Below are 60,948 nucleotides of genomic sequence, written 5' to 3'. Positions count from 1 at the left end.
GAACAACAGAGAGGTCTGTGAGCATTAAGTCTTTCAAAAGCAGCTTTTACGGAGGCATAGTACTGGGCCAAGGTTTGATCTCCCTGTTGTAAATTGTATATTTCCTGTTCGACTTGTAGGATACGACTCACATTAGTTTCTTGTGAGTATGTATCTCGAAGATTGTCCCACATCTGTTTGGCGGTATTATAATAAATTAAACCATCTGCAATATGGGGTTCGACACTATTCATAATCCATGACATGACTATGTCATTATCTTCATCCCAGGTAACATATTTTCCCACCTTTTCAGTGGGTCCATCTTCCAACAAGATATGTTTTCTACGATGTCCAGATACCGACATCATAAATGTTCTGGACCACCTGGCATAGTTAATTTCATTTAACCTTACAGACGAGCCGTACGAAAAGGGATTGGCAGATGCCTTATATTCTCCCATATGTTCCAATTTTGAATCACCTTTCGAAGTTTCAGCCATACTGCAGGTAAAAAAAAACTGGACAGTCTCCACACTAACCAAAAAAAAACCCTGCGTGTTACACCCACACGCCAACAGATATTCCAACCAACAGTTGTTCACTTACGAACAACAATAAAAAAAAACCCCACTACAGTAGTGAGCAGCAGCCCACAAGCAGACAGATAATTCAGCACTTCAGTGATTCACAGCTAACACGACTTCTGCATATGCAGAAAAATTTTTCAATAACAGGGGCAGCTCCCCAGACATATACAGTTTGACAATACGTCATTAATTTTTTTCGAGCAACACCACTAGGAGTTGGATTGCTGGAGAGAAAAAAAATAAGCAGGAAGTACCAGCATCAATCAAACTCCACACAGCCACGATATCACCAATCAAACTCCACACAGCCACGATATCAAGATACACAAAACATGGCCCCCAACCATATGTAAAATTACCAACAGTAATCAGACTCCCAACAACAACTATAGCAATATCTCACAACATGTTCAGTGTATTCTATACCAACAGCAATCAACTCCCAACAGGTAGCCACGAAACCGAGACAGTAGGCAGTCATGAAATGATAAAACAAGAAGCTGCGAACTCACAACAAGCATCCACGACAAGAAGCTGCGAACTCACAGCAAGCATCCACGACCAACTGCGTGATCAGATCTGTCAACAGATCCAGAAAAACAATTTTCATCGCTGACCTGATTAGGTATTTTTCCTTTTACTCATTAGATCTGTTGACAGATCTGGTGGCCTCCACGATCGATCGAGCCTTGATCAGACTCGATCACGCTCCCACGATCACGCTCCCACGATCACGCTCGATCACGCTCCCACGGTCGGTACAGCTCTGATACCATGTAGACGATGGCCTGGACCCTAGAGATAGAGAAGAGAGAAAGAGAGAGAAGAGAGAGAGACGGCTGCAAAGAAAACCTCAGAACTCATACCTTCGATTAGGGCCTCTCTCTATGTTAAATAGAGAGAGGCTTAAAGACCTAATTACAATACAGCCCCATTATAAAGAACTAAAATACAAAAAGCACCTTAATGAAAGATAACTCTACTTAAAACCACCTATTCTCAACACGAATAATGAAGAAATTGAAGATGAAGAAGAAACTATCCCATATATGGATGATTCAAATGAAGATGAGCTATCTAGTCCTAGTGAAGACAATTTTGTTGAAAATATTTGATATTGTTTAAGGCTTATGAAAATTTTGTTGAAAAAAATTTGTGCATAAAAGGTATTTCTAGAACATGTCAATTTGGAGATGGCCCCACATGTATTCAATATGTTTTCATGATTGTAGATATAACTTGTTTTATCTTGCACTATTAGTCTAACTTAATCTTGAGGATGGTGCTTTAATCTTGAAAATGGATAGGTTACACGACAATCATGGCCTTTACTTTTATACAGATTCTGTTTCTCGTATTTTAATGATAATTTTCTAATAAGTTCTGGTTGCAGATGAGATCTTGACAAATTCTCAGAGTAAAATCAGTATTTGACCATATTTTTTTGGCCTATGTGGAAATTGTCCTTGGCAAGCTTTCAACATGTGTTGTTCTTTGGGAACCGAAATATACTTTTATTAGTTAGTTAATTGTTAATTGTTAATCTGTTAATCTTTCACCTATCATATTTGGTTTGTAGCCAGATTTCTCTAGGCTATTCCATTAGATTAATTCACCAACTATCACTAATATTTTCCCCAACTATCACTAATATATGAAATAAGAAGTGAAAATGAGTTATGAATTTTCTACGGAAAATTTGGTATCTGCATAGAAGGTAGCTACAAAGATTGTCTCAAACTAGGCAAACGGGAAGCACCTAGACCACCAAAGAATAAGAACTTATTTGTGAGTTCCATAACTTACGCTGTGGGAGTGATACATCATTTCAATTTCATAAAGTACAAATATTAATACTACTTTCTCAGACGTATGTTGACATTTGCCTTTTGTTGTTTTTTTTGTAATTCTTATATTGCATTTTTACAGGAACCAAACTGCAGTTATGGGTTATGACCACTAGGGAACCATGTTAAGACTTAGGAAGGAGGGATATATTCTACTTTGCCTCTTTTAGCCCATAACACAACCACTTTAATAAAGGACATGCATTATCAAGTCTTGACAAGTGGAATATTAGCTGGGTGATGGTGTGTAAAAAATTGTATCAGTTGCTACCTGTAACCATGGGAGTAACCAATAACACTTTTGAAACTTTTGTATCAGTTGCTACCTGTAACCATGGGAGTAACCAACAACACTTCTGAAACTTTGAGGTGTATGTGATACATAATACTCATGTATGTTACTATCTCTAATCATTGGACTTCTGCAACAATTCTACTGAAACTTGAGGTTCAGTCATCCAACCAGGCCTGCTAAAACTATCCAAACCTAACCTTTCACCTCATTTTGATAGTTCCTTCAGAGGTACTTGGCGCTTGAAACAACTGCAATAAGGAAACCTTATTCATGCAGCAAGCAATGTTCAGTTTAGGCATGCCAACTGCATGTTGCATTTTTGTTTAATAAATACTTCTCATTTACTGTTATTGTATGTAGTGTAGGACCTAAGAGCTATACCTGTATGGATCACCTACGAGATCTGCATCTCAAGCAGGTTCTCTTAAACTGAAAATGCCATTGCTTTCCCTATGGATATGACAATTACTAATGTACATAAAACTATTAGTGATAGTTGGTGATACTCTCAAACAGGGACACTTCACTTATATGAATTGGTGGTTGGTCCTGTATGTACATTATCAGAGGATGAAGATACTAAAATTTTCTTGAAATGTTGAAAGGTAGCTGGCACATCTTTCCTACATATGCTTGTGATCCCTAAGCTGGGTTGTAGTTTGGCCTGCAACAACATGTGTACATGAATTACTTTAGATTTTTGCAATTTGTGTTTGCTAATTGTAGTAATTACGAGTTCACATGCCCTTTTAGATGCTTTTCTTTTAGTGTGCTTACTTGGTTTCTTTTAGAATAAATGCAGTATTATAAATGATGGGACTTATACAAATAATGAGTTTAATGATATGTATTTGGTAACAACATTGAAACATATTCCTCTTTCTTCTTTTAGTCTTCAGGTAAACAAATTTGTGGAGAAAAGTAAGTTGTGATTTCATGTTGCATGTTTCTATCACATGATCTTTTGTCTAATTTGATATTACATGGTCTTTTATCTAATTTGTTTTTTATACAAACTCGTAGCCATTTTCAGTTGATGAAAGCTTTGGTCATTATAGGGCTTGCTTTAATGCTGATATTGAGAACATGATAGATGTGGACATGATGGAATATGTTATGTAACAAACTTTACATTGTGCATTTTTCAATGACATTTAACCCTAATGACTTAACTCCTTCCAAATGGCCAAAGATTATGGCCAGTGATCTCTATGTGTAAGGTTTGATTGAACCCCTGATACAGGACTAAGAGAGAAAATGCATTGTATTTTGGACATTACTTTTGGGTTTATATTTTTGGGCATCACCTGCTTTTCAGTGTCACTACATATGCATGATAGAGGCCGATTGCTCATTACACACTTTCAAATCTGTGACAACTTGAAACAGTAAAGCACAACCTCTCTCTCTCTATCTGTGTGTTACAACTATTATGTATACTCATTTTGTAATTGTATGCATAACTCATTTTCACTTCTTATTTCATTATTTTATTAATATTATAGATTTTATTATTCTGATCATGAAGCTTACGCTTCAACGCCTCGAGGCTTACGCCTCGCTTCATAACATGCTCAACGCCTCGCTTCGCCTCATCGCATTTAACAACTTTGGCTGCCATCACCACATTTTCATCGCGCAGGCTGCTCTTTGAGAACTTCTTCGATGTAAAATTTAAATGGGGAGACTTGAATGCATCTTTCTTCTTACAGGACCTTCGGTCGTCTTGATTCTTGTTTAGTGACTTCTTGTCACTTCGTGATCAGAATTAAGTCTATGGAATATTTTTCCTTCAAAAAAAGAATTTAATCCATGGTTCATGTTTCATGACTACAAATACCATGTTTTTTACATTAGGAATGGAGTATTTACAGCTATACACTTTTTAATCACCGGAAAAATCTACACATACTTTGTAATATCCATGGTTCATGTTTTATGGCAAGAGCAAAAATGTTGCTTTGAGAAAAGCCTTGAAAGGCAAGAAAGAAGCCTTCTGTAGTTTTTTCACTCGGTGGAACAATAATGGCATTTCAAACAAAATTGTGCATCTCCTCAAGCTATTATGTATTGTGTGTTTGTGTTCAGTGTTCAAGAATGTATTGGCACTAGTAAGTCATGTATCATCAGGTATGCGCTCGACGAGAATATCTTGAACCTGGGAGGAACGAAGGATTCTATCTCATAAACTCTTCAATATGCATCGAGTCAAACAATTGCCCATATGCAAATATCAATTATTTTCTGGTGTTTGTCACACTACCACCTAGAAGAAATGCATCTTCTCGTGAAAGAGTCACCGAGGCAGGAAGCAGATTCCTCGTTATGGGGGTGTATGACCCTATTTTCATAGGAAGAGCGAGATTTGCATTTAATGAGTGGGCCACCACCTCTTTCTTGGGGGGGGGGGGCATTTGTTTCAACCTCTTAGAAAGCGGCTTCTTCCTTACGAAAGAGGACCTCTTTCATAGGAGAGCTACAGGCTGAAACAAACACCCTCTTATGTGTTGCCACTAATAAAGGGCCGCATTTGATTCAGGCGTGAGAAAGAGAAACACAAATCTCATGGAATTTGTGTTTGACATGACGATGGTAATTTTCATATGAAACAATTTGTTTTGAGTTTGTTTCGTGTTAGAGGGAAACAAGGTAAAGTGGGACCCACATGCAAAAAGTAACTTTTTTGCATTTATCATGACTTGTTGTAAGAGAGGTGGTTTCATTTTGAATGATAGAGTGAAATAGTTAATGGGTTCCTTCCACATGCAAAAAATGAAAGTAGGCTTTTGCATTTGTGAAAAGATGGTGGGAAGTTTGTTCGGCCGGAGGGGTAGAATGGGAAACATGGAAATGATTTCCTATGAAGTCCACAGTCAAACGATATTTTGGCTTCTCATTAACCACGGGCCCCACCAAATCCCAAGCTTCAGCGGTTTATTTCACCCTCTCGAAAATTGCTCATTTTCATATGAAATAGAGTTGTTTCATATGAAAATATTTCATATGAAAATAGCATGAAACAAACGTCACCCTAAAGGGGAATTGAGAGGGAGGGAGAGAGAGAACGAGAAAGAGATATCTCTTGTTTTTTTTTTATTACTCAGAGAAAGTCGGGCCATGGTAGCAAGTAGATCTTAGATTGACCTTCCAGGGGTAAAACTCCATGGCTATGACCCTCACCCCAGGGCCTATTCTGGGCTTCGGCTTATGCAAGAAGGTAGCATCAACCCGACTGCCCATCTTACAACCAAGGCTTGCTCCAACTAAGCTAACCCTTTCTGGGTGAGAGACTTAAATGCAAGGTTTTATAAAGAGAATTGTGTAAAGAGTTTTCAAGTAATTGTGATGAAGTTCATAGAAATTGATCTTTTTCTCATACTAAATTAACAATATTTAATGCGGGAAAGTAGTTGCTTCCATCATGGTAAGGTCCCCCTTAGTACTAACTCAAAGGGGAGCCTGTTTTAACCAAACCCCCATGGATGTGTTCAGCATGGACAAAATGGTAGGAATCAACCCTTGGTCCTATTTTTTTAGTGTAAAAACTTGAGTTTTTGAGGGTACCTAAGAAAAATTTGACATACACTTTAAAAAATCATGATCTAATGTAGATCACATCTAATGGGTCAGATGTGCCAAAGAAAAAGATTTTTTTTCATCAGGAGTTCCTTACCCATAAGGGTAGCAAAAATTACCCCATTTAGTGTTGTTTGTAAATGCAAGGGATAAAGATCTTAGTAGGATTATATTAGTGTGGATCCCTATTTTTGGAAAGATTTTGAAATGGTTTTTGAAACGGATATTTGAAAATGGATCTGGGTTTTTAGATTTTGAGAGACAAGTGTTATGTTCTTCAAGAATACCAACCTTTCCTCTTTTGATGAGCAAGGATCAGCCAATTCAAGGGTGAAGCATTTTGTCTTACGGTCCTGGTGTGTGATGTAGTGTACCTCAATTTGATTTCTTCAAAAGAAAAGTGAGTTTGATGTTGTGTGGCATCACCAACACTAGAAAAACACGAAGAAACAAAATAATACAGGAATTATAGATAAACATGTCCTAAAATAAATAAAATAAAGTAAGATAAATAAATTAAAAAAAAAACTTACCATGAGCTTAGGTAGCCCTCGTAATGACTCCAACGACTGAGGCGCATGCAGTAGAGCTTTTGCAAGATTAAGACTCTAGGGTTTTGAGTATGGTATAATAAACCCAATGGGACAATAGTTCTAGACCTAGGGGATTGCTAGAGAATTCAACAGGGTGAGGGTGCAGGACTAGGATAATCTCTCACAACAATACTCTCATAGGTAGGCTCTAAACTCTAGATATTAGATGCTAAAAAGGATAAAAAATACCCTTATTTATAGATTTTCTGGTGAATTTTGGACTCTAATTGGTAGTTTCTAGATTCAGATGTCTAGTTTTTTTTTCATTGTGCAATAATCACACTCTTATTAGTTGTTGGATTTCTTAATGAGTAAAAAATATGGTTTTTGGCGGACCAAGATGATAGATTTTGGCTTATGAAAGGTTTATTCATGAAATCCTAGGATTTTTAAAGGTTTTGGTAAGGCTTATCCTCATTTTTGCATGTTCTTGTTCCAAACTAGGAAACTTGGTCTGACGACGTCAAATTGCGTGACGACAAGTAGGGATTTTGGTTTAGGTATAAAGACAATTGAAGGGCCTTTAATGACAATTGAGGTCTCACAATAATTGATCTGAGTCTAACAATAATTGGTTTAATGACAAATAATCTGAGTCTAACGATGATTGACTTGTGAGTCCCTAACTGTGAGTCCTTTTTGGGTGCGATTTGATGCATTGAAAAACTAATATCTTGTACTTTAAATTATCTTTTTAGTAAAAAAAGCACATTCAACCATATTTGGGGTCAAAATCACTTAAAGTGGACCCTACCCGAAAACATATTTTCCAGCTAGACAAATTTGCCTTTTTAGTCATAACTTCGTATTCATGTATCAAAATGACTTGATTTTGGTCACATGTAGAAGCTAAGACTCTCTAGTTTCAACTCTCTTTTAGGAAAAAACCTTGTGGATGTCATTTTGTAAGCCAAAAAATGTTATGAAAGTCGAGATATGTTGGAAATGACTAAGGACAACTGGATTTTGAAATGACCTTAGACTCAAGACAACTAGGTCAAAATGGGGTGTCTACAAATTGCGTCTTTTTGTTATTGACTGTGTGGAGCTCGGTCGTTGACAAACAAGTAGGCACACCAATTTTTCAAAAAGGATAATATTAACTCCAAAATCAAATCTATTTTCAAAAGAGTCTATTTGACAAAAATGAAGAAAAAATGCAAATATGTAGCTTAAGGTATGTGCTTAGCTTAACACAAAGGTCTCTTTATGATGCTCTTTTATATGAGCAGAGAGGTCTGATCTGAATGACATTGAGTCAGAAACTAAGCTAGCACCTTGTTTTACATGGGGGGGGGGGGCCTTAAACTCTATAGATGAGTGAGGGTCTCTCTCAAGCACGGTTAACAAGAGACAAAACAAGTGCTTTGTCGCATAAGATTGCACAAACAACTGATGGTTTTCAAATATGTGAACAATGGATCCGATGAGATTTTAACAAGTAGGGTTTCAAAATAGATCTGGTTTTTTGGTTAAAGGAGATGTGGGATCTTTGCCTATAAGCCGATCGTCTTTCCTTCTCTCCTAAGAAGGGATCAATCTCACCAAGAATTTTGGTTCCCCTTTGATTCAAGCTTTAATGTGCAACACTATGTATCTTATACGCAAAACATATGAAAAAAAGTCAGATTGATGGTATAGAGACACACCAAGACTTGAAAAAGATCAAACATATATAATATACAAACCGCTAGACAAATCCACACTTAATCCAGCAAAACAAGTGAATAAAACAAAGAAAATAAAAAGCGAAAGGCTTAAGGGGCTAGTTTTTGAGGTGTTTGGCAAGTTTCAAGATCCAAAACACTTTCCAAGTGCAAGCCAGGCTCAAAATGGGAGGTTTCTACTAGGGTACCACCTAGTCTGCTTGGGTGACAACCTAGGTTATCATCTGAACATGAGCTATAACACAGGTTGTCATCCAAACAAAATGGGTCAAGAACCAGACTAGATCCAATTCTTGGAACAACAACTGAGCTTATACAAGCACCAACTCAGATTGGATATGATCCAAATCCAAACAACTCAAACGACAACTTGGCTTGGGTGACAACCTGGCTTGGATCTCATCTAAATACAAATAGCAAGGACACCAACTGAGCTAGAACTAATCTAGATCCATTCAAGTCAAACAACTTGGGTTCAAATCCATACTTGGGGCGACAAGTAGGGTCCATATCCAAATAATAAGGGCAAAATTTGGGTCTAGATGAGAATGTATGAACAACAACTGAGTTTGAGCGATAATCGAGAATGGATCTAAATTCAGAATCAGATCCAAGCATGTTAAAAATCTTGCTTTGGCCATAACTTTTTATCTTGATGTCCATTTGAGATGATTTTTGATGTGTTGAAAAGTTTATAATGTACTCTTCAATTCTTTTTTTTTTAAAATAAAAAGCTTGAAAATGTCACTTTTTAGGCTAAAAATTCATTTAAAGTAGATCCAATAGTTTTGGATAAAAGACAGATATATTGAGAAAACAAATATTTTGACAAAAATCTTTAGTATATGATTTGTCAAAATTAGAGAGTCTACATATGATCATCTTTGTTATTGAGTGTGCAAATCTTGATCGATAACAAAGAAGTAGACACACTAATTTTGGAAGACGATAGACAATTTTGAAAAGCTTGGACAACCATGAAATCTTTTCAAAAAGCTTTGTAATAAATGACATAAAATGGTGTGCATTTTGTACCTTTAGCACATTCATAGCTTTAGATGAGGGCCTTTTAGGCTCTATGCCTAATATGAGGAGTCTTTGCCAAACAAGGTCAGATTTATATGACAAAGCCAACATCTTGCCCCACACGAGGGTCTCTTAGGCTCTGTGCTTAATATTTGGAGGTCTTGCCGAACGAGGTCAGACTTAAATGACAAAAGAAGTTCTTGCAAGAGTAGGATTACATGAGAAAGGCAAAAGGATTCTAAAATATATCTTTAAAAAATAACATCGCATACTTGCTAGTTTCAATAAAGATTTTTCTCGTACTCTTTCTGTGGACGTAGGTAGCTTTGCTGAACCATGCAAATTCGGTATCGTATATGCTTGATTACTTTCTTGTTCTTTCATTGCATTATGTGTTTGCACACTTCTCACATCCTCAAACTAGTATCAAAGCAAGACTTGATCTTAGGACTTGTTCACGATGGCAATGAAAGGATCAAACGTAAAGTACAAGATTGAAAAGTTTAATGGTAAGATGAACTTTGAGTTATGGAGAGTGAAAGATCTTTTGACCCAACAAGGGTCGTTTAAATCCCTCTATGGAAAAAGTTAGAATCCCAAGGATATGTCTAATAATTATTGGGATGACATATGTAAAAGAGCAGCTACTGCTATTCAGTTTAATCTTGTGAATGATGTCCTCTATAATGTCATGAATATAGACTTTTCCTCAGACCTATGGTTGAAATTAGTGAGCTTATACATGATCAAATCGTTGACTAATCAACTTTATTTGAAAAAAATTATATATGCTCTTCAAATGGTGGAAGTCTCGAATTTACAAGATCACTTGAATGTCTTTAATTGGATCTTGACTCAGTTGTTGAGTCTTGAAGTAAAGATTGAAGAAGAAGATCGAGATTTGTTACTTTTGACATCTCTTCCTCCATCCTACGATCACATGATGACCACTCTTTTATTCGGGAAGGAGACTCTTGAGTTGGATGAGGTTATTACGGGTTTTTTATCGAATGAGATAAGAAAAAAGCCTAACACTGATCGATCTCAAGGAGAACTTTTGGTAAGAAGTGATTTGGGTAAAAAAAGAGGTAGATCAATGTTACGTTGTCCTGAAAATATAAACCAGTTAAAGTCAAGAGGAAATAGTACTCTTACTTGCTATTACTGCAAAAAAGATGGACACTTGAAGAGGAACTACATGAATCGTAAAGCAGACATCGAGAAGAAAAAATAAGGCAAGTACTCAAAACAGGCAAGTGTAGCAATCAACATAAATAAAGGTGATAGTGCATATCTTCTTTCAGTTTTTGCTGATATAAATCAATTCTCATATCACTGGATTTTGGATTCTGGATGATCATACCATATGTGCCCGCAAAGAGATTGGTATGATACCTATTCAGATTATAATGGTGGTTTTGTTCTTATAAGTAATAATGTTGTGTGTAAGATCACAAGAATATGAACAATAAAAATCAAGATAGTTAATGAGGTGATAAGCACCTTGTCTAAACTTAAGAAAAAATTAATCTCTTTGGGTGCTTTAGATGTAAGTGGTTGCAAGTTTGCAATAATAGATAAAATTCTTAAGGTAATTAAAGGAGCTTTGATAGTCATGAAACGTCAGTAGACAAGGAACTTATACAGGTTGATAGAGAATACAGTTTCAGATGGAGCAACTGTGTCCATCAATAAAGAAACCAATGCAGATTAGACCACTCTTTGGCATATGCAACTAAGTTATGCAAACTAGATTTTTGCAATATTGTATATTGGGAAATCAATGCATGGTGGCTTTCAAAACTGCAAAGCATATGAGCCGTGACATCTTAAACTATGTGCATACAAATGTATAGGGGCCTGCACCGATTAAATCCAATGGTGAAACTGCATATTTTATTACCTTTATAGATGACTACTTAAGGAAAGTTTGGGTCTACTTCATGATGAATAAAGCAGAAGCATTCTTGAAATTTAAGTAGTGAAAGGCATAATTGAAAAGAGTATAAGTCTAATGAGATTATGAAGTTCTGTAAAAAATAAGAGAATCACTCATCACTTTGCCATACTAGAGACACCTCAACAAAATGGTTTGGTGGAAAGGATGAACAAGACTCTTGGAAAGAGCTCACAATATGAGATTGAATGTAGGGTTGGAGAAAAGCTAATGGGTAAAGGTAGTTAACATGACTTGCTTTATTATCAATAGGTCACCATCTAAAGGAATTGATTGCAAGACTTCAAAGGAGATATAAACTGGTAAACCAATTGATTGTTCTATTTTAAAAATCTTTGGATGTTCTGTTTATATTCATGTGTATAATAAATAATGTTTCAAGTTAGATGCTAAATCAAAACCATGCATCTTTCTCGGATATGAGCAGAGGGTAAATGGATATAAGTTATGGGATCCTAATTCTCATAAAATCTTCATAAGTAGGAACATTGTATTTTATGATGAACATTTGGTGAAAGCAAATAAGAAGGATTACATGCAACAAAAAGATAATGAAAAAAAAACTAGCAGTTGAGGTGGAGGTGGATAGGATTGATCCACCAACAAAGAAATATGTGATTTCTTCTCAAGAAGCTCCTAACACAACTCAAGTGCAAGAACAACCCTATAGCTTGGCAAGAGACAAGAAAAAATATCCTATAAAACTCCAGTAACATACGATTTTGAAGATATAATTTTTTTTGCTTTAACTATTGGTGTAGGTGACCAATCATACTATAACGATACTATTAACTTAAATGATAGCAATAAGTGGATGCTAGTTATAACAAAGACATAGAATCACTCTATAAGAATAAATTTTGGGACTTGGTGGAGTTACCCAAAGGCAAGAAAGCTATAAGGTGCAAGTACGTGTTAAAAAAAAAGGTTGCATCAGAAAAAAATGGTGAAAAGGTCAAGGCTGGCAAAGTGATTCTCGTAGAGAGAAGGAATTGATTATAATGAAGTCTTTTCACTAGATATGAAACACATATATTGGTGATGGTTGCCATGCATGATCTTGAGTTAGACCAGCTTGATGTGAAGACTACATTTCTTCATGAAGGCTTAGAGGAAAAAATCTGCATGCAACAACTTAGAGTTTTAAAGAAGTAGGCAAAGCGAGTCTTGTTTGCAGGTTAAAGAAATCACTTTATGGGTTGAAGCAATCTCCTTAGCAGTGGTATAATCATTTTGACTCTTACATGCATAAGGTTGGGTACACCTGGAGTGATTATGAAAGTTGTGTTTACTTTCAAGTTCTTGATGGTGATTCATATATTATTCTGATGTTATATATGAATGATATGCCAATTGCTGTCAAAAGCATGATTGAAGTTGATAGGTTAAAATTTAGCTTCAGTCAGAAGTTTGATACGAAGGATCTTAGTGCTACAAAGAAGATCTTTGACATGGAGATTCATAGAAATAGAAAGGTCAGCAAGTTATTGATTTCACAAAAGAAGTGCATTGAAAAGGTATTTGGAAGATTCGACATGGAAAAAGAGAAACCTATAAGTACTCCTCACATTTCAAGTTATCTTAACACTTGTGTCCTAGCACAAAGGAATAAGAAGCATACATGTCTAAAGTGTCATATACGAATGCAATGGGTTGTCGTGTGTATGCCATGATGTGTAGTAGGCTTGACATTGCACATGTGAGTGTGGTTAGTAAGTATATTAAGAATCCTAAAAGGAGCATTGGAATGCAGTTAAATAGAATTTTTGATATTTATAGATGGTATCATGCTTGCGCAGAGTAGGTCTTCATGTAATATTATGGGTTATGTTGATGCTGGCTTTGCAAAGGACTTAGATAAAAGAAGATCCATTGATGGTGATATATTTACTCTAGTAGGTGAACCAATGAGTTAAAAGACTGCTTTAATCAATGATTGTTATGTCCACTATTGATGTGGAATATGTGGCAGCTTCAAAAGCAGCAAAAGAAGGCATATGACTTAAGGGTCTAATTAATAAACTTGTCATTGAGTAGAAGAAGGTGTAGTTGTGTTGTGATAGTCAAAGTATGTTTAACTTAGCAGAGAATTCGATAAGTCGCCATAGGTCAAAGAACATTGATGTGTGATATCAAAGGATTCAAAATATGATAGAAGATGAGGAGTTTGACTTGGTAATGGTTTACACAAAGAAAATGCAACTGATATGTTGACTAAGCCACTTACTAGTGATAAGTTCAGGCAATTTTTCAGACTTGGTTAATGTTTCAGGTAAGAAGCATAGGCCCCCGGGAGATGGGGCATTAAATGTGAGAGAAGTTTTTTGGCATGGGTGATGATGGCAAGCCAAACCCAAAGTAAAGATTGTTGGGGGTGACATGGCTTTATTTTGCTACATAAGATATGTGATGACTTAGAGTCTCACTCCTATATTATTAAGAAAATCCCAAATAAAGTCACGCTCCTATGTTACCAAGGAAACCTTATTGAGGATTTCTCTCTTTGTTTTGGAAACTTAGTGTGAGACCTCTATATAAGGAGGTATAGAGGGTGGTTCTAAGGTATGAATTTCAAGAGAGGTTTTTTGAAATTAGTATTGGCTAAATATTAGTGTATTTCCTTTTGCTTTAGAGAGCCCTATAACATGCATGCTTGCTGGTTTTAATAAAGATTTCTCTCGTACTTTTTTATAGACGGTTTTGCCGAACCACATAAATTCGATGTCTTGTGCATTTGGTTACTTTCTTGTTCTTTAATTGCATGCCTCCTGAAACAGTTAATTTTTTTTTTTTTAAAGCCCAGTCCTGATTCCATATGAAATAGATTTTTATCCTTTTTTGTAGCCCAGCCCTGACTGCAGCAAATAGCCATATGAAATAGATTTTTATTAATAATTGTAGCCATTTTTTTATTTTATCTCAAAAAAAAAAAATTGGGCCCCCCTCACATGAATCCTAGCTACGCCCCTGAGCATAGCAGTGTTGAATCCCAACAGTTGCAAAAAAGAATGGGAATGGTGTGTGCGAGCAGAATATACCGCTGCACTTGCTTTTATAACTGTGGGACGGCATAAGATGGAGATGATGATTCTATCTCCATCTCCATTTCCATTTCCTTTCTGTTAGGCTGTAATGGGCATCACAAATACAATAAGATGTCCCATAGACATGCAGTATTACAATAGTACGTCTCTCTCTCTCTCGTTTTTTTCTATGGAAACCCTCACCAAGAACCGGGTCACTTAATGAGCCCTCCCCGATTTCCTCTCCCTTTCTTTTCCCGTCCGACCGTCGTCGGCCATCACAGAGTTCTCCGACGGCACTCTGGTTCTTCTCGTCTACCGATGTTCGCCCCGATGGAGAAGGAGATCTCTCCTCCACCAAAAACCTCCCAACCTCCAGAAACCCTAAGGGTCCTCCGCATTGCGGCCGCTTTGAGGGCGGCCGTCCTCGCCCTCATCGTCTTCTGGAGGCTCCTCGCCTCTCCCTACGACACCTCCGCCTCCTTGAACCCGCCGTGCCTCTCGCCGGATTCCGGCGGGGTCATCGACCCCCCGTCGCGGCCCGTTCGCTGGCCGGCGGTCGGCAAGGCCATCGAGGATAGCATCGTCTGGGACGGCGTCTACTTCGTGAGGATTGCCGAGTGCGGGTACGAGTACGAGCAAAGCTACGCCTTCTTGCCGCTCCTTCCTCTGTGCATTTCGTTCTTGGCGCGATCGGGTTCGTGAATTTCTTAGTTGCATGATTTGTTTTTTGCTTTGTTTAGCTGTTTTCTCATTGAGATTCATCATTAGAGGCTTGATTTTATGGAAACGAAATGGAAACTGGACTCGCATTTTGATAACCGTGTCTAGCCAAACGCATCACAGTAAAATCTGGTAAGGGACACAGGAATTTATGATTCGAAGATCAACTGGTGTATTAATTCAACGTTTTTGCCTGTGGGTTTGAATGATCAATGCCGAAGATTGGCCTAAATCTAGTCTCGCTTCAACTCCACGGCCGATCATCTTTAGATTTAAACAAGCCTTGGTGAATAGTCATAAGACTGGTTCGAATCTTGCCTTAGAATCGATAAAAGAATCAAAACATGATTTCGTCTAGAAGTAAAATGTTTTTGCAAGACATGGTGTGAAAATCTTCTAAGAAAAATGTAATCTTTTTAATAAAAATGGGGACAGTTGTTGCCATTGAGACGACTTTGTATAATGAGCACCATGAAACGGGGAGAAATTTGATTGTGAATTTTAGTTAAGACTGTGAAATACACTGGGTGTGCAAAGATGAAAGAATGCCAGCATGCGCAAAAAAATGAATAAATTCTTTCTTCTTTAGCGTCTTTGTGGTTATATTTAGGATCCTGTGCTTCTCTACATCTATCGTTGTAACCTTGGGAAGATCTTTATGCACCCGAGCTTGAAGATGTGCAAAATATTTCTTGCCATAGAGACGACTTTGTATCATGAGTACCATGAGAGGGGGAGAAATTTGATTATGATCTTTAGTCAAGACCCTGGAATACACTAGGGTGAAAAGAAGAAAGAACGACAACATGTGTGAAAAGTGAATAAATTCTTTCTTTGTCAGTGGTCTTTGTGGTTATATTTAGGATCCTGTGCTTCTGTACATCTATCATTATATCCTTGATAAGATCTTTATGCACCAGAGCTTGAAGAGTGCAAAAATATTTATTCCCATCAAACTGCACATGATTTTGATAGTGCAATGCATTTCAAGAATCAAGATCTAAATTTTGTGAGGCCTTGATTTGGTGGAACATCTTATGTGCCAGAAAGTTAGTTATCTTCCTTCACAGCAAGCATTTCTTTTGTCTTATTCAAATGAAACTTCATTAAAATCAAAATTCTGTTGTAATATGCATATAGAGGACTAACTGCATTTAGATTATACAAAATTAATGCTTGATCTCATACTTTGCCGCAAAATTCTCTTATCCTGTATGATTTCATCTGCTCTTTAGTTAGATTGGAATATGTTTCTTTTTTCTTTTTTAACATTCATAATCTATGTCACATGGGTGCTGGTGAGGGTGAGGGGATGCAGCACTTCCAAAAAACCTGGGTGCACGGGGAAGGGGGGGTGCGGCAAAATATATATATATATATATATATATATATATATATATATATATATATATATATATATATATAAAGTCCAAAAGTTGGACATAAATGACCCTGGGTGTGTTGACTGCACCCAGGGTCAGGTTGACCTCATCGGGTGCGGCACCTAGTTGGAGAATCCCTGTGACATATAGGGCAAAAAAAATCTCAGCAATTTTTTTTGTAAGTTCAAAAAATTGGACCAAAATGACCCTGGGTGCGTTGACCGCACCAGGTGCCGCACCTGCGTCGACCGCACCCGCGTCGCGTCGACGCAGGTGCGGCACCCTGCTAGCCGAATCCCTGTGACATAGTTCATAATCTAGCTGATATAAATCCAACTGTGGGTAAACCTCGAAGGCTGGGACTGAAGTACGTGATTGAAACAAAGATTACCCTTTGTTTACCCAATTTTGGTGAAGCATCACAGAAGATCTACTTGGCCATACTTGTCAAACTATTTGTTGGTTTTTGTTGTCAAGTTTCTTTTGAAGAACTGGACTAAAGAAAACAAAAGCAAGGTTGTAAAAATCATATCGTAACCTGTATTTGTCAGGCTCAAAATAAGATACATGTCAATCATATCATATCGTAAAAAATTGGATGTTTTAGATAAAACATCCAAAAAATCCAAAAGAATCAAGAAAATTTCTAGAAAAATCATTACACAAGAAACAACAATGAATTTTATAAGATAAAACTATAATATAATATATCAAAACAATTATATGCAATGAATGACATGCATGAGACATCGGACATTAAATAATTAAGATAATATGTTATGAATATCATGCATATCTCACAAGAAAAATGCAAACCATGACATAATATACATATTAAACCACAAAACTAAGCTAACAAGTTACAAGATTCATAATAGTCTTTTTTTATATAAACAAAAACAATATCATAAAGTGTTTTTCAATGCTTACAAATTTTACATAACCAAGTTTTTGAAAAAAAAGAAGAACTAGATAATGTCAATCATGATCATGATCATCATCTTTTTTTGAAAGAAATTTCTCCCAAAATCACTCTCAAGCCCTTTATGAATGAGCATAAACTGGCCTCAAAGGTTCTTATATGTTACGAAAAAAATTGAAATAAGTGAAACTTAAACTGCACTTATTGCATTTCGTAAGATAGAGGCCTCGTATCGGACTGTATTATAATTCATAAGATACAGGAGTGTATCATAAGATACACCCGATTCGGGTATGATATCCACCCGTATCGAGATACAGGTGTGTATCGTATCATAACACCACTTAGGTAAGATACGTATCGTGCAATACACTATGATACTTACAATGAACAAAAGTTACTCTTATTCTACATCATTATTCTCGATATTCATGTTAACAAACACTTTTGTTTTAGTTACTTAAGTTCAATATCTTTACCACAAAGCATGCATTTTTAATGTTGTAGGCAGCATGCTCAGATTTTATTCATTTTGGAGATATACTTATGTTTTTGAAATCCCTTTAATAAAGGGGGATCCATGTTTGTAGGTTACTTGTTTATGAGCTTGACTGTGCTTGACTGGTGGATTTGCAGTATTTGCACCTCTTGTTCCACTATTGGGTTACAGGGCAGTGTTGGGCGTATCTGCATATGTTCTGAATAATTTGGCCTTTTGCCTTGCATCAATTTACTTTTACTGGTAAGATATCTAATTTTGCACATTTGGACAACTTAGCTTTTGGAGTTCCATAAGAATTCATTGGTTTTGCTTGATCAGATCCAGATTTTGAGGTCGTTTCCATACTAATACTGTGCAGAGCTTTGACACTTTCCTTTTCATTTATTTATGCTGTAATACGAAATCTTGGTGAGCTTTAAAGAATTAAGTTGTGAGGATTTTGTAGGTGACCTGAAGAGCTGATGAGCTCAGCATGTCAGTTTTGTGCATATTTTGTCTGATATAGGTTTTGTTTTTCTCTATCTATTTTTGATAGCTCAGTGTGATGTTGCTCTAGTGGAAGTTTTGTAAGTCTACTAAACCGATGCCTATTGACTGGTTTTCCCATGCTTCCTACTGCTTTCTTCTTAATGCTCAGAAAGCCATCCAATGTCAGTCTTCTGAGAAATTAGATAGTAACCAAAGATTATGTCTACGATTCTTTTTTTTACATGTCATTTTTGTTGTTTACCTGCTGTAAGATAAAAAAAGATCTAAAGGTTCTTTTCTCTGCAGGCTTTCATTCATCATCTTAAAGGATTCTAGAAATGCTTTTCGGGCTTCTGTTTTTTTCTGCTTCAATCCAGCCTCCATATTCTATTCATCAATGTAAAACTAAACCCCTGCCAGATGAATCTGTAGGCCCCTTGGTAATGGTTGCTATGAAGTTGGTAATTTGTATTTCCTTGATCTGTCAGATACTCGGAAAGTCTATATGCCCTTCTTTCATTTGGAGGGTTATATCATCTGCTCTGTGGAAACAACACGAAAGCTACAATTCTGCTTGCTTTTTCTGGTTCTGCAAGGTCAAATGGATTTCTTAATGCTGGATATTTCTGTTTTCAAGCAATGCATCAGGCTTGTAATGCCATTGTGCAGAAAAAGAAAGTCAGTGTAAGAATATAATTCTGGATTCTGTTGTGGTTTTCTAGCATCATTGTTCATCTTTCTTGAGTATCATGTAAAAACTTGAAATTCATTTTTATGTATGAGCTTTTAATTCAAGGATCATGACTACTTCTGATTTTGTAATGTAATCTACTATATGCAGAGGAACATGTGTGTGCTTGCATGAGCCTGCACATTTTCAATTTAATCAGTCATATTTATATGGGAATTTGTTCTTTGCTGCTTACTGTTGCTGCTGTTGCTGTTATCTTAATGGATGATAGGCCAATTTGGCACTGTACATGTCAAAGTTTCAATACAATACTTTTAAGAATAATTGCATGCCAACTTTCCCTTCCTGAAGAAAATTTTCATTTAACTGAATATTGGTTTCCAGGTTCCTTTGAGTAGCTTTGTCTTTCTTGATTTGTCAGAGATACATGGCTTTTTCTTTTAGTTGAGTTACTGTGATACAAATACCTATGATTAGGTAAGAGAGCATTCAATTTTGAGAAGACTACTAAGATGTTATTTTGAAGACGATATAAACAGTTTTTAGCATTCAACATTTTGCTGTGAATCTGTATTTCCATCAAATGTCGAAAAAGATGCTACATATATTTGTGTTGAAAACTGCTAGGTTTTTTTTGTGTGGCAGTAAACTGCTAAGGTTTATTATGTCTCATCTCTGGCAATTGAAAACCAATGAATCTGAAAAGCAACTCAGTGGGAATTTTACCATGTTTGATTGGCAACCCGTTACAATGACCATGAAAGCATCTTATGATAAGAATTTGGTAATTCAGGCATCTGGAAGTATATATACCATGGAAATGTAGGCTTAATTTTTCTGGTTATAGTTCTACAACAATTTTGATATTGTGAAATGAAACAACTTATTGGAGAGTTGAGATTGTAAACTATCATTTAAAGGATAGATAAGATTATATGTGACTGTTAAAAATGTAAAAAATGCCTAAGAAACAAATGTAGATCACAAAAAGGTCTATATACATAGACATATATCAATTAGACACTTCCCTTCATGTTATACAAGCACCAACAGTAACCATTGAGTGTTTGGTGAAAAGCTAATGAAAGCAAGTTGAATGATATTTGGTAACAAAATTTGCACATGCTTCGATGAAGAAAAACATAATTAGAGAAATATTGCATTGCAAGTACTCTTGCTGAATCATAAAGTAAGTTTAGCAAAGAATAATGTAGATAAATGACATAACTAAAATTTTGGGAATTTTTAATTGGTTATTGTTGCAACATGATGAAGGAAGTAAGGGGATAGACTGGCCATGACTCTAACGTTTGCTGATGGAGAGGAACTACTTCATAATCTTTGGCTTTTTTTTTTATAGGCAAGCTGGGGATAACCTCCATGTGATTTGAAATGGGATGTTGGTATGATAGTGTGATCTAACCATCGAGCTATTTGACCCCCATAATCTTTTTATTAATATGGACTTTACCCTAAAATGGTTAAATTAATAGGGGTTGCAAACATAAAAAATTACCACATACCATAGAAGTGTAAACATAAGATTATGTAATAAAGAATCAAAATACAAGACTTCTGGGAAGTTATGATTTTTCCCCTGCATCATATGCCGCCTCCTCAACTGGTAGGCTTGTCTAGGTCAATCAAATCAATTTTAATATCATATCTAAGATAAAAATAGAGAAGAAGAATACAAATGTTAGAGTTCTTATGGTGACCATATTTGGTCTAACCACATGCCCTTTTCTGCATATATTTTTTGCTGGCTGTTATGATTATTTAATTTTGTGAGGCCATTTTTTGCAGTTACTGAATGATGCTTTATGGACAAGATACTCTAATAATTTTTTTGTGGAACTGCACCTTCTTTGTATTCACTATTTCTAGTTAGCATAATGTAAGTCCACACAATAATTTTCTGTAGCTTTGAGTTTTAAACAACTTTAAGGTTTTGTTTGTATGGAAAGTAAAAGTTGATGCTCGTGATGAAGAATACCAGTGTCTTGACCAAACTGATGGAAATACCATGGAGAATATTGGGTCTCCAAAATATCCAGAATTTGAATTATCAGCATCATGAATGAGAAAGGATATTCTTCTTAGCAGGACTTTAATTTATCCACCATTGGTAATTTGAATGATCACAATACTTGATCTGAAGTGGTTCAAATGTAAAATTTGAATGGCAGTGAACTTTAGTGAAAACTCTTCCTTCGACCAAATACACCCTAACACTAAAGAAACAGTGCTCATTTTGATGGAATTTTTTTTTCAGAATCAGTAATGTGTACTTTTCTAATATTGTTAAATGCTGATGCTGGGGTTCAGTACCAATCTTCTGTAAAATATTATTGTTATTTTTGCCTGTAAAATATTCTTGTTATTTTTGTTGCAGTTGGCATTGCGGATTGCCTTTGCTGCAGTTTTCCAATCTCTAATTGTTTTCATGCCCTTCATTTCATTTCAAGTGTATGGATTCTATAACATTTGCCGAAGAAGTTCCTCAGATGAATTAAGGCCTTGGTGCAAATCCAGAGTGCCGTACTTATATGGATTTATTCAAAGCCATTACTGGTAAGCCTCAATATTATTGTGAAGGCTGAATAGCAATAACTTTCACACTTGGATTTATTTTCATAAATGTCATTAATACGCTTTTTACCTTGTTACACAACCACTTTTATGTTTTCACAAATAGTTCTGGTGAAATTACCTTTTGTTTTACAGTTTTGGTTAAGAAAATTACAGGTTTTGTTCAGACATTATCAGTTTTTGGGTGGTGCAATTTTCCAGTCATGACTCCTCTTTTTGTTAAATTCTGTTGTTTAAAATGTTTTTAAATGGCTATGGTGTATGGTGTATTCCCTTTTTTCATTACTTTGGCCAAGGTTGCTGATCAAGGTAGTGGGAGCGAGAAGCGATTCAGGAAGAGAAATCGGGAAGCGAAATTGGGAAGTGAGACACTTCTAAAAATTTAAGTAGCGGGAAGCGCAAAACGACTTGGAAGTGAACTGGGAATCGTATTGAAAGCAACAAGAAAATCAAACTGGAAGCGACCTAGGAATCGAACCGGAAACGAAAAGGATTTGTTGGGGAAACAAAGAGAGAATCGAGTGGCAAGTGAAAAGAAAGCGAAAGGGAAAGCGAATAGGAATAAAATAGGAAGCGAAAATGTAATTATATTTTTCTTAATTAACGAAAATATAAAATTTATGGTATCATGGACAAAATAAAGTATGAGTACATAACATTCAAGCTGATCTATTAATCTCAAAACTGAATCATATATGCAAGTGCAACCATTTAACAAATGCATCATGTCGCAAGCATTTAATAATTAATACATCAACAAGAATTCATATTTCATAATCCATACAAAAAGAATTTAAGAGCTACTAAATATAAAAATAATAAAAACATTATCACATTATTGGTAGTAAAAGTATAAGCTATAGAAAACTAATAAATTTGGTTAAGAAACATACCTTTTTTAGGAAATTTGTTATATGAGGTTATGATCTATGCAAGATAACAAAATCAATAAACTAAAAGATTACATGGAGATATGGTTAAAAATTTTAACTCACAAAACAAATTATGCATTTAAGCACTAAAAAACATAAAGTAAATTAAACATTTCAAAGTTTAAAATTTAAAACTATCAGTTCACTTCAGCATTCAAACTTCAAAGTTCAATGTTCAAACCATCAAACCAACAAAATATTACAAGTCTATAACAAAAAAGTCACCACCAAAGCAACCTAAGAGTTTCCAAACTACATAATAAAGAGTTCATAGTCAATAATTTGTCATCTATCTCTTCTTCTTCAGATCAACAATAAATTTGGAAGAACTTCCTGCCTTTGCCTCTCCACATGCTCACCCTCCATTCCTTCCATTTTCTTCATTTCCTACAATGAATATTGTTAAAATGTTCAAAAAATTAATTTAAAATATAAACAATACATATAGAAGAAAGTGAAAAAAAACACAAGATATATAATGCATACCTCGCCTAGGTCCGCTGCTAAAACCAACAGAAAAAAAAATAATGCAAAGCAACATGGAAAATGGAGAAAAATTGAAAAACTGCAGGGAAGAGGAAGAAGCACAGGACAAGGAGAAGAAAAGCGTAGGAAAGAAGAAAAAGAAGAAGCATAGGGCGAGGGATTAAAAGAAGAAGAGAAAGAGAAGTGCAGGGGAAGAGGAAGAAGAAAAAGAAGGAAAAGAAGGAAAAGGAAAAGTGCAGGGTAAGAGGAAGAACAATAAGAAAAAGACGGAAAAGGAGAAGTGCAGGGGAAGAGGAAGAAGACGTGCATATATATATATATATATATATAGAGAGAGAGAGAGAGAGAGAGAGAGTAGGGTGTACCTTGTAAAGAAGGCCATGACGAAGTCGCACATTGCTTGAAATCCTCGCATGATGCTGGATTCTTGCCAAAGACAAACCATAGAGGAGAGGTGAGATCACTGCACCCTTTCTTCTCTTCTAAAATCCTTTGAAAAGCCCCAAAATGTTCCCCCTTTTGCATTTATACATTTTTAAGTAAAACACCCTTTTGACCTAAAAAAGTGTTTCTTTTTTTTTTTGTCAAAAACAAATTTGGTAGGGGAAAAAATGGCCAAGCAAATAATTTAAGGAAATCAACCCTAGGAAACTCGATTCCCAACTCTGGGAGTCATAATGGGAATCACGTTTACTTATCTCAGGAAACACGATTCCTTTTTGTCTGGGAACACGCTTCCCATTGTCAGGAAGCTCTCTTTCCTTAGATGGGAAAGCAAGTTTCCACATTAGAACCTATAGCATGCTTGGGGAAGCGTGTTTTGGGGAAACACGCTTCCCCATGCCCTATAGCACTTCTGGTAACCCTACTTTGGGCTGTAGTATCTTCTCACTTTTTCTGGCTTTTACTTATAACAGAAAAAAATTGTGAGAATATGCTTATCAGAGTCATCATACTAACAACAAAATGTGTTCACAACCCCTTGGTACTGATAATTCTCATGGCATTGTGTGCCATAAGGTCAATGGAAATTTATATTTGTGCTCAGAAAATGGAATGGTATTTAAAATTTTCTTGTAGTTTTAAAGTTTTGTTTAATAATGGACAACTCTCAGCGGCTTTCTCTTTTATTGGAACCTATAGCTTACATTGTTCAAAAAACTGTCATGCCTTGCTCATCTGTTTAGTAATTCTTGTGCTAATGCTAATGTGCTTGAAGTGCTATTATTCTAAGGATGTAAATATAATGAAATAAGAGTGTGCACAAAAAGATGCCACTATGGGCTAACACAATTACAAGTGTGTGCACAAATACGAGAAGCCTTTTATGGGCAAAAACAAGGTCGCCAAAGATAGCAAAAACACAAGCCACTCAAGGGCTACAACACACATAAAAATAAATAATTTTATGATCTAAGAATGCTTAAGAAAAGCACAAGAATATGTGGGTTAGTTCCCCCCCCCACCCCCACCCCCACCCCCACCCCCACCCCATATATATATATATATATATATATATATATATATATATATATATGCTAAATGGGGTTTTCTGCTCTTTCGGTGTTTTTTTCGCATTTTCAAGCCCATAAATGTGTTGGGCATGGTCGATTTACGAGGAATCCACACCTGGTGTTTCGATGAAAAAATGATATTTGGCGCCTCGAAAATTTACAAAGATTTTGGAACGTTGATTTTTCGAATGTTATAAAAACCCACCCATGTATCGGAATCGAACACTTCAAGAGTTTATCCCTATAAAATCAAGTACATAGATCACTTCTGTACAGTCAGAATTTAAAAATAAAACAAAACCCCCCTTAAAAACTCATTTAGCATGTACCCATTACTCTCTCTCTCTCTCTCTATATATATATATATAGACACACAAGAGACTAAAGGAGAGAGGGAGCTCAACTAAGCCGAACAGCTACCTCCAATGGTTATAACAAAAAAATACAAAAGTGCCCCTAAGGGGAACTACCTATTACAATAAAATAATAAAGAAAACAAATAAAAAGACAATGAAAGAAGTAAATACAAAAATACATAAATCCCTAATATATATATATTTAATGTATACACCTATTAATATATATATATATACAAAAAAGACTATAAATTAACAGTAAATCATACAGATTGTGCATGTATCTAGGTACAATGTACTCGCTTAATTAGGTGCAACATTATTGTCTGCAAACCAACTTTGGACAAAAAAATACCAAACCAGATCCAAATTTTGTTAACTTTCTGGATCTAGATTTTCAGTTTAATGTAATAGTTGAATCGAGATGCATGCATTTTTTTCAATCAGATATGCTTCTGAAAATGCTTGCCAACTATGACTATTTAACTATTGGACCTGTATTTGATCACAGTTTTTGCTCAAACCAAACTGATGCAATCAACACTTCTTTTCCCGTTTTTTCTAGTGTTTGTGGGTATATCTCTGTGCTGATTGATTCATTTCATTTATCCCTTGTTGACCTTGTGATGCAGGGGTGTTGGGTTCCTGAGATACTTCCAACTGAAACAGCTACCGAATTTTCTTCTTGCGTCCCCGGTTCTGTCTCTGGCTGCATGCTCCATTATTGAATACACAAAGTTGCATCATAAAGTGATGTTTTCTTTGGGTTTTCTTGCTCATCCTATTGAAAATGATGCTTTTATATTCCATTCTACTAGCACAGGCAGAAAGTGCAATACCATTCAGTCTTTTGACACAAATTTTTCTGATATACCCACAGGTTTGCAGGATTACTTGCAGTGTTAATTAGATGGTCTGTACAATACGAGAAAATTTTAAGAGCCTGGAATAATTCATTTAATTTTCTTTGCTCATTATGTTACTTCATGTTGCCCTTTATAGTTTGTACAAGCTAAACATGTAGCTTTTAACACCTCCATATCTTCAGCCAAATCCATGTGACAGCATCAGATCCACCCATTTGATCAACATTGGAACCAATATTATACTAAAAGGCTTGTATTGGATCTTGATCATCTAGGACCATCTGGATATTTGACTTTTGATTTGTATCTTGGACCATTTGATCCCTTTTGGGTCTTTGATCATTTGGATCTGAATGAAGTTTTTGACCTCAAATCATTTGGATTTGGATCATTTGGGTCTGATTTTGTTCTTTTGGAGAATCAAATATCGTTTGAATCCAGTGGATCTACTTTGTATCTCAAGTCATTTAGGATGTAAACGTTTCTTGAATTGCCCAATACTCCAGAGCTTCTCATTGAGACTTCAGCAGAATTGTTTTAACATCATGGAATTTGGATACATAAACTTTTTGAAAGTGAATGTTAAATTAACACTTGATCTGGCAACGAACTGCTGGTCCCTACATAAGATATATGAAACTTGCAGATCATGGTGGATCAGAGCCATCACCTAAATTCATTGTTAAGCAGACTGAGCAAGTTATAACTAAATCAATTATGATTAAAAGTTCAGCTTATGATGACTGGATAACAAAGGAACAAAGATTAATCAGATATAGACAAATTCAACATTAGCTAATGAAATATTCAAACCAAGTCACATGACAGACCATTTTTTGGGTAGTTTCCTTTAGGAATAGTATAAAAGGAGACACAACACAGGACAATTTGAAGCATCCCTGTGACAGATTCACACATTGTAATTTCAACAGCCATAGATGAAATATATTGGCTATGGCATCTCAGGCTATAGGCTGTTAGTGAAATATATTGTTCACTAACTCTTGATTTTAATGATTGGTCCCACAATGCACTGCACGAGTAGATTGGAGCATTCTCCATAATGCAGAGAATAAATAAAATTCAGATTGAGTAAAGCTGCTAATCTGCACAAGTTAACTAATGGAGGCTCTAGGTAGAAGGACCATTTTACCCATGAACAAGCAGGCATAATGACAGAAAAAGATATCCTACCTCTGCTCCCATGAATAAATGACAATACCAACAAGTATGTGCATGACCTTGCATTCTTAACAAAAGGGACAAGATATTGTATGTTTTCATACTTATTCATATGTATAGGGGTACAATAAACTTTTGGTTTCTCTTTGCCTTGTTTATATATGAATTAATATATTTGTTGTATATAAATTCCATAGTAGTGTAATAATAATGGATGAGAAGCACAAGGGGCAGATAACAGCTATAGAATGCATGGATAAAATCAAATGCTATTTGTTTTACATTAAGGAAGTTTCTTGATCATTTGGTTTTATCTAACTGTAGGAATCTTGTTATATGTTTTTATTTCTACCCGCTGTTTCCAATATCTAGCATCTCATACCTGTTTTTAATTCCATGGCAGCTAAACTCATGCATAGAAAGAGGAAGAAGAAGACTGATACTGGTGGTGTTCAAATAATTGATGATTCTTGTTTACAAGAGAGTAATCATCTTTCAGTTAGGCTGACATATGACCCGGTCCTTGTACTGCCTTTTATTCTACACTTGGCATTCTTGGTTGCTGTTGCATTTTTTGTGATGCATGTGCAGGTAAAAAACTACTCATTCTATTTGATTATTAACTTAGCTCATATATGCACAACCATAGGCATTCGCATGATCATTTATTAGAACTTAGAAAATGGAGGAATAACTTCATATCAATCTAAGGCAAGTGCCATAAAGTTTGAAATGACTGGTTGACCTCAATTGCTAGATCTCATTTGATGTAAATCATACAGCTCCGGATCTGTATAGAGCAGTAAGTTGAATCATCATATGAATGACTGTAGTCTCTCTAAAAAAAAAATCCTTATGATGTATGCTGCCTTGTGCCAAGTTGTGTCTGCCAATGAATTTGCTTGACTCCAGGCATTGTTCAATTTATATGCAAGCGGCCATGCACATGCGCGTGTATACACACACACATGTTTGCGTGCATGCATGCACACACATATGCAACACACACACAAACACGTGCACATGCACACACATACACGATCATAATCCATTACTGGGTCGTTATTAGACTACTAAACATATGCCAACCGATAGATCCTAAGTTCAGTTTCAGTATCTCACCACTTCAACAGAGTTTATATGAAAAATTAACTATTTTTCTTCATCTACAGATTGTGAAAAAAACTGCTTTTTACCTTGGGTTTCTCACTTTAATATGGATTCCTCAACATGCCCACATACCATGTTGATGTGGGTACTTCTGGATAGTGCCAAACATGGATATTACGTCATATGTAGGATATATTTTATGTTATACTTTCTGCAATTTTTTCTTTATATATTACTAGAACTGTTCACTCACATGCATGCATGTTCGTGCAGAGTTGCACATTGACAAACAGAACCCAGATGCATTTTTGCACTCTTCTTTTGGGAAACAACTGTCATATGAGACACTCGTGTTGTACCGTGTACACATACCTATATGACAGGTTCCTCATCTTTTTTAGAAAATCTTTTCAGTATTACTGATAGATTAAATGAAATGAATGTATCCATCCCCATTTATAAGAAATAACGAATACCTCTGATGGGTACATTGATTTGCTCAGTGCATAATAGTCATCTTCCAGTTTTACTAACTCCAGCCTAAAATCTTCATTGTTTCAGTTGTATCTTCCCTTATATCTGAGGTAAAAATTTCAGATCATCAAAAGTTAATAAATTGTATATTTGTCTAGAAATATGGGAAACTTTAAATCCAAAATGGCAATCCTAGGTATTCTACTGGATTCTTACTGCATTAGGCTCTGTTTGACTTAAACTATTTGATTGATGGAGGCATTCTGTTTTGATTCTTGTCTGCCAGTCCCCTTATTTTGAACTTAGTTCTCTTTACTGATGTTGGTTTGAGATGGTCTTACGGGTTCAAGTACATGCCATATTGTGATACTAACATTTTTCTTCAGGTTGCAACTCGATTCTTGTCTTCCAGTCCCCCTATTTATTGGTTTATTTCGCACTTGGCTGTCTCTACTGGTATTGGTTTGAAATGGTCTTACTTCATTTGGGCTTATTTCATATCCTATATTCTCCTTGGGAGTTTGCTCTTCTCAAACTTCTATCCATTCACGTGAGAAGCTGTAGTAGTGAATGAGCTTTTTTTCTGGTCTTCTTGTGAGGTACTCTTGGTAAATCTCTAAACTCTCTTTTCTATATGCTTTCGTTACCCTTTATCACGTGTATGTTGGGAAGCTATTAACATTTAATGCTTATAAATCTCCCTGGATTATGGGCAGTTGCAGTTCATTGTGGGCATGTGGGCACATAATACATACTAGTTGCTGGCACGGGTGTGCCCGTAGCTTTCAGAGGTGGTCCACATAAGGCAGGGTGGCCGTGGGGCCCCACCCAGGGTTTCCCTTGCTTCGATGAGGGTTCCTCATCATAAAAAAAAAACACATACTAGTTGCTGCTGTTCCCTTAATGCCATTATCACAGTACCGTTCCATTGGCAGCATTTGGTCTGTGTGAAAATAACCTGTGTTTTATCATTGCCTTTTGTCAGCAGTCCCTCATGATATTATGAGGTGTTGATTAGTGCTTTAAACCCAGAGGAAGTATCCTGACCACAGACAAATAAGGCGCCCAGGAATGTTGGAGAAAATGCAGATATGGTAGTAGATGATCCAGGTTCCTCAGGAGGTTTTCAGTAATGACATCATGACACATCTTGAATGGTAACATCCAAGTATACAAATTCAATCTGAAATTCAGGCAGGACACAGTCAACCAACATGGCAATCTGATTAGAATTTATCAACCTTTTAAAAGATTTTAAATGTAATATTAGATCTGTGCTATTGGAATATCTAGAATTGATCAAAATATGACTTGAAAGCAACAAAATTCTCTTTCCTGTTTGGCATCTTGATTAATTTTTGTTCTTGTTGTGGCCTCAATTTTCAGCGGTTTACCTTTTTTTTTCCTTGTTCGTTTGTATGCTTGTTTGTTTTGGGAAGCTGGTGGGATATTTTTCTCAAGATTACCTGTTGTTACTTGCTGTTGGGAATTAATAACTGAGTATTTTGGTTAGCTGACTCGATGCTTATGATTTTAAGCCAATATAAATGCTTCTATAATGATAATAATACTATCTTATGAATATCTATTATGCAGTATGGTACTGCCAGTGGAGGGCGGCACCCAAGCACAAACTTCTTTTTGGTTGCACACTTTAGGAGATTAATTTTGTAACAAAACTTTTATTTCAAACACATTCCAATTCACATAAATGTGATCTGGCAAAAACTTACGAAGTAGCTAAAATTTATGAAACATGGTAGTCGACACATGAGCTGTATTAAAAAGGTATTATGTGAGTTGGTCAAAACTTACCAAGTAGGAAAAATTTATGAAACATGGTAATTGACACATGAGCTGTATTTAAAAGGTATTATGTGATTGGCCAGAACTTACCAAGTAGGTAAAATTTATGAAACATGGTAATCGACACATGAGCTGTATTAAAAAGGTATTTCGTTGAGAAAAAACCTGTGATGTGGATCTAATCTTGCCAAATCTAGAGTTCAAAATGGGTCTTGGATTCAACCGCATAGTTGCAAATATATAGCTTTGCTTTAAAGGAAAATTCTCGCATTTACCTATATTTTGACCTCATCTTGTAAAATTAAAACCAAATTATGTGTATATATATATATATATATAGGGAAGGGGGCATCGTTGAACCCCTTCCTGTTGAACAAAGGTCGGACGCTAACTGTACTTCTGATTTTGCACAGAATTGCCCAAAATGGTGAATCAGTGGCAGTCTTTTACCATCTTTAAAGACATGTTTTCCGCCCAGATCTTTAGTGGAGGAATCAGTTTTTTGCACAAAAAAGGGTGCCACTGATCATGTGTGCAATCAGCGTTGCTCCTTCATCCGAATAACAGTAGTCGTCCACTGTTACTCCCATGCCTATATATATATAGAGAGAGAGAGAGTAGAATTTGTGAACTGAAATATGAGAACTATAATATGCGAACCAGAAATATGGGCATTTCCAACATTTTTTTTGCAAATCCAACCATGTGGTGCTTGTCGTGGTAAATTTGTTAGAAATCAACCATTGCAAAAATGCTAATTCTGATTGCTTAAATATTTATGAAGTTTATTAGTCATTGATTTTAAAGCCCTAAAAAATCATGTTTATGCATCAAAATTGGATGATTCAAGAGCAGACTTTTATAAAACTAAGCATGTAGATCACATTGAATAGTTAGATTCAAGAGAAAAGAACAAAAACTCCATGAAAAGCATGGTTCACCCATTAGTTCTCATATTCTATATATATTGTCTACCAAACTTTCTGCAACTCAAATTTTTTTGCATTTTTCATTGTTCTTTTTTAGTACAAAACATTTTTAATGATGTTTCCGTACTTTTAACAAAACATTTTCTTCACATATTTTCGATATGGAATTAGTTATCCTCATCAATCTATCATTACTCTAATCATATTCACATATTTTGTTCTGAAAACGTGATGCAAATATGTAGAATTAACCGGGCATGGCACAAGAGCCACTAGCCAAGCAGTCTCTTGTATTAAACTGGCTTATCAAGAAAACTAGGATAACAGGGCATGGCACAAAAACCTTGCCAAGTTTTCTTTTTCCTCTTTTTTTGGAAAAATAAGGTATCTGTACATACAAACAACTGCTGCAAATGTTTTTATATATATAAGAAAAACTCTTAGGTGCATGATCACTTTTGAACATGACCAAAACGAACTCGCTCGCGTGCACATGATGGATGCTATGTGCATGGTTTTGCCAAAGAAGATGCAACTTTTGTCACTGATAAAGCTCTTGTTCGGCAGAAACAAGCGTGGAGCGTCCATCATGCATGCAATGGACGCTCCACGCGAGTTCGTTTTGGTCATGTTCAAAAGTGATCATGCACCTACGTGTTACTTTATATATAAAGGACCGTTGGCCATTTTCGAAAATTGAAATTAAAACTGTCTAGAGTTTATCATATTTTTATTGCTTAAAAATTTAAGAACCAAATTCAATAGTTTCCTCTTATAACCTTGTCTGGAAAGGTGCTGAAGATACTGTAGTGTCCCTAAAGATTTACAGATTATAAAGCATTTATTTCCTACTTTAATCTTTTGGAATTCAGAAAGTAACTTTCCGGTTTAATCTCAATTCGCACTTGACTCATTTATTTGAGCCCCTTTCCGGGCCTTACTTTTATCCGAACTCCGATAATTGTACTGGTCTTGTTAGAGCGATTGATCATGGAAGGTCGTTTTTAGGAATAACCAATTCATGGGGTTGGAGTATTACAGGTGGAACTATAACCAATCCGGGTATTTGGAATTAAGAAGGGGGCAGTGTTTTCTGGCATTGTGCTTCTTGGCAGCTATCTGGCATTGGGTGTATTGGGATCTAGAAATATTCTGCAATGAACGTACAAAAAGAATGAAATTCCAGGCTCCCCTTTGGGTCCTCATGGCCATTCTCATTCTTTCTTCCGGTAATTTACATGCCCTCTTCTTACTTTGGACCCAACGAACATGGATTCATATACGCCATCCATCTAATCACTGCCGTTTCCATCCACCTACATAACTGTAACCAATTAAGCATCATGATAATTCTCTTTCTTCTAAGGCACGTACTGAACCCAATATCTACACTTATTACACTAAGCCACTTGTTTTTTTCAAATTGATTTACACTATCATTATCCATCTCTATTTATCAAAATGGTAGTGCTTATCAATACCATCAACCTTGTATCTTGAACTATGGTCAAGAGGAGAGGATGGTATGCGTGTACTGTCACCTTCCAGGAATGTTACCCAGTTGTAATAGAAGTGTCACAAGCTTGACTTCAGCAAAAAAACAGTATTTGTATTCTTATGCTTTCTTATTATGCTTTATATATATATATATATATATATATAGAGAGAGAGAGAGAGAGATGCCTACAACTTTTTCAGCCTGCCACCAGTAAATAGGTGTTCTGGGTTGTTTTTAGCAAATCTAAACCTGCAGATGTGTTCGGCATGGTAGATTTAGTAAAAAATGACACTTGGATAATGTTTTTTCGATAAAAACATGACTTTTTAAGAATTGAATATTTTTTAAAATTGTACATCATCAATTTTTAAATCTTATAAAAACCTAACTGTGTGTCAGAATCGGACGATCCAAGAGTCTTTTCATATAAAATCAAACATATAGATCACATATGTTTGGTCAGATTTTAGGAAAAATGAAAAAACCCTTTCAAAGCTTGGTAGGCTGCTAGTAAGCACGAAAGGAAGTAGGCAACTATCACCTACTCATATATATATATATATATAACGGATGGATGACAGCACATTTTTTCCTAAAAAAATGCAAAACAAAACTTTAACGATGCTTCAAAACGTCGCTAAATGCACAGCCAGGGCACTCACGGTATTTAGTTTTTGTTATTTAGCGTTGTTTGAAGCATCACTAAAGATCCCAGCAGAATTGAGACCTTTAGTGGTGCTCGCTAAAAGGTGTTTTTGCACAAAAATGCGTGTTTAGTGAAAAAAAATGCACGCGATGGATGATCACCGTGAGTGCGCTTTGATCAAGCAGCTCTCTCTCTCTCTCTCTCTCTCTCTCTCTCTCTCTCTCTATATATATATATATATATATATATATATATATATATATATATATATATATAAGCTTGGAATAACCTCTAAAAGGTTTGAACCTGAGACCTTCAAGTTATCTCATTGGAATGAGATTGCTAAGTCGATTATACATACAAACATTTGTAGAAAATCTTTTCCCCAATTATCATGAGAAATGGCCAAAACTACCACTTGTCAAAACTACATTGGATCCACTGTTCACAACCAGATACCTGAATAGGTTGGTGTGACCAAGGTTGTTAAATGCGATGAGGCGAAGCGAGGCGTTGAAGTGTAAGCTTCATGATCAAAATAATAAAATATATAATATTAATAAATTAATAAAAAATTTAAATAAAAACTACTAATAAACGACAGTATAAAATAAATACTATTTTCCTATAATTAACTTGTATTATTCATTTTCTTATATGCATGCACATGTAAACCACAATTAAGTTAGACTCATAGTGCAAGATAAAACAAGTTATATCTACAATCATGAATCATATTGAATACAACGACGCTTGTATGGTAGGAGCTGTTAGTTCACGTCACCATGTGTCAATACGTTGAGAGTTCAAAACCTAATGGAATGTTCAGTGAATAATTTGCATCATTTTGAATTTTTGTACTAGCAAGATGATCCAGCTTCAAGTTAGAATCATGTTGTTGGATGCTCTCTCTCTTCTCAATAACAGCTTGATGGCTGGTGTTTTTCCTCCCACTGTCGTCATGCCTACTGTCCATATGAAAGTATTGTCCAAGAGAAGCTAAGCTGGAACCCACAATGACACCAATTGGTAGAATCTTCTGCAAATGTGATGTACTCTTAGCAGCCACTGAAATGGCAATTATAATATTTTCCCCTCTGAGTGTGTCAAGCTTTGTGGAAGCATTGGCTTTGGGATGTAATGACCAGGTTCGATTTTGTAAAACATCATGTTTTGCTACAAGCCTACAAGTGAAACTGCACTGGCAAGTTGCTCAATTTCATGCCTAATGACTAGCTCAATCCAATCCTTATCAGGAATTCCAAGCTTGCAAACAACTTCAACTTCAATGGAATTTAGTACAATACTCTTTGCCATACATGCCAACTCCTCTACCTCATCATTACTTGGTTTACTTTCTTCTCCACAATTGTCTGAATTACTAATATGTTCTGATGTCTGAGGTTCAAGTTCTGTATCAAGTATTGCAAACGATGGCTCAATAATTTTCTCTACATCAATACCAGGTACTTGTAAAAAATTTTGCCCACCACTTGCTCTATTGCCTTTACCTAGAAGATAATCATTATCCTCTAGATTATCAAAAAGCTTCCATTGGCCTTCATCTGGAAAATATTAAGTAAAAGGTCATTAGTGGAAGCGAAATCTAAAGTTCTATTCAACGGTGATCTGGCAGAGTGGGACCAATTGGCAGATGAATCACCAAATGGGCTTACAATTATATGTAGTGGAAATTTGTTTCCGCTTCCATGTTTGTCATGTTTCCTAATAAAAACTCCATAATCACTTAATCCATGCTTCCAGCCATTACTTTCCTCCCCTTCAGTATGAACACCACCAATACCAGCCAAATCCTCCAGTTTATCGATAGCAACACTCGTATTTTTTTTAGGCTCACAATTTTCCTTATTCAAAGATAAATTAAGACTGTCAGTGAACCCAGATCGGCAACTTGCATCCTCTCCAAACATGGCGCCTTCCGCTTGCCTGGATTCTGACAACATATTTACTTGATCTGATTGTGTGGCATCTAAGCTATATGGCACATTATCACCATTTTCCTTATCAAGTTTATCACTGCTTGAGTTATGAACAGAGAGAACTCCAGACTCCTGATGTTCATTTACTTTTTCTCCATCACTGTTCTCATGATTACCCTTTTCCCACTGATCAATTACATTTTCAATGACTCCGAAGACACTGTTAACTGCCATTTGGGTGGAATCATCAAAACCAGTCAAGGCATCCATTGCTAGATAAACACTACCAATTGAGGGAGGATCAGGAGGGGGTAAAACAGATGGAAGTGGATCTTGAGCTTTCTTTGAAGAACTTTGTTTATTCTCATCTACTGAATCCTGCATATGTTTATAAGTATTCTTCTCAATGTTATTTAATTCCTCATTTGCCACCTCAACCCTGATTGATGAATTATGCTTACCTTTGTAAGTTGGACTCCTATTCTCTGTCTCAGCATCCTTTTTCATACCATCACCCCCAAGATTATCCCCTCCTGTTACAGTGTCATGTGAATTTCCTCTGTGAAGCACATCATCGGCCCTAGGAACATTTTTTTCTTCAGATCCTTTTTTAAAGTTTTCTTCATTGATTGTTTCTTTGCCACTATCACCATTTTCTGAAGTATGAACAACTTTTTCTTCCAGTAAGTCATTGCCAGCAGAATTTTGCAATGAACCAACAGCATTATTTGTCTCTGAGGTAATTATGCTATTACCTGACAAAAGCTCAGGTTTAGAACCTGAAGACTCATTTTCCTGCAATCTAGAGGAGAGAATCTTTGAAGACACTGACCTCATGACTGAATCATCTCCACCAACAGAGTTGTCATCAATCACAGTGGGTGATCTGTCATTGGGTGCAGATTTAAAATGATCAGCTTTTAACCCCAGCTCGTTTTCTCCTGTATCATATTTATGCAAGGACTTGTCTTCAGTATCAACAAGATTATTTATGCTTTCACGAGATTGGTTAGTAGCTGATTCTCCACCTTTGTTCGAAAGCCATTCAAAAATTTCTGCAAATTTTGACTTCACTTCAACTGGTAGGCTAGGTACCCATCCAAGATTAACGAGACCTGTAATATTTAATTTTGTTCCATATGTTTGGGCTAGCTGAGAAACGGCAGTTGTTAGTTTCGCATGAACATTTTCTAGAACAGCCTCCTGCAAAGCTTTCAACAATGTTTCTCCTCGTCCTACTGCAGCTAAAACCTAAAGAGAACATGTACATTAGTTTATCCTATAGATTTCGAGAAAACCAAGGGACCACAAATCAAAGAAATAAAAAAAATTTGTTGAAGTGCTTCATCACGAAAATATTATGTAGACCAGTTTGGAGACCAGAAAATCAATCATAGATACATACAATGATATCCATCTGATGTATATGCAGTTAGGCTTCAAAATATCAAAGTTTTCATGGAAAAAAGAAAGTAAAATTTACTGTGATAAGCATATATGAGATCATTTTTCATATTTACATTTTGTATGACACACAGCACTTACTGTTTCTTGCAAAAGCACCCCAGTTATGACCAACATTGTGAATTTTGTTTCATATTGCATTAAAAACCAATGACGTAACAAAGAGAATTCATAACCTTGAGGAAAAGTAAAAGAAGGGCTAAGCACCACCACGACATTACAAACAATTTCCACATGATAGATCTATGAAATCAACACTCATAACAGTGAATTGCTAATATAAATTAGCAACAGGAAGAATGCAAACAAACAAAAAGGAACACGTTTTTTTGTTCATCTCCCAATGTACCAGGCATGGTAACATCGAGCATCTTCATCACAACCTCTGCTGTTTGTAATATTTTGCTTGTTTCAGAGTCACCAGGACCATCATCAGGTCTCTTTTCATCTGAGTTGTCATCAACAAACTCAGCCCGCTGGAGTACATGATCAACCCCAACCAGTTGAGGTTCTATTCTTCCAGAGCTGGTCCTTCCCAGTAAATCAGTTCTTGATTGTAGATGAATTCCAGTTTTATTTCTGAACCTGTAATTTCTTTCTTCAGTCTTGAGATAAGGCAATCGCCCATTGACAGTATTGACTTTATAATTCAAAGATGATTGCATATCATCGCTGGAGCTGCCACTCCCTTTCCTCATTAAAATATTTTCACCTGAAGTTCTTTCATTAATCAACATCAAACCTTTTGAAGGATTAAGAGCAATATCTGCTTCCTTTACTAGAGGATGACACCCCTTCAAAAGTGCAAGTTCTACATCTGAGAACCACTGCCACAGATAACAAATGCACAAAAGGTCATGGTCATTCATGGAGGATAATTTCCTTATAAAGGTTTAAAGCATTGCTGAGAAAAAAAATTAGTTTAAACAGAAAAACACAAGAGACAAGTGGTGTAGTTTAAACAGAAAAACAGAAGAGACAAGTGGCAGCTGCCATAGACAAGACCTTGTAGATTAAACACTTAATGAAAGCACTTTTGTGAAACATAGAGAAAATATTGCCCCATATAACCCTCACATATTTTGTCACACAAATTCATGAACATCATTAACAGTAACCCCTCTCTACATGAGGGACAATCAGTTGATAGGAATATGGTCTCTGTTTAGAAATGTTTGACAGCAGCAGATGATGACCGTCTGCATCAGAGTTAGTGAAATGGCAAGCAGCACATTTTCCTAACTGCCAAAGAAAATTTTACTATGAGAAGATCTAAAGTTTCATAACTTAAAAGGTGAATAAACAGAATGAACTGCAAAATGACAGTGTTAATAAGATGTTTCCAAGGTGCACTCATAAGACACAAAAGCAGCTTTCCATTTCAACCACCAAATCACCAACCAAAGCCATACCAACAATACCACCTACCTCCATGGACCACAAAGAGCGCAGTGTTCCATTGAACCTTTGGTCTCTAAAACTACTGGATGACCTCGCAGCGGTGGTCCGACCTTGAAGCGCACGCCTTAGAAGCGAAGCGCGCCTCGATGTGAGGCATGCGCGTCACCCATGTGAAGTGTGTGCTTCAAGCCTGCAAACACCTCATACAACGCCTCAGTTCCTTGAGCTTGCGCTTCGCCTCTGAGGCATACACTTCAGGTCTCTCACAACACTGGGTGTGACACAAGGTCTCATCAGGTTACTATGAATAAAATTTATTGGAGCATTGCTTATAGAGGAAGACCTATCAAATGGAAGACAATGTGCCTTTCCATATTAACATCCTTCACATAATTCACTATTTTTAAAAGAAGGTTTCCATATTAACATCCTTCACATAATTCACTATTTCTAAAAGAAGTCAATTTTGGCAACCCATTTAGATTTTTTGGTTACCTGACTTTCAATTTATCCATGCTAAGATGACCCAATCTAGCATGCCAAATTGATGCTCCATCGTTTATGTTCATCTTGTCAACATAACACAGTGACAGATGAAACGAATACATCTTTAACATGCTTGCCGGTGTGTACCACATCCGCATCCAAGCTTCTAATGTTGTATAAGAACTTCACGTCCTTTGTATTGAACATGACATAATGCCCTGAGTCAATTGCATTTGCCACCGAGAATAATTTGTTCTTTACTTTTGGCACTTTGAATACACTTTTCAATGAGTGATATCTTTTTCTCCATTGCCGTGAATGGTGATGACTCCTTGCTCTATAGCATGTACATAATTGTCAATGGTGATAATCGCATCATTGCCATCATAAGGTCTAAAGCTTATAAATTTTGAAGTATCATCTCTTAGATGATGTGCACAACCAGAATCAAATACCAAATCTTTTTTGTAATTAATTGTGGCTAAAGCTTCAATTTTTGTTGTTTCAGTCATGAAACACTTTCCCCAGTATTCTTTACTCTTGGATTCACTTTGCTTGTCAGCAACATTACCGCTTTTAGTCTTACATGACAATTCTTTTTCATGTGTCCAAGTTTACCACATTGATAACACTTGACACCTTTTCAGTTTCAATCAATTTCGCTTGACTGCATCTTTTTGCATGATAGAAGAATTGCTGAAATTTTCAGACCATCTGATGCTAGCGGTTGTGCAACAGTTGGATCTAGATAGTTACATCCAAACCCAATAGAGTTAGAACCAGGATCCACTTAAAACCCTATAAATAAGGGGTGACCCTTAGTATCTAACCCATCTAAGAGTATCATACCTAAGTGCTAGCCCTATAGAGAACAACTAAATCCTATCCTCACTTTGCCTCACCCTCGCTTTGATTCAGATCCACTATGAGGAGCTTCTGCTGGATCTACATCTCAAATCATCATACCTTATATGTGGATGTGTTGTTAGATTATGGATGAGAGAACTCTTAGATCAGAGTTCTCCCAAAATCAACCTGGAATTTAGAGCTTAAAAGACTAAACAAACTCCAAGTCTGAAAAAGGTACAATCCAAACTCACTTTGCCACTCTTGCTTCAATTTGGTTTCTCTTTGATTTTCATTATCATTCATACTTATACATATTTTTGCTTAATTTGCATGAAATATCTCATTCTCGAAATTAGAGCTCATGAATTCATATCACCCACGTCATGGATCTCAAACTACGAAGGTCGAACTTGCTACTGCTTCACGTTCTCATGGAAAATGATGGTTGAACCTTGAAACAAGATCCTACATATTTTAGATTAATTTTACAATGAGTATTTTGCAAGATTAAGGTAAGCATTTGCATTTAAAAAAAATTATTAACAATTTAATTTGATGATCATGGTGGGACACCATATTTTTTACCTTTCGTAGTTTAGAAATCCATATTTTGGGTAATCTAGTGTTCTATGGGACCCAAAAGCACATTTAGAATAGCTTAGTTTTGGAAATTGAGAGGTCACAAAGCAGACGATAGGAACTCATATGACAAACTTAGTTTTCCATCAGGGAGTAAAATGACAAACCAAGTTTGCCATCCAAGTCCTTGTGATCGATTTTTCTAAACAACTTGTCTTCTAGAAGCTGTATCTCAGCACTCCGATATCAAAATTGAGTGATTTTTGTTGAATTTGAAATTGAGATTCCCGACTTTCTTTGACCTTTGTGGTGCTAAGCTTAAAATTATATATTTCTTTTCCAAAAGTGCCCAAAAAGTTTTTGTTTCTATTTTGTAACAAATTGTTTTGGACAATTTGTGATAGAATTTAGTTTTCAGGGTTCAGTCCTACCATATTTGGACACATGGAGCGGGTAGGGCTCAGAAGCTAGGGTCATAAGCTTTCCAACGAGCCAAAAATCACCTCAAACGGACACTCAAATCAAAAGTTATGGCCAAAATGGTTTTATATGTTAAAATAGGCTTCCTCCGGGTCTAGATCTATCTTGTACAATTGTTGGACTTGATCCAGATCCAATTATCATTCAAATCTTTGAACCTAATCCAGATTCAGATGTTATTCAAATCATAGGATCCTATCCAGATCCCATTGACATTTGACTTGATTCAAAATTCAATATCCAGGTTCATACTGAATGAACCTTAGGGATTACTCTTATCTTAGATTCATTGAACTTGGTCAGTTTCTAAGTTGCTTAGCCTCTAATCAAGGTAACTCTAGCCAATAAGATGAAACATTATAGCCAAAGCCAAAAAGAGAAAATCATGTATTGTTGTGCAGTAGTTAGATCTGGATAATAAGATCCAATCCCAGTAGGATTAAAACTAGGATCCACCTAATAACCTATAAAATATGGGATGACTGCTAGTTCCTGACCCATCTAAGAGTCTCATACCCAAGTGCTAGCCCTGTAGTGAATAACCAAACCCTATCTTCACATTGCCTCACCCTTGTTTCGATTCAGATCCACTATGAGGAGGTCCTCTTGGATCTATATCTCAAATCATCATACCTATGTAGATGTGTTGTCGGATCGTGAAGGAGAGAACTCTTGCATCACCTACATGCCCCAAAGGGGGCTATGCCAGAATCAACCTGGAATTTGGAGCTTAAAAGACTAAATAGACTCCAAGTGTGAAAAAGGTACAATCTAGACTCACTTTGCCACTAATTGCTTCAATTTGGTTTCTCTTTAATTTTTATTATCATTCATACTTATACATGTTTTTGGCTTAATTTGCATAAAATCTTACATTCTTGGAATTGGATCTCATATATTCAATTCTCCCACGTCATGGATCTCAAATTACGAAGGTCGAACCTACTTTCGCTAAATAATCTTCTCATAGAAAAGGATGGCTGAAGCTTGAAATCGGATCTTATATATATTCTAAATTAAGTTTACAGCAAGGATTTTGCGAAATCAAGGTAAGCATTTGCATTTTTGCAAAAAAAAAAAAAAGAATGTAACAATAATATTATCAAAGAGCTCATGAGATATGGTTTTTTTAGATCCAACTACGTTTTAGCATTAGCTATCTTTCACTTCTTTAGATCATCTGCTTGACTATCAAGAGTTGTGGTTTTATCTCCACCAACATAATCTTATAGTTCTTCACCAATAAGATATGATTCTATGCATAACTTTCATATTTTATAGTTAGATTGATTTAGGGGCACCATAAAAAAATTGCTAAGCTTTTAAACAAGATCCATTTCAAATAAATTTAACCTTCTTTAAAACAATTCAAGGATTTCTCATCACCATAGTGGCTTTGATACCATGTGGGGAAAGTCAGTTTTTTTCAATTACCGAACAAATTGTTTCTCAATTAGTACAGCTATATGCACTAGCCTAAGACACAATCAACCAAATGACAAGAAGGAAGATACAAAATAGAAAGCGGAAAGAAACTACTATTTTATTTCTTCTTCAAAGAGCTGAGAGTACAACATAACGACTGTCCCATAGAGAGAACTGACTCACTAAGAGTTAAACTACACTCACCCCTAGACACACAAGTTAAAAAAGAACTAACTCTTATACCCTCAAAAGACATAAAAACCTCTAAGATTGTTAGAGACCCTTAGAGAAAGAACATCTAACTCACACCAAATAAAATAAAAACTTGGACCCTCTAGAATGGGAAATGACTCCTTGTTAAGAATATATGAAAATGACCTTATTTTGGATAGAGGGGAATGAGGTATTTATAAGGAAGGATTAAGCATGAATTTCAATAAAGTATGATGAGGCAGGAAATAAAGAAAGTTAAGTGTGGGTTGAGGCACTTTTAAAAGAAGGAGATGGGTTTTGGTTGGTGGAAATGGAGAGAAATTAGTTTAAAAAGAGGGAGATGAGTTTTGGATGATGGAAAGGATTAGTAAAAAAAAGGAAGGAAGGTGATGGGTTTTGATGTACAAGTGGAGCCTGCTAACATAGTGACAAAAATTCTTTCTATAAAAATTATAAGACCATCCTCGCTACAATCACTCAAATAAAAATAAAGGTAATAACTAAAAACTAGAAATCCACTTTAATTTTTAACAAAGCTATTATTGTAGTGAAGACTACAACACCTCATCATGAGAGTGAGCTTTTGTGGACATGGACGCAGTTTCAACATCAGAACCAAACAACGTTTACTTTTGTATTTTTCATAAGTCAGTTTAGAAACCCATGGGGAGAATTCCTTTCTATAGGATTGAAGTTGGGTTTATTCTCAATGGGTAGAGGGGACCTCAAGGGTTTTACCAACCAAAGGCCTATCAATGTACTGATGGAGTTTCTCCATTGGCCTAGCCCCACCCCCGTATCTGTTGTGTGGGTGTCTTGAATTATGAACTTATTCTGACCCATGACCCGATTCAAAAATATTTTGATGATCATATAATGGAGATTTTTAACGAGGTTTGTGGTGATCACGTAGGTCTTGGGTCAATAGTTTTGTATTTTTTCCTTCTGTACTGGCTATGGTTTTGTGTCATTCATCCTATAGATTGCCACCTCCGTTTGGAGTTGGGGACAATAGTTTCCAGCTGTTTAGGATATTAGTGTTTTAAGAGTTATGCGCCTTTGTTATTGTATTTCTTCACATCTTGCTCATGGATTTTATGCTCCTCCTTTGCCTGTGGACTTAGGCCTGAATGCTGAAGCATGTAAATCGCGTGATGGTGTTTTTTTCTCTTTATCGAGTGGTTTGCTTGGTTCTGATTGTAGTTTTTCATAACAGTATCTTTGGTGCCTCATCATGATTTAATTTGTGATTTCATGACTCAACCAAACAAACCACAAGCAAGTCTAGCTAATGTGTCTCTAGCTTATTATGAGATATTTGCTATACCTAGAATGTCCTGTCCATGCTCCTTATACCTTTTGCACTCCACCTGCATATAACAGTGTGGCAGTGAAACTAGGTTGCTGGGTCAATTGGAAATTCAAGTTTCTTTCCTGTTACTAAAAACCAGTTTTCCATGCTACTCGTTCTATCTACTCGTAAATATTTACACAACGTGAATGTCATTGCTTATTGTGAACCAATAGAAATGCATGCCTTCTGATTTATCATAAAATGCTTAAAACTCTGAGGCCTAACGAAAAAAACGGCCCTAATATGTTCAGCTCTCTCTCTCTCTCTCTCTCTCTCTCTCTCTCTCTCTCTCTCTCTCTCTCTCTCTCTCTCTCTCTCTCTCTCTCTCTCTATATATATATATATATATATATATATATATATATATATATAAGGCCACATTCAGGTAAGTTTTAAACTCTCATTTTTATTGTAAAGATGATAATGTTAGAGGTCTGGCTTGATTCAGAACTGAGTTTGGAGGTCACCCTACCACTGCTCCTTTTAAGAACGTGTATTACCTATAAAAATAATTTGGAGAAATAAGACCCCCTCTTATTTCTTATTTGAATTGGATTTTGGACAGAGCTGATAAAAGACCGAATAAAGTGAACAGAGGGTGTCCGAGCTCTGGTCATTCTTTGTCGGGAGCCCAGCTAAGCTCATGTAGTGCTCTAGCTAAACCAGTTGAGCTCGAGCTGAGTCGTTCACAAAAAAAAAAAAACATTTTTTCAATGCTGAACTTAATCAAATTGGCCTCCAAAACCTCTGAGCTAGCCAAGTTCGAACTGGCTTATTTCAACAATAAATACATTATGTCAGAGCTGTATGCAATAGGATTTGAACTATAGTCTTACTGCATGTAAGCTGAACACTTAGCGTCTACACCGTGACATGGGAATGGAGGGGTGCATGGGTAAGCCTTGTCTCCCACCGTTGATTCATCAACTTTAAAATATTTTGTTTAAAAAAAAAGTTGGTAATGTTTTTGTACCATAATGGTGAGCACAAAAGACAGGGAATTCCTTGAAATATTTCCAAAACTATGATGTCATTTTTTAAAATTAAAGTAAAAAAACAAAGGTAATTGATTACAAATGAGATTTATATTAAGATTTTCATCAAGATCACAGAGTAAAACAATTAATACCTATAAATATATGCTAAACTTAAGAAGTACTCACAATACAAAAAAAACAAATTAATTAATGAGTGTCTGAATTTAAAGGAAACTGAAAAAAGAGAAACATATGCTCACTTTCTACCCATCTATTTACAGAGAGAGAGAGAGAGGTAGGTTATGTTTACTGCAACTAAAATATATAAACATAACAACTGAAAAACTTTAAGCACCTTTCACAAAATAGTATGTATCTTTTTAAGTTTCCACAAAGCAAGCGAGATTGAGAGAGAGAGGGAGGTTATGTTGACATAACAATTAAAAAGTGAAGCACCTTTCAAAAAATAGCAGGTGATAAATGAAGGGATTAAAAATAAAAGGGAAGTTTCCATTTAGGCACCATCTTTTGCCCTTAATTGCAAAAATAGGCCACATTTTTTTGAAATTTCAGATATGAACACATTTTCATGAAAACTATCAAATAGGGACCTCAGGTGAACATTTATCATCTTGAAATCTTTTTTGGTTTTCTGTATTGTCCTTTGAAATATTAAAAAAAAAACTCATTCACCCTCCTCACAAACAGAAAAATGTAAATATTTCAAACTTTTGATTATTAAGGTTATTTTTCTTATTTGACTTATTATTTACCCTAAGCTAATACACAATGATAAAAAGGTAAGCCTCTGTTTGGTCCAACTCATGATTGGGTTGACCTGTAGTCATTTTTAATAGACAGTTTTCAAGAAAACAGAATCAAATATCAGAAAAATCAGCCTATTTTGGAATTAGAGGCAAAAGGTTGCCTCATAAATAGATTTTTTTGTAAATAAAAAATGCCTTTTCAACTTCAAAAAAACACCAGAGAGAGATAGAAACACGATCCCTTGTTGTGGCAATTTAAGAATTTATCTAAAAGAATAATAATTCCATTGCAAAAGCATGGGACTAGCTAAGCTGTCATTTTTGAAAGATTTATAAAGAAAAAAAATTGCCTAGATTACCCTTGCATTTGCTTTAATATAATTTATATTTATGATAAGATTAAAGCACTGAAGGCTTTTGAAGCAAATGAAAATTAAAATGTGACATCAAACTCTAAAAACAATAAATGTTTGGTTGCATCTCATATTGATGGAATCAAATGTGACATATTCTACCATGTGATTTGGAATCACATGAGATTCACTTCAAATGTAGATTTCAAATCACATTCTTGTTTCTTGTTTGCATGGGATTCCAAATCACGTGTTTGGTTAGCTGTGCAAATGAGATTCTAAATCTCATTTGAATGCAACCAAACATTTAGAAGAGAGTGACACTTGGCGAAGCCTTTGAGGTCCACATTAATTATCCCGATGCTAACGTGGCATGATAAATGTAAGAAAGGGAGGTCAGATCAAGTGATACATCAAATTACATTTTTTTTTGTGTTTTGAAATCATCATCGTCATCGTGTATAGCCATTTTCATCACCGTACAAACAGTGGGTTTCACCAGAAAAGTTGGTGTCATCATTATACACAGATGAAAGCTATGGAGGGTGATGATTTCAAAACACAAAAAAATGGTGTTCTGACATATCACCTGATCTGACCTCCCTTTCATACATTTATGATGTTGATCAATGCACAGCCGTTTACAACGACGCACAGGTAATGGGGTATATACTTTCAAGTAGGGATGTCAATGGATCGAATTCTATTCGAGCCATATCTAAATATAATTGGATGCGGATATGGTTTTGGTTTTTTGCTACGAATCTGATGGATATGTGGATTTGATTGACATTAAATCCAATTTCATATAAAAAGCGGATTTGCTATGAACTTGGTATGAACTTTTCACCATCCGAGTCTGAATCTGACGGATCCGTTTAGGCAACATCCGATTACTTGAATCTCATATCTGATTCAAATCTGAACAGTTTACATCCTTACTTCCTAGCCAGTAAAAACCATCAACCTCTCTATCTTTCTATAGACAAACCCTACTGTGGTCACCGAAACACTATCTCCAGTGTGCAGGGGAGAGTATCCCTGATCTCTTTTTTTTGTTTTTGTTTTGAGATAAAAGGATAGTGCCCCTGATGTTTCACATCGCACGGTCGATGCGGCACCTCCTGCCTGTAACAGGGCATCCAAATGATAACAGTGGTTTCTCTCCCCATTATTGAAAAAGAAAAAAAAAACAAATTGGCCTACCACTTGAGCCCATCATCATCAACTGGGCTCTCCAGTGGATCAAACTTGGGCAATGAGTATAATCATCTGTTTGACTGATGCTGATGGAAAAGATGTGGAATACCTGCATTAGAGCATGCTGACCTAGAGGAGGTGTCATCACCTGAAATACGGGGCCTTCCTTGGGCATAGGCGTGCCAAACTTGATCTCCACTCCTTGTAAGAGATTAATGGCAAGAGTTTGGTTGGGCCCTGCTAGTTCCAAATAATTAGTGGCAATCCTTTAATTTTTCTTTCATGTGTGGTTCTTTCAATATGATGTTAAAGTCTTTTCCGTGTCCTCCAAGAGACGTGAGTAACCACGAAAAAAATCAAATGAAGTTAATTTTTCGCTTATCTTTCAAGTGCGGAGAATCAAAAGATGATGAAAGTGACTTTCAAATGATAGGAGAGGATCAAGGCACTCATGATATGGGACAATTAATGTCTAATGTAAATGATGCAAAAATGGCAATTGAAAAGTCTGACCATTTGTATGTTGTGTAAACAATATAAATATTTATTGGGCATTAGAATCTATTTTTTATACTAATGAGATATTGTTGAATGGGTTCTCGCTCAGTTAATTCTCATACAATGAAAAACAATTGAAAATCATTGAAGTGACGACATCTAAAATGATTGAAGACTTGCAAAATAAAAAGTTTAACGATCAAAAATCTTTTTAGTGGCTAACAATGGACTTAAATGATAGAGACATTGTTGTCGATCAAATGTTTTATGAACTAAAACATTGTCATAATATTTTTAAAAATTAACTATAAAACAAAATTCTTGAAGACTTGCAGTAGCATAGTGATTGTTGTATGCAAGAGAAAGAACTTGATGACTATGGTTGATTGCCTGAAAATTCATTGCACAAAGGCACGCAAATCAGTATTCTTTAAAGAGAAAATATATGAAGGAGAGCATATATGTGGTATTTCTTTACACAACCTTTGAGTGAAAATTTTGCATTCCATGTGGATTTTAGGTGTAATTCTCAATTGTTTGCATAATAACTCTAAGATTAATTCAAGATAAATTATTGATGACACCAATTATGAGAAATGTGTGGAGATTAATTAGAAACAAATATGCATGGACCAGGACGCTTGAACGAAGTGTTATATGGTACATATGAAGAGTCATTCAAAATGTTTCCTACTATTTAGATCTTTTGATAAAAACAAACTCAAGAACTCTAGGTGTCATTGATACGGGTAAGAAAGATCAATTTAAATATATTTTCTTATCATTTTGTTCATTCATTAATGGCTTTTTAAAATAATGCCTTCCGGTTCTTATGGTAGATGGTATATTCTTAAATATATATATATATATATAAGTATATTATTATTGGCACATAGTTTTGATCATTTTTATGAGATGTTTCTTGTAGCATTTGTAATTATAGATAATGAGTCTAAGAACTCATGAGCATAGTTTTTGCACTATCTAAAGCAAGAACTAAAACACTACAATGAATTTAAAGAGATAAAACAATTTGTAGTTACCTCAAATCGACACTCAAAGCTTGTGTATGATGTCTCTCACACATAACGTAGTTATCATATTAGATATTGCATAAAGCACTTGGTAGAGAACTTTGCAAGAAAAATTGGTGCATCACTCAATGCACTTTGGTGAAATGCAGTTCGAGCAGTCACGCTGAACAGTGCACATATTTTCTTAAAAAAAAATAGAAGAAAAATCAAGCGACATGATTATATTGTTATTGACATGCAACCAAAGTTCTGGACTATATCTCACTTTTTAGAAAAAATATGAGTGTCTAACATTTAATATAGTAGTAAGCTTCACTTTATGAATTTTTTTTCATACGTGACAAGCCACTAATGTCTCTTATTGAGAGACTTTGTATCATGTTGATGACCTTATTTAATAATTAAAAGATTATCGAACAAAAAATGCCAGGCGTTGTGCCTAAGGTAAACGAAAAGTTAGAGGCACTAAAAAAGGTACAACTATATGTGGTTATCATACATTGCCACTTACATTGGTACGAGACGTGTGATTGATTTCACGATTGCAGTGTAGATCTTAAGAAGGGTGAATGCTCATGTAATGAGTGGCAGGTGAGTGGGATTCCACGTGAACATGCATTATGTATGAAGATAAGCTATCAAAAGATTGTTGCAATAAATACTTCAAAAATTATTCAGATATAGATGGATATCATGCAATCTATAGATGGATATCATGCAATCTGGTTTCTTCTAATGACATATAATGTCCCACATAACTTATCATTTACTCTTGTTTTAGTCTATCCATCGAAAGTGATAGGTAAACCAACGTGACTTAAGCTGAAGATACAGAAAATAACATCAAAAGATGTGTCATATAAGTGCAGTATATGTAGTGATATTGGCCACAACGGGCGGAAGCACGCATAACAGTATATTTGAGTACATCTTTATATGAAAAATGTGTGTATTTGTTAATAATTATTGAATGAATTGATTATATTTTTTAAGAGTTTTTTAATGAACAATTCATTTTTCTTTATAGATAGCTGATAAATTTACTACACATATGTCTTTATATATATATATATATATATATATATATATATATATATATATATATATATATATATATATATATATCTTAGCTCTTTCATGACAAGGGACGGTGAGTGAACACGAAATGTATAAAGCATGTAGAGAAAAGTGTGACAGCCCAAAGGTTGTAAACAAATAACCGCCTATAGGCATGCAATAAATTTCGGTAAGATGTATAAGAAAAAAGTTGTGTTTATACATTTATTTATAGTACATGTAATATGTTTATATTCAATTGCAATTTGCTATGAAAACAAGTAAATAAGAACCAGTCAACACAACAGCCAGAACAATCGATGCACAAGTATGCATTTGGCATAGAGACAATGTTGACCATTGATGTAAGTATTAGCTTTGCATGTTGGTTTGTTTATATATATTGATTTAAATTTAACATGAATATACCACAAATATTGTTTATACAACATCTAAAAAGATTTAGAATCAAAATTGAACGCATCCCCAAGTGAGAGTGGTTAGCAAGCAATGAGATACCGAACACCATTTACCTTAACTCATGGTTATCAGTGAATCTCGAAAGCGATAGTCCTACTTTTCTCCCATGTCACAAAAACTAATTGTTTAATATTATTATTCACAATAAATGACTAGCAAACCCGATGAACGATTTAGGGCTCGTGCATTGTTGGAAAGCTATAACTTTTGTATTCTTTTACAAAAAAATGATAAGGTATTTGTCATAATGTATTGGGTCTTTGTCATAATGCATACTTATATTTATATTTACACTATAAATGATATGTTCTTATGACTCTAACTTAATTTATATTAAAGATTTTAATTCATTTCAATTGGGGCAATAAGCACTGGATTCTTTGGTAGATGGACATACATGCAAAAGAGTTCAAGTTATATAATTTCACTAAGACCACAATGAAAGCAGATAAAGACCTTGTGGATCTAGTATGAATTGATAACTTATTCAATGATGTTTTTAGTTTGCTCAATACATATATATATTAGGTAGGATTAATGTTGGGTTTCTGGTATATTATTTTATAAAGTTGTTTGGCTATGACATTCATACTAAATGGCAAATCTTGTCCATGGAAGATCTTGCACTATGTGTAAGATGCATAGATGGTCTTTCCACTAGTATTGATGAATGCACATGTGATAAATAAATACAATAGGAATACCCTCAACTCCTTGACTTGTCTGTGAGTGGCCTTCTCTTCAATTTAAAGTATCTTCTCCTTTAGTCTCATCACTTTGTTGTTATATATTTTCCTCAACCATGAGAGCTTGAGCCTATCACCTTCATATGTATTATCGATTGCACCTAATAAAACTTGACATTAATACTTGAAGTTTTCAAACCTTTATGCATTTACTAGCTCCCCCATGACGCTTTAATCATATAATGTGTGTCACGTCTTCCAAAGTGATTGTAAGCTCAAATTCAGAGAATTGAAAATTGTTAGTGGGATTCCAAAATTGCATTATGATATCTACAAGACTATAACCAATAGTCCATTGTGCAACCTTCAAGAATCGTCAAAAGTACATTTAATCTAATTGGTCCTTTTGGTCCTTTGATAGTGTTACAAACTACTCGTGTGCTTAAAACCAATAGAACTAATGTGACAATGATTGTAGATCCTCTGCTATTTGTGGCTACGAACTCAACAATGATAATAGAACTTGCATGAAATCAATCAAATATCATAATTTAATCAATATGAAAATTAATTCACTACTAGTTACAACTAGACACAACAACAAAAAAATGATCCACTATTGCATACACATTAATCATTGAATATATGATCATTAATTGCAATATATAATTGGTTTTCTTAGAAATATGCTTCATACACACTCAAATGTCATAATTTAATCATTGAATCAACATTAAAATTGATTCATTGAATTATACTAGTTACAATTATATACATCAATAAAAAATTGATCAACTACTACATACACATCAATCATTGAATACATGATCATGAATTGCAATATATATTAGTTACAACTATACACATCAACAAAAACTGATCCACTATTGCATACACATCAATCATTGAATACATGATCATGAATTGCAATATATAACTTATTCTCTTATAAACATGTTTCACACACACTCACATGTCATAATTTAATTATTGAATCAATATTAAAATTAATTTATTATAGTATACTACTTACAACTACACACATCAACCAAAAATGGATCCACTATTACATATACATTAACAGATTTAATAAGTATTTGTCCACGAGAACTAGACCTTATGACCTGTTGTGACCTCTTCATAAGAGCATGTACTTCCTCCTCCATCGGATGATCTTCTCTCTCCCCCTTCTCCATCATCTTATCACTATCATTCTTCACCTTCATTCAATCATCCTCTCTCTCTACCTTAGCCTTGGCCTCCTCACTTTATTGAGGTTCCTCCTCTGCCATCTCACCATTCAGACTTAGACTCTTTACCTCAGCATTGACATATTTCCTTTACTGAGGTTTCTCCTCTACACTCTCACCACTCACACTCTTACTTTCTACTTTTGTATTGACCTCTTTATTTTCTTGAGACATATTTTTTTCCTTCTCCACCCTTTTTGATACCTCAGCCTTGGCCTCCTCCCTTGGTTGAGGTTCTTCTTCTGCCCTCTCTACTCTCACAGTGTCCACCATCTTCCTCTTCATCTCATCATTGCCACTATAAGTGTCTCTGTCACTTTCTCCAATCAAACCTACAAGTTAGCAATAATCAGAGAATCAAAAGTCATAGGCTCCTTAAACTTCTTACCCATTGACTACTTAATAACACTCTACCTCTTTATATGCTTCTTAGATGGGAGATATAACACTGCACACAAATTCAGCAACCTTTTTCTTATAATTAATTTTCTTACATATGGTTAAATTGTCAGTGCTTTCTGATATTGTTTATTTGATCACAACAATCTCGGCCTCCTCTTACTAATACTACATTTTTTGTGAATTATATCGTAAACTCGTGCTCTTGGCCATGGAGCAAGTTCCTGATTGATCCAACAATCAACCTTTTGTCGTATAACATTGTATAAACCATCAACTACTGGCTATTTTTATTAAAATGTCAGTATTTAAGATATAGCAACTTTAGTATACTACAAAATGTTTATGATAGAAAGAGCAATTTCAATTGGCCTTTTTATAGCATATACATAGCCTACGTGTTTCTCTAATTGCCCAGTAGGTGTTAGGTGCTCCCATAGATCTTTCTTTCCTCATCATCTTTATAATATAAGAACCAATTTCCTATACAACCAAATTCAAGGATAAAAATATGTCACATTAAGAAAAAATGATGGGCAATGGAGATTCACATGAAATTGAATTAAAAAAATACAATAGGCCATTGAATATGCAAAATTAACTTGAGAATCATGTCATTATTTCTTAAAATAACTTATTCAATCGTTAAAATGAGAGAAACTTGTGCTTATAGGAAAATCTTGCCTCCGATAATGTGCCACAAATGATGTGCGATAAAACTCAAACAATAATCTTTCCTCATCGAAATACAAGATGGTGACCACACAAGTTGGGAACTATAAAACCATCACAAAGAAACCTTATTGTTATGCGGAAATGGTCATCAAATGTGAAACACAACTTTTATACTTAAGCAAAGACACATTTAATGCATGTACGGAGCTTCGCGGATATAATGCATGAGGGTAGGTCTACAATTGAGGTCAAAAGGTCTGCATGTACGAAGGAGATTTGCAAGTCATATACGCGAATGTCAGTAGGATGTTCACAAATATATGGCACGAACATGACAAACTCAAACCAAAAAACATGAGAAGGTAAAGACATCTGCAAAATAAGATTAAGACATTCGCACATTAATTAGATTCGCGTTGCATTAGCAAAAAGTTTGCATATAATATTTGAGAATGTCATACTTTGGTGAAAACCATAACATACATTTGCAAACGTCCTGACTTTATATAAGTTTTTAGTTAAAGGTGGTTCACATGTCGTATGCACGAAGATCAAGACATCTACAAAAATATGGTGTGAATCGGCTGAACTCGAACTTTTAAATTCTAGAAGGTTTGCATATAATATTTGCGAACATCCTAACTTTATGTGATTTTTAGTTAAAGAATGTTTGCATGGTATCTGCATGAAGTTTTGTACATCAACAAATATATGATGTGAACCTACCGAACTCGAATTAGAAAACATGCGAAGGTAAAATCATTTGCAACATACATTTGTGAAAATTGTGACATACATTTGCAGGACTTTATGTGAGTTTTTAGTTAAAAGAGGTTCACGTGGTATCTACGCAAAAGTATGGACATTCACAAATGTATGACGCAAACATGCCGAGTACAAACTTTTAAATTCTACACGGTTCACACTAGGGTTACAAATATCAGAAGATCCGTGTATTTCAAATGCAAATCTCCTATGTTGAGATTCAAGTTGGTCATGTTTACAAATTTTTTATGCAAATTTTACGAGGACTGCAAAATTTTCATGCAAATCTCCTTATTATTGAGATGTTGCAACCTTCGAATGGCATTCATATCTATCACACGAACATTAGCAAGTTCGCTTGTGCAAAAGGTAAAAATGTCAAGAATCGATAATTTTGGACATGGAGAGGATTTCAGCAAATTAATAAGCATTTTAAAAAATGCAAGGCATGACAATTATTTTCCTCTTTTTTTAAATAGGCAAGTTTGGGTTAGGCAGACCCCCACCAGTTATACAACATACCATTCACAAGGTGACGTGCAATAACTCCTGCCATACAAGTGGAGCCCCATAGTTACCAGAGTAAGAAGTGAACCATATATGCATCCCTCCATCACCTTACAATAAAACAAAAGGTGAGCTGAAAAGGCAATGCAGGCAAGTTCGCTTACAATAAGCGTTAGGTTGAACCTGACTAATCATCAATAGTGATTTCCTTGCCTTTCAAAAAAATTAGTGATTTCCATGAGATAAAGAGACTCGCTACCTAGAGAAAAAAATCTAGATGAGAAATTACATAAATAACTAAACTTTCGGATTCTGAAAATTCATAGAGCAAACTGCCTGGTGGCAAACTTGCAACTGAGGTAGGGGCTCAAATTGAAGTGGACTTCTAGTCGTTGCTATGGATTGCAAAACTGCTGGATCAAATACTTGAAGTATAGCTTCTGAACTGCATTTGGTTTAGTTATTTTTATTTGGAAGTGGGATGTTATTAGAGCCACTAAATTGCCAAAAAACAAACTTATTTTTTCGCATGGTTGAAGAAACGGAACAATGACCATGACTACGATATCATTAAGCATCTTTTTTAATTTTTGTTTTTCGTTTTTTTATACAAAAGCATAGTCCAGATCGATCATGGATTCACTTGCACCTGAATCAAGTTCCAAAACCCCCATTTCATGAAATAGGTTGAGCACAATTGAAAGAGTTTGGAAACAATCTTTTTCTGCCGCATGTATGGCTGCAGTGCACTTTTTAAAGACTTAACCCAATATTTTTTCTGTTTAATGGCCTACCGCACCATGACACTGCACGTAGCAAAACCTCAATATCTGGAATTTGGCTTGGCAGCTAGATCATTGAAATATCTCAGTAGGCCAACCGAAAAATCTATAGGGGAACCCCAAGCTTGGACATGACAATCCTTAGGTTGAGAAGACATACGCGCAGCTGGCTCGAACACTTACTGTCTATCCATGCACGTGAATCACTTGGTCCACACTGATACACATTCCTGTAAATTCTTAACCAATTTGGACAAAGTCAGTCACCTTATGCAAGGATGTTCTGAACCTTCTGGTCATGTCAGAACAGAATCCATTTTCTACATTGCACATACCAAGCAGAAAGAGTGGGAATGGAATAGTTTTCAACAAAGCAAAGCAATTACATGGTTGCAGCAGAAAGGATACATAGTTGGGAGCATTAAAAGAACAAATCAGTGTTTTTACATCAGTAATCTTTCACGCTAAGTTTCCTACTTTTAAACATTTCAGTTTGTTCTTTTGTCTATGCTGTTGATCAGCACTATCCAAAAGAACAGGTAGTAATAACAGCCAAGGATGAATTGCCTAATACCTGACAGCAGGTGGAGAGTCAGGTGGAGAGAAGCACATCACAATGCAATTGGTTCCCTCCGTGCTTCTGCGGATAAGAGGAAATCTGTTATTCAATGATTTGCCACGACCAATGCCGCTTGCATTCTCCCTCCAGTATGTGAGTTGAATCCAAGGAATAGGAAATCCGGCAGTTGATCATCGGGAGGGATGCCTGTGACTTCTGAGGTTGAAGTTGCTGAAGCACTATTTCCCAAACTAGTAACACCATTTTCTGACTGCACAACTTCAGAATCCGATAAGCTTCCAAGCTGTAGTGCAGCTCCTGAAATTTTATGGCCACCAGCAGCATTCTCGGCTTGCTCAAGCTTCTTCGTGTTAAGAAAGCGTCCTCCGGATCCCCGGACCCGTTTCAATGCATGAAGATGTCGCGACTCATGGAGGTAACGCTGAAAAAATCATATAGCATGGACATTGATATCAAAACAAGAAGTGAAATTTCCATTTTGAACATATTTAACCTTTTCCAAAATGACAATACCCCATTCACATAAAAGGCTCAGGATACACACCTGCCATGGTAAAGAAAACAACGGTACACCTATAGGTTCAAAAAATAAATTGCGTCTTTAGACAAAGACACCCAATTTTACAGGAAGAAATAAAAAAGAAAATACGAGTATCTATGTTACAACCCAAGAAGTGCCTAATATGACTGACAACCAGTTATAATGACATCGTCTCATGCAATTTCTTGGAATATTTTAAACCACTTTATTTTTAAACAAAAATCACAAAAATAATGAAAAAGGAAAAACAGCAAAAGACAAAAACAACTCAAATATCTTGCCAGGATTTTAGCAAAGCTAGTACTGGTGATCAAAGTAACCCAGCACTATTCTCGCATTTCTAAAATATCACATATTTGCCATGCACCAATTTATTAATAGATTTTACCAAAGTTGGTACTGGTGATCAAAGTAACCCAGCACTATTCTCGTATTTCTAAAATATCACATATTTGCTATGCACAAATTTATTAATATGGACTATTACAAGAGGCAACATAAAGAAAAAGAACAAAATATGACAAAAACAAACATATACACAAAGATATATTGGAAGAATAAGAGTCATTGATGTCAAACCAACACTTAGCATGCATGTCCTGTGCCTACATGACAGCACTGAAAGCAACATCAAGGACACTATGGCAATCATGCATACAATCAAACCTATGACAAGTACGGTCAACAGTCTCCCTAACTTTATTCTTTCTTATGATCTTGATCCTTTACTTCGTACTGACTTTCATATGAACTATTACAAGAGGCAATACAAGGAAAAAGAACAAAACATGATGAAAAAAAAAAACTATTAGAAGAATTAAGAGTAGTGGTGTCAAATGGCCACCTAGCATGTGTGTCCTGTGCCTACATGACATAGCACTGAAGGCAACATCACGAAGACCATGACAATCATGAATATAATCAAACCTATGTCAAGTACAGTCAACATTGTCACCCTGACTTTATTCTTTCTTATGATCTTGATCATTTACTTAATAGTTACTTGCAGTTTTTATTTTAAAGCATGTCATTGTTTACATGCATTTTGGTTTCACCTTTTTTTTTATAACCCCAAGAAACTGCAACCGGCATGAAGACATTTTGGTTTCAACTTGAATTCAATATTCTATTAATCATAATTACATAAAAGATCTAATTATTGTTCATCAATACACAACACACATGCACCCACACACAACACACATAGATACATGCACACACTCATGCACGTGGTGGGACCCTCGCAGGACCAGTACCCAATCTATTGGACTGTGTGTGCTTGTCCAAGCACAATGAAGCGGAGTGATCCACCAAGCAAATGCCTGCTTGGATCAAGACTTTCCTAGCCTGCGCTTGCAATCTAGATGCACAGGGCACTTAGGGAAATGAGTCCAGCCTTGTGAATACGCTCGACCTACAAACGACAAGGCCAAAAGGGGGGTTCGGCTAGCACGAGGCTAGAGGTCAAGCACAAAAGATTCAGGCCGGTAAACCCTACGTACAGGCCTCAGATGAGCCCGCAAATGAGCATGCAGGCTCCTAGTACAAACCAGCTCAACATATCAAAAAATTAGACAAAACGTATACATGAAAGTAGGATCTCCTTTGTAAACCTGGAGTTCTGTCCAGCCTCTCATGCGTGATCCTGGGACTAGTGGGCAGGGCCTGTGCACAGGTGCACTGCACAGCATCTCCTGCGCGGTGGATGCTACTGCTGCCCCCTGTCGTGTGCTAAAGTGTAGCGCACCTGCTGGTGTGGCGCACGAGGATGTGCGCAACCAATGCCTGTGGTGTGCAAGAGTGTGCACCTCTGCACTGCAGGGCATGGCACCTCCAAAGGTGCAGCCGCAGGTAGCCTGGGACTGGGTTGTGCACAAGCACCAAGGGCTCGCTGATGCTCTGGGTCATCGGAGCTCCAACTGCCACAACGCCTCCGTGTGTTGGGTGCACAGCACCCATGTAGCTGGAGGAGGTTACCTGAGCACCAAGGGAATCTCCAGTCAGCAGCCGGAATCTGTCCAAGAATGTGCAGCCTGTCTGCCGCACAGGACTGTGAACAGGTGCTGCACAGGTCTGAATCCCCTACGCTGCCACTCCGGCCACTGGGAAAGGGGCCCCACGTGCAGTCTTTGGCCAGCTGAGTGCATGAGGTGCGGTTTGCCAGAGGGAAGCACAGGCGATCTGCCAGAAAATGCCGATCAAATTGCAGGATTCGCGTGCACAGGCCTAACAAGCGTCTGGGGCTGTGTAGAGTGAGTGCACAGTGGCAGAACCGCCAAACAAGCCCGATCAGTGTTTTGAACACTTGACCAATGAGATCAAGTGTGGGCACAGTGGGGAAACACTAGATAGTGATGGTCTGATTCTCCACATGCCAGAATAGGTCAGAACTATGCTGGGTAGAGCCACAATCACCGCCGACCACCGGAATTGAGAATCAGTCGATCCGACCAATTCTCATCCATCAAACAGCATAGATCAATAGCATGAATTACTAGCATGCTTCAATTACACAAATCTACAAATCTACTCTCCTAGCATGCGAATTACGCAATTCAAGAGCCGATATAGGCGAAATGGACTCACCGGTGAAATCGGTCAACCCGATTTGAAGAACATGTTGAATGATGAGATTCGGAAAACGTATCCCCTTGATCAACTCGATGCCTCAGCACCTCCACAATCTGTAGATGCTCGAATTCGTCTCACAGCCGCCAGAAGCACGCTGGCTTGTCGAATGCGCACCTACTCCCACAATGTCGGTGATAGATCGGACGAGGTGAGCCCAAGCTAGCTCAGTCCACCATGAGGTGCGACTAGGCTAGCCAAAAATGAGCCTAAGGATTTCTGATCCAATGGACTAGCCAAGAGAAGAAGTGAAAAGAGTATCCAATTTCCAAAATGTTGATTCCTACAAATGGAGACCTTCCCTGGCTTATATACTAGCCCAAAGTGGTTTTACAACTTCCAAAATCAATACCATGGAGGTCTTCTAACTATAGGGAACAAAAAGAGTAGTGGGAAACAAGTTCACCTCATCGTTAGTGGTGGTCGGCTGAGGTGGTGTGCCATCTTGGCACCCTCCCATGTGCATATGCACAGCGTGGGTGCTGTGTGTGTGACACGCCTAGCGCATGTGAGCATGCAGTGCCTTGTGCGCATGTGTGCACAATGCCTTATGAACAGCCTGGGGCAGGTATTCGTGTCTGTCGGCTGCAGGTCCTATCACACGCACATGTACACACAAGCACACATATCTATTGTTCTTACTTGCAACATGACTAAAAAAAATTTGTTGTTAATTTGTACTGAAGTACTGCTCTGTTCAAAAACTTTATATGTTCTCATTGAACATTTTTGTTTTGAATACAAGAAGAAACGAAAAGGCAATCTTCAAAAATTGCTACTGGTTCTACTTGTAGCTCGCCACATGCCACCATTACAAAGAGAAAACAAAAGGCCCAGGATAGAATTTAGGATACTGCCAAAACCCTTCAGATCTAAACTCCATGATATGTTCTCCACATAAAGGAACGTTTGCTAGCAGAATATTTAATGTTGAAAAATACGTACTTGGAAGTGGATGCAACAAGACTACATGATAATGCAATGCTGAAAATTACACAGGCTTCCCATATTTAGCAAGGATTGAAGGGAGCGAGAATACAAGCAAGACACAGCAAGTCAATACTATCAAAAGCAGAGTTGCCAGTCGAGGAAGCGGGAGCGGGAAGCGATACGGGAAGCGGAAGCGGGAAGCGAGGCACTTTCAAAATTTTAGGAAGCGGGAAGCGTGGGACCACTTAGGAGCGAACCGGGAAGCGTCTCGGAAGCGACATAGGAAGCGTCTCGGAAGCGACATAGGAAGTGAACCGGAAGCGACCTAAGAAGCTATAAATTTCTAAATTGTAAATTATAAGCTACAAAGTTCTAAACTCTAAGTTTAACCTTAAAATTAACATAATCCACTACTTCACTTCATCATGCAAGATTCAAAATAAAAGTATACCAAAAAAATATTATAAGACCATGACAAAAAAGTAACATAAAATTTTTTAAGTTGGACTACTCCAACTACATCATCAAAAAAACAATTAATAATTCAAGAGTTCATTAATCTGTCATCTTTCTCTTCCCCTTCAAGTCAGCAATAGATCGTGAACTTTCTGCATCATCACGTGCGTCTTGTCCTCCACGACCATGTCTTCTGCTCCTTCCTTCATTTCCTATAATGAATACCTTAAAAAATTAAAATGTTCAAAAACCATACTTTAAAATATAAAAAACACAATATCAACATACCTTGCCTAGGTCTCCTGCTAAAGAAACGATCAATCCGACCTTGAGGAACTGATGGTCGCTCTTGTATATCTGCAGTTCTACTAGCTCTGTTGGATTGATTTGTATCCTCTTCAACTTCATTTGTACGTATGATTATTGGAGGTAATGGAGCTCTTGGTTGTGCATCTTTATGTTTGGATTTGGAAATAATGCTTGATTGTTGTGCACTATCATCCAAATCTCTCCATCGCATATCCTCTAATCTCAACGTATTTTCTTCTACAATATGAAGTT

The 60,948-nt window shown here is 36.1% G+C and overlaps 2 protein-coding genes across 3 annotated transcripts; one reads left to right on the top strand and one right to left on the bottom strand.

The window, feature by feature from the left end:
• Positions 1-14,538: 14,538 nt before the first annotated feature.
• Positions 14,539-30,064, top strand: LOC149816542 (uncharacterized). 2 transcript variants are annotated; one of them, XM_089987436.1, is made up of 9 exons: positions 14,539-15,250; positions 18,217-18,322; positions 18,857-18,949; positions 19,039-19,234; positions 21,637-21,815; positions 25,754-26,001; positions 27,573-27,760; positions 29,140-29,361; positions 29,742-30,064. In XM_089987436.1, exons 1-8 carry the CDS (start codon positions 14,776-14,778, stop codon positions 29,305-29,307), a joined length of 1,653 nt encoding a protein of 550 aa, XP_089843562.1. In that variant the 5' UTR covers positions 14,539-14,775; the 3' UTR covers positions 29,308-29,361; positions 29,742-30,064. The 2 variants fall into 2 exon arrangements, with proteins under 2 accessions (XP_089843562.1, XP_089843561.1); XM_089987435.1 differs by having other exon boundaries at positions 29,739-30,064.
• Positions 30,065-34,808: 4,744 nt separating this feature from the next.
• LOC149816541 (uncharacterized) lies at positions 34,809-57,322 on the bottom strand. Its single transcript, XM_089986918.1, has 7 exons — positions 57,242-57,322; positions 55,930-56,253; positions 52,913-53,006; positions 52,329-52,456; positions 37,348-37,863; positions 35,296-36,823; positions 34,809-35,197 (listed from the first exon to the last, which is right to left on the bottom strand). The coding sequence occupies exons 1-7, from the start codon at positions 57,320-57,322 to the stop codon at positions 34,809-34,811; spliced, it is 3,060 nt and encodes a 1,019-aa protein (XP_089843044.1).
• Positions 57,323-60,948: the final 3,626 nt, after the last annotated feature.

This window comes from Nuphar pumila, chromosome 14, assembly GCF_984573655.1.
Source record: "Nuphar pumila chromosome 14, dmNupPumi1.hap1.1, whole genome shotgun sequence".
Lineage (NCBI taxonomy): Eukaryota > Viridiplantae > Streptophyta > Magnoliopsida > Nymphaeales > Nymphaeaceae > Nuphar > Nuphar pumila.
This window is presented reverse-complemented; position numbering and strand designations above follow the sequence as displayed.

Bases quoted from the DNA above. Each gene is read 5' to 3' on its own strand.
- LOC149816542 (XM_089987436.1), top strand. From the start codon at position 14,776: ATGAGCCCTCCCCGATTTCCTCTCCCTTTCTTTTCCCGTCCGACCGTC. The intron at 18,323-18,856 runs GTAAGATATCTA...TTTTCTCTGCAG, and splicing joins GCATCAATTTACTTTTACTG to GCTTTCATTCATCATCTTAA. The intron at 18,950-19,038 runs GTAAAACTAAAC...TTGATCTGTCAG, and splicing joins TCCATATTCTATTCATCAAT to ATACTCGGAAAGTCTATATG.
- LOC149816541 (XM_089986918.1), bottom strand. From the start codon at position 57,322: ATGTTGACTGTACTTGACATAGGTTTGATTATATTCATGATTGTCATG. The intron at 52,457-52,912 runs GTATATGCTATA...GCTAACTTGTAG, and splicing joins TAGAGAAACACGTAGGCTAT to GTTTGATTGGAGAAAGTGAC. The intron at 35,198-35,295 runs GTGATTCATCTG...AATATTTTCCAG, and splicing joins TATAATTGTAAGCCCATTTG to ATGAAGGCCAATGGAAGCTT.